Below are 72,089 nucleotides of genomic sequence, written 5' to 3'. Positions count from 1 at the left end.
TTACTGCACTTACTATCCTTTATTTTGTTTCATAATTCTTTGTGAGTTTAACTCACCATTCTATTTGTCTAAGGTTCCTTGGGGGAAGAAACATTTATTTAACTTTCTGTTTCCTTCAGTGCCTTTAGTAATGCTTTCCACATAAAAAGAAGCGACACATATTTGCAGAACATAATAGAATAGAACAAAAGCGTTCCAAGCTGGAAATTCAAAGATAAACTGCCTAAATCTGATTCATCTTAAGTCCACCAATAAAAACTTCAGAATTCCAGTACTTTTATTTTGATTGTACCAGACTGAGAATTCAAAGTAGACTACTTTTTAAAAAAAATGAACAAAAGTAGAAATGTGAGAGAGTATAAAGTAAATGGGTAACTATAGTTTCTCCATTCCTCACTGGGATATTTTAATTTCATATTGTGATATTCCTCACAAATCTGCTCGTGCTGATAAGACTCCTTCTGGTTCATACTCTAGGCATCAGAATTTTTCTTCTGTGGGCTACTCTGCATCTAGTGGATAGGGATGTCTCCCTTCCTCCTGTAGGTGTGGCTGCTCCTGTAGAGCTCAGCTGTTATTTTAGTGGTGCAACTTTGTACTTGACAACCTCCATCCCTGCTCCCTCTCCCCCCAGAATCACCTGCTAACCTATACCCACTGCACTCTGGGAAACACTGCTGACACCCTGGCACCTACTGCCGAAAGTAGACATTAACCTACATCAATGTCACAGGTTGGTGTGAGGCCAGCTTTCACCAAATTCTGTGTATGTATGAATGTATCTGTCTAGGCTCCTGGGAGCACTTCACTTCTAGCTTCCTCTGAGGTTAGTGGAAAAACTGCAATTGAATTATGAATGGAGTTGATAAGAGGCTCTTCTGGGCCAAGATGGTTAAGAGCTACTATGCCTTCTTTCAGGCTTCTCTTCTCCAACATTGTGACCCAGGAGATCCTATGACCCAAATATTTTAGCCGTAAATTGGACAAAGACTTCCCAACTCATGCAGACTGATTTCTGTGTTAATCTGTTACATAACATAGCCTACTTATCTTGAAAGTATATGGAGAAGCGTTCTTTATCTATTCTTAATTATATTATTAGAAAGATCTCAAAAAAGTCCTGAGTAGACACAAAGGTTATAAAGAGTTTAGTATTTGATCTTTTTCAGCTTTTCACTCTTGTTCTCTACCTGCTGTAGGACTGGGCAATAGCTCCATTGAGGGCTAAGCCAAATAAGAAATCTGTAGGACAGTTACTGTATCATTCACAGAATTTCTCTTTAACTCAGAAGACTAAGGCTTGATATTAGGTCAAGTGTGTTTGTCTATTCCTACCCTAAGACGTCTGTATAAGTAGAAGCTCCGGTAATGATAATCCAACATGTCTAAAAATGCCTGGATCTTAGCAGCAAACAGAGCCTGGGTACAATTCATTATCCTAGTGTAGCAAAGACAAGCTGATTTACAGATGTGAACATGGGTAAATGAAAAGTTGAAGTAAATGCATGATAGCTAGATTTTGAAGGCCTCCTTGGTACATGTGAAATGAGAAGTTACATGTTAAAGTATTCATGATTCCTTAGTTGGGATAACTTTTTATCATTCTTTGAATAACACATTAGATGAAAAATACTGCAAATAAAGAGTAACATACATGTTCTAGAATTATATGCATTATTTTACTAGTAGTTTTTATAGCATACGTTAGCATTCAAATTTAAGTTAAATTTATGTTCCAAGATTTAAATCCTATAAATCCCCATATTCATTTCTAAGAATATAAAAATGCATTGAATTTAATATTTCAAATTTTTATGTTAATGCAACACATTGCTCCTTGTTAATAATCATTTGAATATGGTATTAATCAGAGAAGTTCCAGTAATTTTCCTGATGAAGATAGTTTTAGATAGTCAAAGCATTTTCTTTTCCCTTTGATTAAGAGGATTATTGGGGGATCCCTGGGTGGCGCAGCGGTTTAGCTCCTGCCTTTGGCCCAGGGTGCGATCCTGGAGGCCCGGGATCGAATCCCACGTCGGGCTCCCGGTGCATGGAGCCTGCTTCTCCCTCTGCCTGTGTCTCTGCTTCTCTCTCTCTCACTGTGTGCCTATCATAAATAATAAATAAAAAAAAAAAGAGGATTATGGGTTTCATCTTAATTGGTGGTTTTAAAGCCCATCCTTAGAATATTCTTTTTGGAGTAAAACATCTATTTTTCTTCTCTTTTCCTCCAGTTACCTTAGAGATTAGAGCTCTCCTCTGACCCATCAAAGCTCTCACACATTCCAGTTACATCTGAATGGTCTTTATTCACATGTCACTTTAGCAAGCTCATTCCCCTGGTTACAACATAGAATTCATTTCCTGAAATCTCTCCAGCTCTGACATCAATATTGCTTTCTTCAAACAAAATTTTGCTGCTTTATCACGTTCTCGATATTAATGGCCATCTTTTCAGTTCCACCAAGATCTCCAATTCTTTTTCTGTGTGTTATTTCATTTCAAACTTCTTTTTCTTTTCTTTTTTTTTTTAATTTATTTTATTTTATTTATTTATGATAGGCACACAGTGAGAGAGAGAGAGAGGCAGAGACATAGGCAGAGGGAGAAGCAGGCTCCATGCACCGGGAGCCCGACGTGGGATTCGATCCCGGGTCTCCAGGATTGCGCCCCAGGCCAAAGGCAGGCGCTAAACCGCTGCGCCACCCAGGGATCCCACTTCTTTTTCTTTTCTATCCAGCCCAGATTCCATCATCTACGACATCAATTAATCTCTTTGCCATTATACTTAATTCTATTGCCTTTTCTGTTTGTTCAGCTGTTCAGGGTTTGTAGAACAGACTGCATGTTTGCTCCAAAGTAGTAACTCAAAGTTACTTTTAGATAAAATAATTTAACTAGTAAGTGCCCAGATACAACTAAAATTTTTGTTCTCTGATTTCAAGAGGACCATCAACTCCATCATCTAGTGACTTCGTTTCCTTCGGTACCTTTCATCCTTTATTCAAGATTTTTGCCTCATCATTTCCTCTTTACTTTTATTAAGGAAAAATTCTCTCTACTCCAACCACCAACTTTTTTCCGTATTTACCCATTGCTCTATTTATAGAAGAAATGTCTCTTCCCTTTAGTTGGAACCAATATAGCCACCTTCATTTGGGATGCCAGTTTTTCCTGCATTATATCACATAGTTCTACAACATTCTTTCCATGAGAGAAATTCAGCTGTTTTTATTGTTTAACAATTAAATAATAAAACTAGGGGTGCCTGGGTGGCTCAGAGGTTGAGAATCTGCCTTCAGCTCAGGGCGTGATCCTGGAGTCCTGGGATCGAGTCCCACATCAGGCTCCCTGCACGGAGCCTGCTTCTCCCTCTGCCTGTATCTCTGCCTCTCTCTCTCTCTGTCTCTCTTGAATAAATAAATAAAATTAAAAAAAAAAAAACTAAACTTGAAAATAAGAATGTGTGAATTTAAAAGCTAGACATGTCATTTATAGAGACAGCAATTATTTGGGGAAACAGCCATAAGGGATTCCCCTTACATACTTTGTATGACTTACTAGTAAAGCCCTACCTCCAAACCATATCTGTAGAACAAATGAACCAGGCTTTTGTCAGCACATTAATGGGCTTCAGTAGTGCCATTTGATCAAAAAGACATACTTTGATTTTTGCTAAATATTCTGGGAAAGAATTCTTGTGATTTTCCAACTGAGGAAGGTAATAGGATATCAATGCTATGATATCTATCCTGATATATTATATTTCTGGCTAAATATGGAGACTTATAGGACAAGACAGGTGACGAGAATGAGAGAAAATCTCTTATTGGTGACATAAGATATAATTTAAGTATCCTTTAAACCCTACTTTTAGTCACCTTAACCTTTTGTTTGAGTCATTTTGTATCAATCATTTGGAACTGAAAAAAAGAATTCAGTGACACACTATTTAGTGTGTAAGAAACACTTCTTTTACTTGAAATTAATTACTGATTAATTCTGTTAAGTCTAATTATGAACCATTACCACTCAATCTTAATTGCTATAATTTTATAGTACTTTTTAAATATCTCATGTAGTATAACCCTTTACACTATTTAAAAAATACATTTCCTGGCTACTTACAAATATTTATTTTACTAGAGAAAATTTCATACTCATTTATTAAGTTTCCAAAATCTAGAAAAATAATAAAAGTTAAACTAAGCAAAACAAGAAAATAAGCAAAATGAATTCTGATAAGCATCACAATAGATTTCCACACTAATTTGTTGGGAATTTATGTTTCTGCCTTTGAAATGTCATACAGAATGATCTTTCTAAAAAGATTTATTTATTTGACAGAGAGAGAGAGAGGGACGGGGAGAGAGAGAGAGAGAGAGAGCACAAGCAGGGGAGAGGCAGGCAAAGGGAGAGGGAGAAGCAGACCCCTTGCTGAGCAGGGAGCCTCACTGGGGCTTGATCCCAGGCCCCTGGGATTATTACCTGAGCCTAAGGCAGATGCTTAACTGACTGAGGCACCCAGATACCCCCAGGATTATTTATATACACTTATTTTACCCTTCTTTATGTCTTTCAGTTGATTTTTATTATATCTTTCGTATAAGTTTTCATATTTTTGGCTTATTTTGTTATTACAATTTTCATATTACTGACATTGTAAATTAAATAAATTTTATTTATTTCTTAATGAAACTACTGAATTTAAGAAAACTGGAATTGGTAGAGGATATAAGAAAATTCCTGAGTGTTAGTGGATGGGAGGCTGCAGTGTGTTCACATGTTGAGACCTCACAGTAAGAGGATTTAAGAATATATTTTCAGCTTGTACCATAGAGCAGAGCATTCAGCTAAAGTAGACTGTTATGAGTTCCTTCCTTATATCAATGATATCACATGGAGTGAAAGTGTTCATTACTCAAAGAAATTAAACAGTAATCAGTGGTGACTGTCTCTACATGGGGCACGGTTGGGATGGCTGAGGTGTTTTATTGCTTTTTCATTGAAGAACAGATGAGATCAAGAGAAAATAGATGTAAATTGTAGATAATTGGAATCATACCAATTTTGTGAGATTTAAAATTCAGGGGTAGAGCAGAACTCTTGTTTTTTTCATTGATATTTTTTATGTTTCTGTAAATAAATTATGTTCTCAAAATTTCATGTTAATGTTCTTTCCTTCTGTTACTGTCATATGATAGGAAAGAAATATTGAAGATGGCAGGGGTAGAACTGGAGATTAGAGCTTCTTATAAATTTTCAATTTTTTAAAGGTATTTCATGTATGTCATCTTTAAGGAGTCAGTGTTTCCATAGATATATAAGTAATAGAAATTGTAAAAATTCCAGAAACAAAAAAATTCCAGAAACATAAGTGTGAAATATGATATATTTCTAAAGAATGTGATCAATATAATTTTATACATGTCAGCCTAAATCTCATTCCCATTTATGTCGTTGGCTGTTTTTATCCTAATTTCCTAAATATTAAAGAGAATAAACTAAAAGTTAATGTAAGAAGCATGCTTATTTAAAGAAACTCAAATTTACATTGATTAAATATTAATTCATGAAGCAATGATATTTTGAATAAAATGAATGAGATTACACTGTTTGTGTTGACTTAAACTTCAACACATTTATACTGATTTTAAAAACACATTCAACTATTAATTCTTCCCTTCCCTTCTCTCTCTACTCTTTTTCTTTCCTTTTTTCATGTTCCACAGACATATTAAATCTAAGTAATTATAGACAAGTTATTTTAGTTTTCCTTATTGAAGTGGAAATGGGGAATAATTTCTTATGGTATAAAGACCTTTTAGAAAATGCTAATCATTAAACAAAATGATGTTAAAATATTTTTCCAGTAATTTATAAAAGGAAATGAAAAATAATGTTATAATATCTTGAGGAAACACAAGGACATAGTATACCAATTTGAATTATTTCTTGGCTTGCTGTTGAAATAACCTTTAGTGCAGTGATATTTGATGTGAGAAATATTGTAATTTGATATTTTTATATGTGAATAGGTTAAAAATGTTTTTAATTTTTTTTTTTTTTACTTTGATATCATTCTCCATGGCTTTTGTACTCAGATAATTTCTTTTTCCTGAGTTTAGGGATAAGAAATATCTTGTTGCAAAGGAGAAACTAAGTTTTTACTCTTTTGCATAAAATAACCAATTTTGCTTCAAATTCCCAATATTTCACCTTTTATTTTCTCTGAGTGAATGAGCCTCAGGCATTTTTCTTGGCAAATTTGCAAGAATATAAAAGAGAGAATACATGAGGAAATGAACATTTCATCATGAAATTTAACCTTTAGAATTTCAACATAATATGGAAACATGTCATGGAGATAATTTATTGATTTCAAGGTAGTATAATATATGACATTCTAGTGAATAGAGAGCATGAAGCCAAAGTCATAATGTCCTTATATTTTTTAGTTTTTGAGTTTTATTCATAAATATAACTGTCCAAAATAGACTGTCAGAAACCCCCTGTATTTCACCTATTCAACTCTCCCTTATTTCTACTCCCAAATCTCTGGTAACCACTGTCTTTTTTTTTTTTTTTTTTTTTTTAACTCTGTAGTTTTGCCTTTTCCAGAAACTAATATAATTGGAGTCATATAGTATGTTGTATTTTCTGGCTGGCTGTTTTCAGTTAGCAATATGCATTTAAGATGCATCATATTTTTCATGGCTTGATAGTTCATTTATTTTTATTGAATAAAATCCATTATATGGATATATAATAATTTATTTATCCATTCACTTATTGAAGAATAACTTGGTTGCTTCCAGCCTTTGGCATGAATAATGTTGCTACAAACATTCACATCTAGGTTTTTATGTGGGAGAAGCTTTAACGCAATTGGTTAAATACCTAGAAAAATTATTGCTGGGTTGTTTGGTGTAAAGGTGTAAAGTCTGTGTTTAGATTTCTTTTCTTTTTCTTTTCCTTCCTTCCTTCTTCCCTTCCCTTTCCTCTCTACTCTCTTTTCCTTTCCTTCTTTCATGTTCCAGCACTGTTTGTTGTAAAGACTATCCTATCTCCATTTCATTGCCTTATCAAAGATCAGTGGACTGTATTTGTGTAGGTCTACTTCTGCTCTTTCTATTCTGGTCCATTTATCTATGTGCTTAGTCTTTCACCAACACCATGCTGTGTTGATTACTATCACCTTATAATAGATGTTGAAGTCATACAGTGTCAGTCCTCCAACATTGTTATTTTTTAGTATTATTTTGGGCATGTTGAGTCTTTTCCCTTCCCATCTAAACTTTAAAATCAGTATTTCAGTATCTACAAAATGCTTTGCTTGGGTTTTGATTGGGGTTGTATTGAATCTATTGATCAAGTTGCCAAGAATGGTAATCTTAACAATATTGTTCCAATCCAGGATCATGGCATTTCTCTTCATTTATTTAAATCTTCGAATTCTTTCATCAGGTTTTTATAATTCTTTATGTTAGATTCTGTGCATATTTTGTTCAATTTCTGTCTCAGATTTTCATTGTTTTATCTCTTATAAGCTATTTTTAGATTCAAAATCCAGTTTTCATTGCTGAGATATAGGACTATAACTGATATTTGTATATGACTCTTGTATGCTGTAATCACTTATTATTTATAGTTTTATCATTAATTCTTTTAGGTTTTCTATAGCCAAGCATGTTGTCTAAGAATAAAAACAGTTGTATTATGTCCTTCCAAATTTGTATACTTTTATATTGATTTCTTGACTTATATTGGTAGCTAGGATTCCAGTATGATGGTGAAGGGAAATCCTTGATTCTAGATCTTAAATGTGTCCAGTTTCTCACTATTAAATATGATGTTAGCTGTAGGTTTATTGGAGATACTCTTTATCAAATTGCTGAAGTTCTCCTCTGTTCCTGGTATTCTGAGTTTTATCATGAATGGACATTATGTTCTTAAATGATTTTTTCCTGCATCAATCAATATGCCTATATGATTTTATTCTTTAGTCTATTGATATGGGAGATTATATTAATTGACTTTTGAATGTAGACCAACCACGTATATGTTGAAAAAACTTTACTTTTTGTGATATATATAAATATATATATATAAATATAAGTGTATATGTATAGATTTTACTTCTTGTGATATATAAATATGTGTTATATATAACATGTATATTATATTATATATATATATATATTTTTATTATTTATTTATGATAGTCATACAGAGAGAGAGAGAGAGAGGCAGAGACACAGGCAGAGGGAGAAGCAGGCTCCATGCACCGGGAGCCTGACGTGGGATTCGATCCCGGGTCTCCAGAATCGCGCCCTGGGCCAAAGGCAGGCGCCAAACCGCTGCGCCACCCAGGGATCCCTATATATATATTTATACAATGTAACTTGCTAATATTTTGTTGTGGAGTTTTCTGTCTATATTCATGGGAGATATTAGGTTTTAGTCTGGTTTTCTTACAATGTCTTTATCTGATTTGGTATTAGGGCAATGCTACTTTCATAAATGAGCTGAAAATTTTCTCTCTGCTTCCTTTTTCTGGAATAAGCTGTAGAAAATTGGTGTCATACTCCCTTAAATATTTGCAAGAATTCATCAATGAAAAATTCTGGGCCTGAGGCTCTTTTCTTGGAAGGTCATTAATATCAGTTCACCTTTAATAAATTTAGGCCTATACATTTCAAGTTTCATCTGAAAATTCATTCTAATTCATTTTTTCCCTTTGCTCTTTTCTGTTTCTCTCTTTTTCATGTCATACAACAAACAAATAAATGTATGCATGTATTGCATGAAGAAACAAAAAAGCTATTTTACATCCTATACATCCAAAGAAGCCCACATGTAGCAATGAATCTACCTCAGTACTTCAGATATGTCCATCCCATTTCAAATATGCATCAGATAATTGTACTCAAAACTATCAGGCCCAAGTTTTTTGAAACTAGGTTTCAATGTTATTTCTATTTTTGCTTTAGTTCTCTATAATTATTATTACTTTATAAATTTTGATTAATTTTTTTCCAGAATTTCCTTTTGGTTCTTTCTCTCTATATATATTTCTTATAACTTTATTGATATTCTCTATTTAATGAGACATTTTCATTACATTTTCCTTTAATTCTTTAAACATGGCTGCTTATACCTCTCTGAACATACTTATAATAGGTGCTTTCAGATCTTTCTCTGCTAGTCCAATATCTGGCTTCATCTCTTTTTTTAATATTTTATTTATTCATGAGAGACAGAGAGAGAGAGAGAGACAGAGGCAGAGATACAGGCAGAGGGAGAAGCAGGCTCCAAGCAGGGAGCCCCGTGTGGGACTCAATCCCGGGTCCCCAGGATCACGCCCTGGGCTGAAGGCAGTACTAAACCGCTGAGCCACTGGGGCTGCCCTCTGGCTTCATCTCAAAGGCAGTTTTGTCTGTTTGTTTTTCTATGAATGGGCCATACTTTTCTTTTTTCCTGTATGTCTTATGAGTTTTTTTTAAACTGGACATTTTAGATAATTGTAGCTATATATACATATAATGGGTTCTGATCACCCAGTTCCAATGTTTGTGTGTGTATGGATTTCCCATACATCCACCAAGCAATGCTTGGATACCAGCAGGGTGTCCTAGAATTCAACTCAGTTCTGACATCGTCTCCCAGGAAATAGCATCAGATCCCCCAGATTAAAGACTCAGTCATACTGTGAGGTAGGAAATAGACATTGAACAATGGAAGGAATACCCTAAGGCAGAATCCCAAGTCCTTGAATGGGAATGATAGAGACATGAACTGGAGGCCAGGATGGTGATAGATAAGCTATACATTGTAAAGCACAACATCCTGACCTTATGGCTTCCAAAACCTTGGGCCTTGGGCCTGACAAACCAAAGAGCCACAGGTGCAGATCCTGTGCTCTCCTCTTCCACCTCTGCTGCAGGGTAACCCCTAGACTCACTGTAATGCATTTTCATTGCAATACAGCCCCACCTGACGGAGAAGGGCTGACATGGATCCAGTACAAAGTAGAGTCAAAAATTCTTCTTCCCAGGCTGTGGGAGGAAGTTCCCAAATGATTGGAAGCAGTCTCCATTAAAGACCACACCACTGTATATCACAGCTCCTTACAGCCCAGGGAGACTCAGTAATATCCAATCCCAAAATAACCCCACAGGCTGGTTCTACCTCATAGAACTTGCTCAGTCTTACACCCTAAGAGTGTAGTTTTACTTTAATAAACTGCTTTGTGGGGATCCCTGGGTGGCACAGCGGTTTGGCGCCTGCCTTTGGCCCGGGGCGCGATCCTGGAGACCCGGGATCGAATCCCACGTCGGGCTCCCGGTGCATGGAGCCTGCTTCTCCCTCTGCCTATGTCTCTGCTTCTCTCTCTCTCACTGTGTGCCTATCATAAATAAATAAAATTTAAAAAAATAAAAAATAAACTGCTTTGTGCTTGCTACTCTCTTCTGACGGCCTTTATTTGAGGGCAGATCACTATATAAATCTCAGAAAATCCAAGGACTGAGACCTTCATTCACACAACACAGACTCTTTCAACTGTAACAAGATTGAGTGCCTGCCATCACCCCCCCCCCCCCCCCCCCCCCCCCCCCCGCCACACACACATACTTAGACTCCAGTCACAAGTTCAGGTTGTCACCTGCTGCTTCTGATTTACTTGCTATAGATCAGAGGTTTCAATTAATTTGTTAGAGTGGTTCACAGAACTCAAGAGAAACTTTTTACTTGCTAGATCATAGGTTTATTATAAAATGTATAATTCAGGAACAGCCAGATGGAAAAGATCCATAGGACAAGTTATGGGAAAAGAGCTGAGCTTCTGTGCTCTCTGTGAGCATCCCACTTTCCTTGCATCACCATGTATTCACCAACCTGGAAGCTCTTTGAACCTTGTCCTTTTGGTATTTATGGAGACTTTTTTTTTTATTTTTTAGATTTTTAATTTATTTATTCATGAGAGACACAGAGATGGAGAGACATAGAGACATAGATAAAAGGAGAAGCAGGCTCCTTGCAGGGATCCCGATGCGGGACTTGATCCCGGGACCTGGGATCAAGCCCTGAGCCTAAGGCACCCAGGGGTCCCTTAAGGAGACTTTATTACAAAGCCATGGTTGATTAAATCATTGGCCATTGGTGATTTAAACTCAATCTCCAACCTCTTTCCTCTCTGTTAAGTCCCAGGGTAGAAATGAAATTCCAATCTTCTAATTGATCCACCAGCAACCAGCCCCCATCCTTAGGAGGTCTCCAAAAGTAACTTCATTAACATAGCAATTCTAACAATTTAGGACATTTTAGGGGTTTTAAAAGCTCTGTGTCAGAAAAGAGGGCAAAGACCAAATAGGTATTTCTTATGATAAATCACAATATCACACTCTACAGTCTGATCTAATTAAAGTTAGATCCTTTTTCAGAAACAGTATTACCATTTTTAGGCTTTCTTTGAACCCCAGGAGGACTCTTAGCTTCTTTTCCCTGGTTGTTTCTATTAAACTTTTAGCTGTTTACCATTTTCTTACTGCTAAAATACTTTGGAACTACCAACCTCCCTTTAATTTCTCACATCTATGATTTCCAGAGTTTTCAACAACACCCTTAGGGCACGAATTCTACAAGCTCCGAATTAGTTTAGAACCCTTGGAGTTGTGGACCTGTCAGTTCTTAAATTCTGCCTTTCTCCATTGGCAGAATCTTTGTGTTTTAATTCTCCCAATTGATAACCATAATCTACATGTCAGATGTGGGGTCTTGCCACCTGGTCTTGACTTGCCCTTTTGGCAAGGAATTTCTGTCTCACAGGGAGTTGAAGTGGAGGTGATTGGGTCCTAGTGTTCTCATCCTACCCTGCACTGCGGTAGAGTTTCTGTCCTTTGAATGGAAGCTGGGTGGAGAAAGGAACCCCAGTCCTTTTGTCTGCAGATGGCTGTAATAGGAATTTTAAAATTTAGGGATGGGAGGGATGGGAGAGATGTAGGTGGCCTTATTTTTCAGGGTAAAACCATAGCCCTTTATTGAGAAATTGGGAAAGCTGTCTTTTTAACTTTACTCACCTGGAGTAATGCTTCTGTCACACTAAGTTTGCAAAGGCATGTGTGTTGGGGGCATTGGGGAGCATATAGGAGTGTGTCGTAGCTCAAGCACCATTGATTTTTCATTTTTCTGAGGTTTAGTTGATTTTCTTGAGTAAATATTTCTTCATTTGCTATATTCCATTAAAAAATTTGGTATTTATAATTTTTACCAATTGAATGAATCCTTCTCTGGAGACATGGTCTGTCACACTCCTCACTCCAGCATTCCAGAAATCCCAAGCACTTGAGATTTTTCCATGGACATGAGGATATCATCTGTGGATAGGTAGCATTATGTTTTGTTTTGTTTTCTTTTTTTTAATAATTTTTTTCAATTTTTTTTCTTGCTTAAATGCACTGGTTAGAACTACAATGTTTCATGGACTTCATGAGACTACAACTTTTCTTTGATTCCAATCTTAGGAGAAAGGCATTTATTCATTCTTTCACAATCAAGTATGTTGTTACCTGTAGGTTTTATCAGGTTGAGAATTTCCTTTTTTTCCTAATATGCTGGAAACTTTAAAATAGGTGTTTTCCTCAAATGCATTTTCTCTATCCATTAATATTATCATATGGGGTTTCTTCCTTATTCTAGCCATACGATGGATTATATTTTTTTGATATTTTAACATCAAATCAACTTTCCATTCTTAGAGAAATTGCCACTTGTTGAAACATATTATCCCTTTTAAATGTTGGATTTTATATGAAAGTCTCATTAATAGATTTTGCATCTAGGCTCATAAGGAATATTCAACAGCAGTTTTCTTTTTCTTTGTGAAATCTTGTTGATCATACTGCTACTTCAGAGTATATATTTTTCACTTTTTTAGCCTCTGAAATAAATTTACTCAATTTTGATATGTCAAAGTAGGTTAATATATCATTCATGACAGTAAACTCAAATCTTATGGTGGAGGCCGAGAAAAATTAAGACCATTGCCTTTGTCAACAGGGGCCCAGGACCCATGATTGGGTCCTGCAAAGGATCCTCTGAAAAAGGGGGGAATGTGGGACCCAGGAAATCTAACCAAAATCCCCTACTCCTGGACAAGCAGAGCAGGACTAACTCCATTTTGTGCCACGCCTCCCATCTCATGTAAAACCCCCCCACACGACCTGCTATCGTTTAAGATATTCCCTCACCCTAGTTTAGCTATTAAGCACACCCTTATCAGAAACCAGCACACTTAGGAATGTGAGACCTCTGACCTTTAACCAGCCAAGGAATGAAAACCCCTCGTTTGCCCACCAAACCTGCACGCCAATTCTAACCAGAATAATAGGCTAGTTCAAATGGTCACTATAGGGTGAATTGTGATTCAATTGGCCACCTGCATGTGGACCAACATGACTGTGCAACTTTCTGCGTATGTTACAATCTCATTGGCCACTGGCCCCTATAACACTACTATGCTTCTTAGTCTCAGGGTCCAAGTCCCTGCTCTGCTATATGGAGTATACTTGGACCCAAGCTCCAGCTTGTAAATAAACCCTCATATACTTGGATCAGTGTCCGCTCCTTGGTGGTTTCTCGGATTCGCAATCTTGGGCACAACATTAGTGGGGTAAAACAATAAAAGGTCATTTCCTATTCTTGCATAGTCGATTTCATAAGTTTTCCTGAGTTGTCTTCACATGAGGTAGCTAGGTGATGCTGGATCTTTTCATCTAATGATTCCTCAAAGCTGTCTGTCTCTGAGAAATTTGATGAATGTCTACTTCAAAATATACAAGTAAAACTTTTGGAACTTAAAGGTAAAGATTTAAAAAATAATAATAAAGGTAAAGATTTAATTCTATGGGTTGGACAAGATGATAAGCTGTATTAACAAAGGAGAAAAAATCAAATTGACATCGGAATTTTGACAGCAATGTATAAAGTTGAACAAAAATGAAGATGCATTTTCAAGGAACTCAAGGGCATTAAAACATAAGCCAAGAATTGAATAACCATCCAAGATGTCTTCATTTAACAAGTCTCCAGAAAACCAATTTTTTTATAGATAAGAACACAAGAATTACTGTTATCTCTTATCTTTTAACAGGAATTTTGTAGAAGATGAGCATTCTTCATTTCAAAAATAATTGGAGAAGATTAGCTGTGGTAAGATTCAAGATTTTTATTTTGGTACTTAGCTCTGTATAGGCTGCATCTCTTAGCTTTATGACTAGTCGTGACTGTTCAAGTGAGTGGAATTTAAACAGAGGTAGTATGTGCCAATTCTGTAATGTGTCCATAAGGTGATAGGTTGTGCCCTTGTTTTCCTTATTTCTTCTTCCTTTTGTCTGGAATGTTGATGTAATACCTAGAACTGGAAGAGCTTTTTTGAACTAGGGGGGCAAAGAGGCCATGCGTTATAGAGAAACAAGTCAGAAGGAGGCTAGATACCTGACAGGACAGACTTCTATATATAGACTCTAGAGTATGTACATATATATATGAGTTAAATACATTTTTGAATTTTTAAAAGTCACTGTTATTTTGGCCTCTGAACTAGTTCATACATTTCTTGTAAGCCATTTATGTCATGTTCAAGATTATCCTAAATGTAAGCAGAAACTTGCTTGTGTTGGAAGAAGGAGCCATTTCCTAGGTCAGGGAACAGTGGAATTGGATTAGAATCATTGTAGTTGAATTCATATTGTTTTTTTGGGTATGCCTAAAGGCTCTATCCATTGAGCTTCTTGGTCAAACTGAGAAAGCCATAGGTCTGCTTGGTTTCTGCAACTGACAGTGGGCATTGATCATGGTCTCAGAAGGGAAATATTTGTCAGGTAATTATAGTAGCAATGTCTTTTTTTTTTTTGGAATTTTTAGCATTCTATTAAAAAATTAATCACAGGGGGTTCTATACCTGTATATATGGTTGCAATGCAAAAAATAAAGAAGAGAGGAGAATTCTTTTAGTTCTAGTTTTTTCAAGCCTTTTAAATATAAATGTAAGGATCATGCAAATGAAATGCCAATATAATGTTCCAGGAAATAAGTTTTAGAAAGTCAACTTAAAAATAGTTATTCTTTAAATAGCAAATTCATATTAATGGTAACAAATTTTTGTTTGTTCGTTTTTTTAAAATTTAATTCATTTTCTGTAATTTCCTGAGTTGTCCCTCTTGCAATATTTGTTTTAATGTTGTCCTTTGTGCTGTTTCTCCAACTTTGCTATTAAAATACAGTAATCTACCAATAAAAATTGTAGTGAACACTGGGTTTGGGTGAATTGACATTTTTTCTAATCCCAAGGTTACAACTGTCTATTTTAGACCAAATTGAGGTTCTTAATAAAGCTGACCAGAGAAGGCAGTTCCTTCTTTCAGAGATCTTGGTTTGAAAAAGCATACATGGCAAAGCTCTAAAACAGAAGGCTTAAACTTAACCCTATGTGATAGGTACATGGATTTTGAAGAGCTCCTACACAGACAGTAACATTTTATTCAGATTTCCTTTTCTATTTTATGTTATTCTGGAAACAAATATTTATATCAAATATGAAAATATTATTTTAAACCAGCAAGGTAGCATGATTTGTTCGCATAGGATCTTTATGCCTGTAATGTTTGGAGTATTTCTCAATTGGTACCCTCTTGAAAATCATGCTCTGTAATTATAATTGTAGGCTCTTGTTTGTTCATAAATTGAATTATATCAAATAAAATTTTACAAGGATTATATGCTCTGTTAAGTTTTCATAACAGAATGTGATGGAACAAAAAAATTGAGTTCTTTTGTGGCAAGGTTCTGATTTATGGACACTTGAAGTGAAGAGTTGACTATAATAGATAGAATGTTTTTATTTTGTTTTGTTTCTTGGCATGAAAAAACAGATTGATTTTGAACTGTTAGAATTTTTAACAAAATTTAGAAACTTCAAGTCTTTGCCATTAAAACCAGAAATAAAGTTTTTACCTGTTAGTCAAACAAATTGTAAACCAAAGAAAAAAAAAACAAACACAAAAATATCCTTGGTGTTTTCTGAAGGGATGGAGAACTTTAATGTTGAACAATAATTGTGGTTTTATTTCTTTGTTATTGAAAGAAGCCTCACATACCACCATGTGACAGTATTTTCTATAGTGTTGTTAGCAAAAAAAAAAAAAATCACACAAAAATTCTCAACAAAATCTTGTATTTTTTCCTACCCTTTTCCTCTCTCCAAATGTTCAGATGTCATACTGGCTTTTCAAGAGCCTTGGTTATGAAATGGAAGCTAAATATTATTATTCCATGAAACCTAAACTTTAGACACTTTGGTGAGAAATTTGCCTTATTATTGTTTCCTGCTATTGTGCATAGTTGAGCTCTATGAAAAAGAGTGCCAGATCCTTAAGTGCCATTTTAAAAATAAAATAGAACATATTTTCTTTGAAACACAATTTGACCCTGAAAAATGACACTAGGCAGTGTCATTGATGCATGTTCAAAATAATTAAATTACACATTGATAGGAAAATCAGAAAACTTTTCATTTTTCTCCTGTTTTTATAATAGCTGGACTACGTATTTAACTGATTATACAGTGCATCTCCTTTGGTTTTTAAATATGTAACCAAGTACACTATAAAGTACCAATATTTAGGAACTCTACATAGTACATTAGTGTGTTTTCCAAAGTCCATATGTTATCTCTAAAATAGAAGGCCTTGCTTAAAAATGGAAATCTCTTTCATACAGTAAGATGACTCTTTCTCAATGACCCAACTCATAAAAGAGCTAATTTTGTGGTATATATAAAGTGTATTTATAGTAAGACCATACCTTTTAAAATACAAAAAATGTACTCAAATATTTATAGAAATAAAACTATTCTAATTTCCTGCCATATTAGCATTTATAGTTGACTTCCCTAAAATCTTCTAGAGGTTGGAATGTGAAATAGAACAGATAATGCTATTTTATACAGATTATATTGTTAAGAGAAGGAACAACTTTCATAAGAGTTATTTATAAAAGGTTATTTTAATCTACTTTGAATGCATTTGATTTCCTAAAGCCATAAAAGATAAAGAGAAAATAAAAGCCAGGAACCATAATCATTTATTCCTTTTGCTTTTAAGTAAATTGTGTATGACAATGTACCATTTGAAACGATTATTCACTGATGACATATTTGGAAGAAAATCATTTTGTTCTAGAAATCACACAAGATTAACAATGGAACACATAAAATTTTGAATAATTATTACTAAAATTATTCCTAAAATTTATAGGGGCTTGAATGTTTTATCCCCTTTACATGTATTGGAATTTGGTTATCTTAAAACATAGGAGATTCTTATGTTACTCTGCTATGTGAGAAAAAAAGGACTTATCTTGTTTATAGGCATACTATCATTGTTAATGTGTCAACATATGAGTTACTGCATTACTATTGTGAGGAAAAAGCTACCATAAAAATAAGACAATTAGGAAATAAAATTGAAAATGTGAATTGAAAGTGAATGTTAAATGAAAAGATATACAAAAAGTGAAAAAAGTGGGATACATAAATAAGGACTGCTATTTACTTCATTTTTATTCTAAAAGTGTTCTTTAATTAGAGAATATTAATTTTATTATAGGAAGCCTATTCTTTGATGAATCTAAGGCTATTAATGTCTTGAACAAAGTACATAGACTGTTAAAGTTGAAGATATTATAAACGTATCTGTCCTGATCACTATTGTAAAGATAATTGAGAGCTTTCCTGGCTGCTACTGATGAAAATGATGATGGAGAATCTAATGATGATAATGTAGAAGTATTGTTGGTGAAGCAAAAATTTGAAGAAGCTTTAAGAATACAAATTTTTGAACTTTTTGGAGCAGAAAAAAAATCAAGCTTCCATGAAGCATACAGGGAATATATGAGCAGAAATAGTCTTGGTATATAATCACTGGTTCCTGAAATTTAGTTTCAGAAATCTGTCGGTAAAGCCAAAGCCAATGGAGGGAAACATATGAAATCAAATGACCATTGGATAAATTCACTGCAGAAATTAAGCAGACCTCAGAACTTTACCTGACCAGCCCTTCTCTGAGTAGGAATGTACTTCGGGAAAATAACTGAATCAGTGAGGACAAAAGGTTAAAACTTTTAAAAGTCTAAGAAAATTTTATTATGCAATAGTCTTGTTTATATTGAGCTATAATGAGGTTTCTTTAGGACATTGATAGCAGTGATGGCAACTTATTCATTGCTCATGACCATCATAGTGTTGGACAGACAATCTTATCCAAATATCCTATTTTCGGCAATTACTGCCTTTGGTAACAGCTCCAGCAGCATCAGAGAGTTTATTGGTAGTTGAGATGTCTACCAACCTCAAGAAGCAGAGCTAGTTCCCACTTCTATGTTAGAACAGAAGAAATCAGTGCTGGCCCTTGGATGGGAACATCCAGAGTGATCTTTACAGGAGCAGAGAATGACAATAGCAGCACTTGCGGGAAATTTCTCTAGATAGTCAACATTCTGGATGCTCCCAGCTCTGTGACTATATTAGCAATGCAGAAGGTTACTCTGAACCACTTGTTTATGGTAGTAGGTATGAATTTACAAATTTTCAGGAAATTACTGTTCTAAATCTTGGTTCAAACAATGAAACAGATTAAATTGAATCTGTCATTTGTATGGACACCTGAATGACTTTTGCAAAATAAGAAGAGAGGGGCACGGATTTTCTTCAGTTTGAGCACAGTTTGACCTAATTATATTCTTTGGATCATTGGGTGAAGGTGGAGATTGAGATTCCTTTACACCTATAACTATATATCAGGACATCATAGTATGAGAGCAAGAAATTAAATACCAGTAAGTGTTAAGGATTCAAAGCCATTTCTCTTTTATTCTAAAGTCTTTATATTCTTACCATTTCATGCTATCTTTGAAATTAAAGAATAGAAAGAAAAATGACTTTTTCAATTCATCTAGCTTGAATTTTAGAAAACTTTAATACTTTAAATAGAGTACTAGCAAGGGGTGTGGAAGAAACACTGAAAGTCACTGGTGTTGGAAGATAATAGTGATGATGAAATAGTAACAATAAGTTTTTCGGGGCACCTGGGTGGCTCAGTGGTTGAGTGTCTGCCTTCAGCTCAGGTCATGGTCCTGGGGTCCTGTGATCCAGTTCCACATTGGGCTCCCTGCAGGGAGCCTGCTTCTCCCTCTGCCTGTGTCTCTGCCTCTCTCTCTCTGTGTCTATCATGAATAAATAAATAAAATCTTTAAAAAAAAAAGTGTTTCAACACACCTTTCAAAATGTGTTTATGATGAAATAAAATCCTAGCACTAGGGTCACCTGGGAAAATAACGTCTATTCAAGGTCTGTGCTGAAAGGTCTATTTGAAATGGACAGACTTTAATTGTTTTTTGGAAGTATTTTTTATATTGGCTATAATGCAACCTACATAAGAAATTTAGGTTTATAGGTTATGTTATATTATAGATTGGGTGTTTAATAATGATCATTTATTTAATTTTTTATAGCACTTCTTACAGGACATCTGTTCCTTGTTTCTGTTTGCTTGCTTTTCCGTGCTTCTGTAGGTGCCATACCATCATATGTTTTTCATGTTTTTAAATGTTACCATAGAAGCTTACATTTCTATGACAAAACTATCTTAAACTGTGCTTCCTCACCTTTTTCTTCCCTAATTTTCCTTTCTCTTGCTCTCAAAATTTGTGGTTCTTGTTATATTGCAGCTACTGCTATATTTGGACCTTTCTTGCCTGCCGATCACTTACTCACCACTAATTAAGTCTCTGTTGCTCTAGTGATATGGATTCCTTCACTGCACTTGTTCTACTTTGTTGTGAAACAGGCTGAATAGATTAGTTGTATTGAGTGAGTATATGACTATTGATAAGGCTATGCTTCTCCTATATTCTTTCTATTTGCATCTTGAGAATTCCACTTGACCAATGGGGGAAAGACTTGAGTTTTTACCAACTCAAATTCCAATATATCTCAGTAACTATTTATCAATGACACTTCAGTTATGGCATTGGGCATAAACATTGCATTGAAAATGACGTATGAGTTCTCAGGTGTTTACTTTCTTAGGACCAGCCATTCTACTGGTGATAGCTGGTCTTTGCCAGACCAGATGTGGGTTCAGTCAAACTGTACTCAGTCCATTTCCAAAGGACTGTGTGTAACTGAATTCTGTAGTATTTGATCAATCAAATGAATTCAAAATTAATTAGCTAAATATATCCTATATAAAATTCCTGTCTACTAGTAAATATTTATGTGGTCTATGAAGGATTGTGCTGGGTACCTTTGGGTAATTTTTTTAAAAGATTTTATTTATTTATTCATGAGGGACACACAGAGAGAGGCAGAAACACAGGCAGAGGGAGAAGCAGGCTCCATGCAAAGAGCCTGAATGTAGGACTTGATCCCGGGACTCCAGGATCACGCCCTGGGCCGAAGGCAGGCACTAAACTGCTGAGCCACCCAGGGATCCTCACTTCTGGGTAATTTGGAGTTATTCATGTGGTCTAGGAGGAGAGCTACAGTTGGACATTCAGGATGAGACTTTCTATGCAGCTACATTACAATTAGGAAGGACATGGCCAAACATCAAAGACCTGAGAGTGTATCTCAACTATTACCTGTAATTTTTTTTTAAGATTTTATTTATTCATGAGAAACAGAGAGAGAGAGAGAAGTAGAGATATAGGCAGAGGGAGAAGCAGTCTACCAGTGGGAAGCCTGATGTGGGACTCGATCCAGGGACTTCAGGATCACACCCTGAGCCGAAGGGAGATGCTCAACCACTGAGCCACCCAGGTGTCCCACTATTACATGTAATTTTTTCCGGTGTTCTAAATATTTTATATAAAATGGTTGACCATGTTATACTTATTCGGCAGTGACATTCAAGAAAGAATTTTGAGAACTATTTAAAGTTAAAAAAAAAAACTTGAAAGAAATTCACAAAGCTTGTCACTGTCTTCACCTCTCCTAAAATAAATATCTATCACAACAGGGATAATTTTCTGCTGCCAAAGAGATGATAATGATAGATCATTTGCAACAATGGTCACCAACAATACTTCCTATCTTCGTACTAGTATGCCATTCCTCCCATGAATAGGTGGAGGATATTTCTCTTCCTGTGAAACTGGGCTGGTCCTTGGACTTTGTTTTGGCCAGTAAAATGCAGTGGAAGTTATCTGGTGTGACTTCTCTACCTAGATCTTAAGAGGTCTTACAGTTTTCATCCTCTTGGGATCTGGGCACCATGTAAAGAAGCTTGGGTTAGATTAATGAATAATGGGAGGCCAAAGAGAGACAAGACCGACAGAGAGAAGAAAGAGAGAGAATGAACCAGCCAGATTCTAGATATCTCAGCCATTCCAACCTGGGCTAGACCTAAGAACAAAACTGTTTTGAATATTCCAGCCCCAGGCATTTTTCAGGTGGCTTCATAGGAGTGACTTCAGCAAATATAACATGGAATAGTACTATGCAGCTGAGGGCAGTCATCCTACAGAATTATTAGTAAAAATACATTTTGATTGTTTCAAACGGATAAATTTTGATGTCTGTCATCACACACTGGTAGATTAATAGGTTACCAATACAATAATTCTCTCTCTCTCTCTCTCTTTTTTTTTTTTTTTTTTGAGGGGAACAATTTCTGGTGTAATGACCACTGTCAAATTTATAATGCTTTTTCCTTTCTCTTTTTCTCCTCAAGTAGTGCTTCTTTTAGCAATTTCTCCAAATCCTGAGTATGGCACAGAGTCAGTCACCTTTATGTCCCCTCACCCAGGGTGAAATCCTATGTTTCATCACTTTCTCCCTGCATAACTTCTTACTTGATATTTACTTATTAATTTTTTCCTTTATTCATTTTCATATATCTCTGGACACCTGAATGCAGGTTTTATAGATCAAAAGTGTGACTTATTCCTGAATTTAGGAATATCACAGCTTAGTGGGAAACACATAACAACAAAACTATGCCAGAACAAATCTAATAATGATAATAATAATAATAATAGTTCCAGATACTTTTATAAGATATTTACATCTTCCTTTTACAATGATACATTTTACAATTATAGAGATTAAAATAATGTGACCAAGTTTAGTATGTTATATGACAAGAGAAAAAAAATCTTCCTGAGAATCAGAGAAGATTCATATTTGAAAGTGGACCTTAAACTATTTACTATTAAAGTGAGAAAACATTAGGAAGAAAAATGTTTTGTGATTCTGAAAATGCATGCCTCATTCTGGGAACTGAAAAGCAGCCAGAAGTTAATTTGAAATAAGGGATGGAGGTTTGGGATTTCATAATGATGACTCTAATATTATGTGAAAGAATTACTAGAAAAATATGAGAGGAATACGTTAATTAGGATGACATTAAAATTGTTCTTAGGAAGAATCAATGTAAGGTTGAATTAAGGCAGAAACAGTGGAGCTGGAGAGAGGAGGTTAGTTTTAGGGATAATTATGAGGTTGCCAATGGGATGGAATCAGAAAATGAGAAGAATGATAGATAAATACAGGGCAAAGGAAAAAAAAACAACACATTTGAAATATATACAGAAAAACATGCCTAATATATAATCTTACATTAATGTATAATGAATTTGAGTTCTAAAAAAAAAACCTTTTTTACAAAAAAGATCCAATGTTCATTACCTAAGTTATTATTACCAGCATGGTTCACAGCAGTAAATTTCTTAAATTATTACTTTAGTGTGCATAATCAAATGAATTTATAGTGTGCTTATGGTTTATTTGGGGCTTTGGAGATTAGATTTCTTGGGATTGTAAAACTATTTTAAATAATATATAATAAATTTCTCATTTGGACATTTACCTGACTTTATAGTGATGATTTGAAATGTAACTTTGATATTTCCTCAGTACTATAATAAATTTAAAAATGAGACCTTTTTGACTTTACAGAATACTATTTGAAAAATGAAATAAGTTTTAAAGGGTCACTATTTACCTAGAGTAAAAAAAAAAAAAAAAAAAAAAAAAAGAAGCACAAGAGGTTTACCCAAGTTCTATCCAAGGCGCCAAAACACCTAGAAAGTTAGTTTCAAATTCATACTTAAAATGGAAACAGAAAGACATAATCTGTCAATTTTTATTGAGTGTTAGCTCAATAATTGATTTTGCCTCCCATCAGTGTATACTTTTCAATAGTTCTGGCATAATATTTAGGTTTCTTATAGTAAATTAGAATTTTGTTTAATCATTAAGCTTTTGTATGATTCTGTTGTTTTATCTCTTGAGCTAATACCTAATAATACAAATTAATTATTTAATAACATTGAATTAATGGACTGTATACCAGATGAGAATAAATTTACAGAATTTCAGCCAACCTTCTTTGAAGCCAAGATAGAGTAGGCAGATTTCCTCCTACTAGAGAGTTGAAAACCATCTCTCCCAAACACAAATAGCTCATATGTAAATAAACGTCATGTGTTTCCATCAAAGAGGAAGAAAGGATGTATGCTATATTTTATTGAGCATCTCCTATGCACCAGATACTCCACTCACAAACAAAACATAAAGCAAGGAATGCTGTTCCTTTTAACAGGTCAAGCAAACGACATTTACAGGTTTAATAACAATTTGTTTAAGGCTACTCAGTTAGCCAAATGCAGAGCCAAGTTTTTAAAACAGGTTTAAAAGCACAACACCAATACTCTTCCCAATGCATTTAAGAGTTTTCTATACAATATTATGGCTAAGCAATCACTTCCCTCAATAACACACTAGACAAGTTAAAGGTTGGGCAAGAGAAAGGAAGGTCTAGAAAGACAACTATAAACCCATAAAAACTTAGTTTCTAAGAGGTATAAAATTTACTCCATTTTAATACTGAGAGTGTGGTCTAAAAGAAGAACATTATATTACTTTATACAAATAGTTCAAAATAAGATACAAATAGTTCAAAATGGGCAGTCTATGACCAATTGGCTTTACTCTATCATTAAAAATTAAATCCAGCTTTAAAAAGACAATTTTTTAAAAAGACAATTTTTATTTGTCTTTATTTTCTTTAAATTGTCTTTAAAAAAATAAAATAAATTGTCTTTAAAAAGACTATTTTTATTTTATTAAAATAAAAAAATATTCTTCCCAGTAATTCATATATTTCCTATAGACTTTGTTCAGTTTTCATTTATTAATGCATTCTACAAATATAGTCAACAAATAGCTATTGAGGTTTTTTTTCTTTAAGATTTTATTTATTTACTTGAGAGAAAGAGCACAGAAGCAGGGGAGGGGTAGATGAAGAGGCAGAAACAGACTCTCCATTGAGTAGGGAATCAGAGATCATGACCCAAGCCAAAGGTAGCCACTTAACTGATTGAACTGCCCAGGCACCCCAGCTATTGAGTTTCTTTAGCATGTTCCAAGGCATAAACTGCTCACTGAGTAAAGAAGAAAGATAGCACTACTGTTCTCTAACATGTAGAGTTCAGAAGAAAAAGGAGGCAGTAATAAGTGGTAAGGATACTTATGGTTGCTGCTTCACCATGTAAAGAACTTGGAAGTTGTCACACCCATCCTTACAACAGTAGAAAGCTGGACAAGTAGAAAATAAATGATACAAAGGAGATGGTAGAAATTAAAAACACTGTGACAGAAATGAAGAACGCCTTTGAAGGGCTTATCAGTAAACCATACAAAGAAAAGGAAAGAAGCTTGAAGATCAATTAGTAGAAACTTCCAAGACAGGGGTATATACAGAAAAAAGTGAAGAATAAAACAGAACATCCAAGAACTGTGGCACTATTTCAAAGGGTATAATACATATGTAGTTGAAATAACATAAGAAAAGAAAGAAGGGATGGAGCAGAGAAGATATTTGAAGTAATAATGGCCAAGAACTTTCCAAAATAAGTGACAGACACGAACTACAGATCCAAGAAGCTCATAAAACACCAAACATGATGAATACCAAACCACCACCAACAACAAACTAAAAACAAAAAACTTGAAACAAAAAGCTGCACTTAAATATGTCATCGTCAAACTTCAGAAAACCAAAGACCCAGAGAAAATGAGAAAGAAATTGGGAGAAATGACTTACAGATAGATATAAATTACAGTAGACTTCTTGTAAGAAATCATGCAAACAAGAAGACTAGAATGAAATATGTGGTGCTGAAAGGGAAAAAAATCGCCAATCTAGAATTCTGTTCACTAAAATGACCCTTCAAAAATGAGGAAGAAATAGACTCTCTTAGACAGAACCTGAGGGAGGTCATCACCAGCAGACCAGCCCTGCAAGAAAGGTTAAAAGAAATTCTTTGAAGAAAAGGAAACTAGATCTGAATGTGTTTGAGAAGAAAAAATTAAGTTAAAGTAAAATATTTCATTTTTTCTATTCCTAATGGATCTGAGATAATTGTTTAAAGTAATAATTGTAACTGTATTCAGTTATGTTGGCATATGCATAAGTGAATTGAATGATTAAAGTGTTATAAGGGCTAATACTCCGTTATAAAGTATCTGCGCTACATTTGAAGTGGCCTAGTGTTATTAAGGTAAACTTACAGTATTTAAGTATATGTATTGGAAACTTTTGGCCTACCATTAAACATATTAAAAATAATAATTAGGGGATCCCTGGGTGGCGCAGCGGTTTGGCGCCTGCCTTTGGCCCAGGGCGTGATCCTGGAGACCGGGGATCGAATCCCACATCAGGCTCCCGGTGCATGGAGCCTGCTTCTCCCTCCGCCTGTGTCTCTGCCTCTCTCTCTCTCTCTCTGTGACTATCATAAATAAATAAAAAATTAAAAAAAATAAATAAAAATAATAATTAATATGTTGAGAGATAAAATGTAATCATATAAAATGTTTTGGCAAGTCAGAAAAGGAAGAAAAATGAAAGAAAAAAGAAAGAATAAATGCAGAGAGTAGGAAATACATAGTAGAAATTACTCCAACTCTACCACTCATCCCTTTAACAGCAAACAGCCTCAATACACCAATTAAAATACAGATTTTCAGACTGGCTTAACAAGAGTACTTAACTATATGTTGCCTATAATGAATCTCATTTAAAATATCCATACACCAATAAAAATTAATTAAAAAAAATAAAATATCCATATAGATAGAAGGAATAGAGAAAGATATACTCTGCTAACACTAATTTAAAAAAATGTGACTCATTGATTTCAGACAAAGCAAACTTAAGAACAAGAAAAATTATTAGGGATAAGGCAGGGCATTATTATATAACAAAAAAAGAGGTTAATTCTCTAAGGAGACAGAACAATCCTCAATTAGTGCCCATCTAAGAACAGAATATTAAAGTATGTGAAGAAAAAACTGATAGAACTACAAAGAGGTATAGATAAACTTATTATCATAGTTGGAGACTTCAATATCTCCATAATTGATATTTATGAATATTTCATCAAATAGGTTCTTCTTAACTCATAAAAAACATTCACCAGGATAGACCACATTCTGGGCCATAAAATATATCTGACAACATTTAAAAGTATAGAAATCATGCAAAATATATTGTCAGACAATACTGGGATTAAATGAGAAATCAATAATATAAAAATAACACAAAATTCTCAAATATTTGGAAATTAGCACATTTTAAAATAAATGTGATCAAAGAAGATCATTTTATGATTAATGATATATACACACAGCAGAAGCTCCTAACCTAGTCAGAGATAAGGCAAGATCTTAAAAAGTTCATATAAATTGAGAAAGCTGGACAAAGAGACGGGGTCATTCCAGGCAGAGAACATTGTATATGTGAAGGTACACATGTCTGCAATACCCAGTTTAAAGACTGGTGAGGAATTAGTCACATTTGGAACACAATGCAAGAACTTGGGGGATAGAAAACGAGGGTTTTAATGACAGACATTTGGAAGATAGTGTATAATTTTGTATTTTACCAATAAGTTTTGATTTTATAATACAGACATGGAAAATGTTAAATAGGATAGAGATTATATTAACCCTTTTAAGATTCTTCTTACACTGTGTACAATGGATCCAAAGGGACCAAGGGAAAACTGTTATGGAATTGTTGCAGTGGTCCATAATTATCTGAAACAGGGCTGTTTCAGCTGAGATGAATCAGGTTTCTGGGTTGGGCAATTGGATATATAAAAATGTAGGAAACAGGGCACCTGGGCGGCTTAGTTGGTTGTATCTACCTTGGGCTCAGGTAATGATCCCAGGATCCTCGGATCAAGCCCTGCATCGGGTTCTCTGCTCAGTGGGGAGTCTACTTCTCCCTCTCCCTCTGCCCCTTCCTGCACCACTCATGTGTTCTCTCTCTCTCTAAATAAATAAATAAAATCTTAAAAATAAAACAAAAAATAAAAATGTTGGAAACACTGGAAGGGATTCAGGTGTTGGAGATAGAGTGAGGGATTGAATTAATTTAATTTTAGTCCAGTTGAAAAATAATACTTTTTTTTGAAAAATGATACTTTTGAACCATTCCATTTCAGTGGTAAAAATAAGACTGAATATACAGCTAGACCTCATATTGGGTCTAAAAGAGAAATAGTCTTGTTTGACATTAGTGTATGTAGAGTAACCAAGAGAGTAAAATGGTCCATAAGAAAAGCGAATTTCCAAAGACTAATCCTCAAGGGAAAAATGGCATTTGGGGAAAGCATAAAGGGAGCAGAATGGTAAAGGGAATGGAGAAGCCAGACTGTCAAGGGAGAAAAGGATAAAATGATGGAGCCTATTAAAACCAGAAAAAAGAATGCATTTGTAGTGAATGGTCAACAGTGTTGATTGCCACTGAATGGTTGCACAACATAACCAAAAAATATTTTGTGCAGATTTAGTAGAGCTAATTGGTGACACTAATTATTAGATTAACATATCAATCAATCAATCTATCTATCTATGATGGAAACATAGTGATGGAAACATAGTGATGGAAGGCAGATTGTGGTAGGTTGAACAATTATTTTGAGCTATGAAGAAAAAGGATAAAGAATGTAAACAATTTAGCAAGTAGTTTGGGGAGTATAAAGTACTGAGAGGAAATTTGGTTAAATAAAACTTTTTTCCTTTTTTTTTTTTTACAAAATTAAATGTAACAGGAACTGTAGATATTTGAGCTGGTGGAGAGTAATCAATAGATACATGAGAAGTAAAGATTAACTTATAGCACATAGAACCTCAGATGGCAAGAGAGAGGGGCTCCTAGATAATTACTGTTGGACTGTTTGCAGATAGACACAGGAACTTTCTTGGTTCAATTTGCAAATATTATAAAATTACATGTAAAATTATATTTAAGGTAAAGTCTGACCTAAGTCAACGAATACCCACAGATTCTAATTGTTAAAACAACTCACAGGGACTGTGAAATCTGTTTTTGTCAGTCTTTATCTTGGAGAAGCTGACTTTCTCTTATAATGGCAAAATTGATAAATATTGGTCTTAAAATAAATATACCTGAGCTACTGAAATGTACTTCAAATTCATGATTTGTGATCAGGGCTCTAATAAAATGGAAGTCATCTTATGGAGAGATTTTATCATCGAGATATTTATTTACCAGACTTTCTGAAGATAAATGTATTTATACAGCAGCATTATTACTTAGATACCATATTTCTTCCTACTAAATATGTTTTCAAGGTAAAATGATAAAATACATACATTTTTCATTTACTCATATATATTTACAATGGATACATTATTAACAAATAGTGAATATTATTAATTCACCCAACAAATAATTTGAGCATTATTATTTTTCAGATTTAAATAATATAGAAGTGGAACAAAAGTTAAAAAAATATATCCCATATGAAAGAAAAAGGCAATAATTTAAAAAGTTCTACTTATTATGATATAGTAATAATTTATAAATTATAATGAAAAATTTTAATATTGAGTAAAAGAGAGTAGGCCTGAGTGGGATATTTTAAAATAGATGATCAGCTCTGTCTTGTTGAAAAGGTGACATTTGGGACTTGAAGTAGGTTGAGAGAGCAAGTCAGGATTATAGATAAAGAAAGAGAATTCTAGGCATATGGCCAGGAAATGCAAAGGCCTATCTATAAGTGGAAGGTTACTGACCTGTTCCAATAGCATACAGGAGACCAGTATGACAAAAGGGTAGTGAGCAAGATGATGAATTATAAGAAACAAAATCAGAAAAACAAGAAGGGCCAGATCTTGAAGTGCTCTGGAAATCATAAAGAACATTGGCTTTTATTATGAATAAAATTGTCTCTCTTTGGGAGTTTTAAGCACATGAGTACTTTTGCAAATTTCATTTTGAGAGGGACTTTGGAAGCTTGTTGAGAATAAATTATAAGGTGGGGGGAGGTTGGAAAGAGGAAGAACAAATATGTTATTGCTATAATACAATCAAGGCATGATGGTGGTTTAATTAAGATGATAACAGTGGAAGTGATTTGAGCAATTGAATTTTGGATATATTTTCAGAGTTGAGAATATAATAGTCCTATGGATGGTGTGCAGACTATAGGAGCAAGAAACAAGTCAAGGTTGATTCAAGGATGTTTGTCTTGAATAATTAGAAGATGAAGTTGTCATTAAGTGAAAATGGGAAGATTGTGGAGAGGGCAGTTTTATGGAGGAATATAATAACTATAATTTAAACATTAATTTAGAGACATCTATTAGATGTTAGACATCTATGACATCTGTTATCTATTAGACATCTAAATGAAATGGTGGAGTAGGCAGTTGTATATGTGGGTCCAGACCATGAGGGAAGGTATGCTATCAAATTATAGGTATATTTAAATTGATGAGATCTGTAATACAGGGAGTATGAGAAGAGAAAAATTCTAGGGTCTGAGTGCTTTAAGAGGTTAGAGAGAAGAGGAAGACTTAACAAAGGAGAATACCAATAAGAAAGCTTTGTCAGAGAAGCCAAGTGAAGAAAGTATTTCCAGGTGGAGTGACATGTTTTCTCAAATACTTTTGGTGTTTCAAATAAGATAATGGTTGAAAATGGCCATTGGATTTAGCAATAAGGAGGTCATCAGTGACATTGATAAGAGCAATTTCAGTGGAACTCTAAGGGTGAAATCTTGATTGGGAAGGACTTGAGAATGGAAAAAGTAAAATAGGAAAGGAGTATAAACCAGTGCTTCTTAAACTTCAAAGTACCTATAAACCACCTGGGAATCTTGTTAAAATATAGATCCTGATTTAGCTGGCCTGAGGTGGAGTCCAAAATTCTGCACTTCGAACAATTTTACAGATGTTAATGGTGTTGGTCCAAGGACCAGTCTTTGTATAGCAAATATATAGAGCACTCATTTAAGTAGTGTTCACATAAACGGCTAGAGAGAGATGGTGAGTCACTGAGAGATGAGTTCCAGAGATAGATTTTTTTTTTAACATGAGAAAAGTAACACCGTGTTGATACACCTATGAGAAATGTGATTATGTAGTAGAAATGATAGTATTCCCAGGATGTTGTGTTTCATTGTGAAAGAGGGAGGGAAAAGGTAAAGGGAGTATGTTAGCTTTAGGTACCAGTGAACTTTCCATTTGAGCGACAGAATTCGGAAACATGGATGCAAGTGTTAGAAGATACTAGGGATATGGAAGTGGAACCTTATATTTTCTTATTGTTTTGATTTTCTCAGGCATTAAGAAGTTTAGATTGAGGATAAGAGGGGATGACTGATGTTTGAAAATAATGCGTAAAGTAATGAGTAACGGTCTAAGATACGAAGAGGGAGGTTGGATTAGACAAATGTCATTCAATTGACAAGCAGCATTGAGGATTCATTTGAGGTTAATGTCATGGATTTAACCATGCATCAAGGTGATTGTTTTTTTCCAGTTATTTTTAGCTGTGTGGGTACAGGTTAAGAACCAGAGGAGAATGAGTTAAATCAGGATGGAATTTTGTTCTATGATTATGACAAACTTGTCCAAGAAATGACAAACTTAAATGGGCACACAAGACAATGCTTATAAATGTTCTCATGAAATGTAAGCTAGAAAAGGAGAAGGGAAGATATAAAGGAAAGTAAAAGAGAAAAGTTGAGAGGATTAATAGGCTTTAGCAGAGGGGTGAAAGTTGTGTTGGAGTTAGGTACCAGAAAGAGTGAGTTGGGCAGATAGGTGATAATGGTTAGAATATGAGATAGTTGTAATTGAGCTTATGGTGATGTTGCATTTAGTGGTAATCATGAAATACAGTGTATAACCATAGAAGAGAATGGCTAATCAAAATGGAATGAAAAATACACTAGGATGAGAGAGCTTAAGTACTAATGTTGGAAGAATCATTTATGTGGATAACTGTGTCACTAGTGATAAGACAACTGAGTAGAAATTAGTGAGGGAAAGGAATGTGACTAGACTCCTACAGGTAAATATGGGAGATATGGGTAGGCAAGATCTTATCTGAATATGTGGACTCAATCTTGATTCTTGCCAGGAAAAGAAAAGTTTTATCTCAAGCATGGAGACCTTTCTATTAATCTTTTAAGCTAGAGGCTAGGAGATCTAGAGCAGTGAGAATTTAGGGTATGAAATGATCCTTCCTGGTCAGTTTTATTTTTTATTTTTTTTAAGATTTTATTTATTTATTCTTGAGAGACACGAGAGAGACAGAGAGAGAAGCAGTCTTCATGCAGGAGCCTGACGTGGGACTCCATCCCGGGACCCCAGATCACGCCCCAGGGCCAAAGGCAAGCACCAAACCGCTGAGCCACCCGGCTGCTGGATCAGTTTTGCTTAGATCAGGAATACTGGAGGATATGTTTGGGTTGACCTGTTGCCACCTTTTTCGGGACAGGGTGAGAATTAATAGATTGATCAAATTTATTTACATGTAATGAAAATAAGTTAGCTAACACTTATAGAGCACTTATACTCTAGGTAATGTTTCAAGGGCTTTATATGTAGTAACTGGAGGCACAAGAAATTAAAGAAATTGGCCAAAGTCACATCTATTAACTCATGGAGCCAACATTCAAACCCATAGAGTTTTGTCAATTAATATGCACTTATAATACTTAGGGAATGCTGTCTTGGATGGTGGAAATTGCTTTACAGGGGAAAAGATATACATTTATATATAATTACATGTTACTATGTATGTGTGTATATATCCATAACATAAAGGCATATATATATGTCACTAAATTATTTTTAGAAATAGGTTAATTTGTAATAAGATTAATTTAGTAATGGGATTAATTTCCCCATATAGCCATACTTTAAGTTCAAACCTCTTACTTGGAACACATAAATGATTCTAATTTGGGAGGTGGAAGAGTGATCCTTGGCGGTTCTTTAAATTAAACATTTTTCTAAAGATTTTATTTATTTATTCATGTGAGACAGAGGCAGAGACATAGGCAGAGGGAGAAGCAAGCTCCATGCAAGGAGCAGTCGTGGGACTCGATCCCGAGACTCCAGGATCACGCCCTGGGCTGAAGGCAGATGCTCAACTGCTGAGCCACCTGGGCTGCCCTAAACTCTTATTTTATAAATGGGACTGAACCTTCTTTATTAGTTCTTCTCAGAGCATAGAATAGAGCCTGGAACCTATTAAGGACTGAATTAGTGATGGTTGAGTAAAATATGTACTGTCCCTCTACCCCCCAAAAAGATAAAAACTTTAGATGCCCAGATTTATAGCCATTCCCTCAACATGACATTCTCAAGAGCTAGATTTTTTTCCTTTTTTATTTTAAATATGTCTTATGCACAAATAGAACTTGACTGTAGCAGTGTGCGAAACTGAATTGGATAAGAAAATAACAAACCTTGGTTTGGTAATAGGACATGACCGCTTCTTGATTGGATAGATGTAAATCATTGCACCTGTGTCTACATGTGTTTGTAAGTGCAATTCTTATTAATGATGCAAAATTGTTGAGTCATGTAAAAACAATAATGATAACTCACATACAGACAATTTCTTATAAGCAATTACCTGTGTTAACTCATTTAATCCTCAGTATAAGAAAATTGAAGGCCCAAAATAGAACTAATTTGTCCAAGGCCCAATCATTGTAACTAGAGAAGCATTTATGAGAACCCAGTCTAGCTCCAGAGATAAATCTTTTACAAATGGACTGTTTTTGATTTTTGTAGATAAAATGACTTTAAATTTTGTATCTCTCAAATTCCCATATTTATATAAACTTAACTATAGTGAAATGAAACATTCACTAATCCAGAAATCTACTCTGTTCATATGAAGGAACTACATGCAATTTAATTTAAATTTAATTAAGTATTTTCTGGACACAAAAAATAGTTCACACAGTGTGGGTGATAAGATGAAGAAAAACACGGATATGACTGGAATGGAGACTCTTCACAAGACTTGTCAGTTTTTAAGATTTTCACTGTTGTCTGAGGAGGAAATGAAAATTTGTATTAAAACCTTGCAGATAACATTAGGTAATAGGCATAGAATATCAAGAGTATATTTGGCTATGAAGTTAGATTTTCAAAGGGTCAAAAAAATCTTAATGGATAATGATTGAATTCTTTAAGACAGACATACAGAGAGTTGAAGGAAATATAGTTTTCATTCAATCAATCTGAGTTTGCACCAGTGATCTAACAAATATTTAAGTAAAATATTAATGTTATAGCCAAAAATTCTGAATGAGATCTCTTTAACCAGTTATTAGCCTGCCTATTAAAATAACTTTAGTTTAACCCCCATAATATGTTTAAGACAAGAACCCCTTTCTCATGGAAATTCTAAGTTGAGTTACCAGTGAAATGCTTATCTAATAACTTGCAAACATTTAGAGTACTCTCTTTACATGCTCACCTGTCTATACATGAGCATAAGAGATGATTTTAATTTTAGACCAGTAGTTTTTTGGGGAACAGTTTCTTACATCTTCAGAAAATTCCTAACATTTAACATTTGAAACCTAGTGATTCCCATTGATCATAGTTGAGCTGACCCATGACTGTGGAGGTTTTCAGAAGCTGTCCCAATGTGAAGATGTGCAATAGAATTTGAAGTACATATTCTAAGAATTTCACTTATAGTAATAGTGGACATTTAGATTCTATCTAGAAATTCCAAATAAATAATGTGTATAAATATCCTTAGAAAAACTTAATGTGAATATTTCTTAAATTATTATTTTATCAATTTAATTCTGTTTCATACATAATGATAATAATGTCTTTTACATTTGGACAAATATTGAATTGGATAAATGTTGCATATTTATATGGAAGGAGAAATATATGATCATATATAATAATTTGATGGAAAAGTTGAATAATGGGAGCTTACCAGGTATTATTTTTTGCAATATATCTACTCACATTAAAACATAAAGATAGAGCAGCCCAGGTGGCTCAGTGGTTTAGCACCTCCTTCAGCCTAGGGTGTGATCCTGGAGACCCGAGATGGAGTCCTGCGTCAGGCTCCCTGTGTGGAGCCTGCTTCTCCCTCTGCCTGTGTCTCTGCCTCTCTCTCTCTGTGTCCCTCATGAATAAATAGATAAGTAATTTAAAAAAATAAAACATAAAGATATTGCATTATGAAGAGAAAATAAATTAAAAGTATAGAAAAGTGTTGACTTTGATTATATATGAGGATTTCATATATGACCATGTATTTCAACTGAGCAGAGAAAACGTGAGTTTGCCTAATAGGTGGGGCTATAATAATAGGTTATTAATGAGGAAGGAAAACATTCATGTCTATTAAAAAAACACAAATAAAATGAAATTTCAGTTAAATAGTTTCAGTTGTCAAATTTAATTAAATGAGTAAGTATAAAATAAACATCTTAAAATTTTAGCAGTGATAGGTAATTTAGGCTAATACATGTAACTCTGCAAGATAAATGTGATGACAATTAAAAATTATTTGTATGAAAAATAATAAAAAAATAATAAAAAAATTATTTGGAAATGTACAATATAAAATAATTCAGAAATATGATAAATTCGAGCATTTTAAAATAAATACAGGGATAACATCGGTACCTTATAACAAAAACTTACAGATTACTTAGGAAAAGGCAGTAAATGTAAGTGTGGGTAATTATTATGCCTTCATAATGCCAAGGTGCAAAAAAACATTCCCATTTTTGTAGAGTTAAAAATGACAAAAATAAATATAAGTGTACATACACATCATTGTAAGATTAGAAATAGAGTAGCTTCAGATTGGAATATTTACACACAAATATATATATATGCACATACAAAAAATATATGAAAGGTTTATCCTGGAACGTTAGTTGTGAATATCTTAATAAGGTAGTTTTGCAGGAAATGTTAAATTATTAAATTTTTTGTAATTGTTTAACTCATTTAATATAAAGAAGTAGCATATGAAAAAATTAGAAAAATGTTATTTGTGCAAAAAACAATAAAAGAAATATAATAAGGAAATCTTGTGTCTGTGAGTTGAGGAAGACTGTGGGAACTTTCTCTCCGTTATCCAGAAAGAAAGCCATGGAAGGCAAAAAGAGAAAGACCTGCTTAAAAATGAATACACCCACAGACAAAATTGAAGGGGTCGCATAACAATTGATTCTAAATGCTGAAGGGTTCATTTTATATTTTTACTTAAATAAACTGACTCTAATTTAAAAAACTAACTTTTAATTTCCATAGTTAAAAGGCAGGAGGAGAATAGATTTAAAAAAAAAAAAAACAGAGCTAAAATAAGCCATTTAAGAAAGCAGGCTGGTTTTATACTTTCTCCCTCTACTGTGACCTAATAGTCAGAGGATGATATATCAGTCAGACTAGGCAGTGAGTCTGCTGGCAAGTCAACAGCCACAACCATGATCACAGAAAGCACAGCTTACCAGTGGATCTCTTTTATAACCTAGAGAAGCATTTTTCTTTCCAGTTTAAACAGAGAATGAAGTTCTCATCATACATTGAGAGTCTATTAAAGACAACACATCAAATAAAATAGAGAAAGTTGAGATTAAAAAGTTCAAATAGATGTGGAAAAGAATCAAGAATTACTCTGAAGGATTTACGTCTCAAAGTTCAGCTTTTAAAGTTTTTATTAGAGAATAATAAAAAGTCTCCTGTATAACAAGTGACTTGTGTTATTCTATGATATTTGTAACAATATCTGTAAGAAATGAAGTTTAGTATTATTTTTGGAATATAATAAGCCAAGGGAAACTTTATTTGAAGCAACATTTGAGTATTATTCATCATTTATTAATAATAGGATTATAAATATGCATAACATTGTCATGCGTTGGAGGCTAATAAAAATAATACTCTCTACGAAAAACATATTTACCGACATTTTTATTTGAAGACATATCAAAATAAGGTATGTAGATGAATACTTGTTTTCTTTTCAATAAATTATCAAAGAGAAAAATCTCACAGAGCAGAAAAGAATGTAGTTTAAATGGTTAAAAAAAGTCCTGGAAAGAGACAGGTTTCCAATTATGGAATGAATAAGTCATGGGAATAAAAGTTACAGCACAGGGAATATAGTCAGTGGTACTGTGATAGAGTTGTATGGCGACAGATGGTAGCTACACTTGTGGTGCGCACAGCATAACGTATATAGTTGTTGAATCACTATGTTGTAAACCTGACTCTAATATAACACTGTTTCAACTATACATCAACACAAACATTTAAAAAATAAGAAAATGCAAACAAATCACCATAATAGGATTAGGAGTAAACTAGGAGCGGAAAAAATGGGGAGAATGCAGTGAGATATCAATAACAATTTCATTTAGATGGACTAGTAATGCCATTAATAATTTTTTCTATATGTTTTATATTTGCCAATTTTGTTCATGTTATTTTCTAAGATAGACATTTATTTTTTAAATTTTTTTGAAGGAAGAAAGTATCTAAAATAGTCATTTAAATTGTATATAATTTTCTGTCACAGTGTGCACGCCTAGTAAGAAGTCACAGAGCAAAAATCCTACCGTGGTATGCAACCTAAAATAATTAAAACCTTTTTAGAAGTGAAAAAAACAGAAATCCTGGACTATTGACCTAGATGAACTCAGAAAAAAGTCTTTTGGTACCCCTGGGGGTGTTTCATCTTTCTAAAATTAGGTGTAATAGTAATGTTCTATTTCTAGTCTAGAGGATTATTTTTGGCACAATGAAATTCTGTGGAGCGTTGTACAAACACCTAAGTATGTTTAAGACATCAGAGAATTGTGCTTGTGATCCTGAACTCTAGAATTAGAAAGATCTTGGCCATTTTCTCCGTATAGAGCATTATTGTAGAAGAATAAAAGGGATAATATATACATTGCACAAAATCAGATCCAATAAATGAGACCTTCTTCTTCCCCTTTATTTTTAATTACTTGAAATATTCAGTTTTAAAATAATCTTATAATGGAGAAGTATATTATGTCCCTGAAATTAAAATATATCACTAACAATACCTTTTATTGTTTGATTTGGAGGAATGTTCTTGTTACCTATATTTTATTATCTGTGCCCTTTTAATTTTTATATATCTCACAATTCTTCTTCCATTACTATTTTGAATACATTTTTACACATGCAGTTGGAAATGTAATCCCTTTTTCTTTTCTTTTCTTTTTTTTTTTTAATTCTAACAAGGAAGTTCAGAAAGTCATATGGTGCAAGATTGATCTTTTATTCTCAAAGACCTCAAAATTTTGGAAGAAAGAAGTTTGATGTTGTTGGGTAAACGGGCCGAACCTTATTTTTACTCTGATATGAGACTGTGTGGAATCTGACCAAAAATCGAAATAGCCCCTTTCATTGCTTTTTCAACCCTCTTAAAATAGGAAGATTAGGGTAGAAGGGAACAAAATGAGAGAAGTGATAGATTTTTAATTTGGTTGAATTTTAATATAACAACTTCTTATACAATGGAAAAAATATATCTGGATATATTTTGCTAATTTATTATGATCACATATAATCAACATGCATTTTAATGTCATTTTAAAAGTTTCTGCATTTCTTAGTCTCTGAGAATGCTGAATGGAAATGATAAAATGCTATTTTCTAAGACCTTAAAAAATATTAGTATTTAAATATGACCTGAGAGTACCTTGAAAGATTCAAAAACATTTTCAAGAATTTTGTTGAATTGGGGATCCCCGGGTGGCTCAGTGGTTTGGCGCCTGCCTTCGGCCCAGGGCAAGATCCTGGAATCCCGGGATCAAGTCCCACATCAGGCTCCAGGCATGGAGACTGCTTCTCCCTCTGCCTGAGTCTCTGCCTCTCTCTCTCTTTCTCTCTCTCTATCTCATAAATAAATAAATAAATAAATAAATAAATAAATAAGTAAATCTTAAAAAAAAAAAAAAAAGAATTTTGTTGAATAGGGAATTAACAAATATCTAATTCAATTTGCTCATAAAAATCACCAAACTTATTGGAATAAACTCATTTATTCTAAGGTATTTTATTAGTTGTATATGTCTCATAGACATTTTTTTATTGCTTTTTCTTAGAAGAAAAAGAAACACACCACAAAAACTCAAATAGTTTTAATATATTTTAGGTCAAAATACATATATTTTTAAATTTTTTTATCATTTTACATCTTTATTGTTACAAAATTTATATCACCTAATGAACTTTAATAGGAGTGTGTGCTTGGAAGATAATTTGTGATATTTTAGCTTGAATATAAAAGCTAAAGAGTAGTCTAAAATATCAATTAACACAAACTATAATATGTTTAGTTAAAAGTTGATAAAGAGGAATAATGTCCTACCTAATCTGACTATTTTGTTTGCCTTGGACCATTACCTTAAAAAATTTGGGGATCCCTGGGTGGCTCAGCGGTTTGGCTCCCACCTTCCACCCAGGCCGTGATCCTGGAGACCCAGGATCAAGTCCCACGTTGGGCTCCCTGTATGGAGCCTGCTTCTCCCTCCGCCTGTGTCTCTGCCTCTCTCTCTCTCTCTCTCTGTGTCCCTCATGAATAAATAAATATAATCTTTAAAAAAAATTAAAGCTAAAAAATTTATTGACAAATCATTTCCAATGGAATAATTACATTCATTTCTAATGGAATAAATATATTCATTGACTTAAATATCATAACACTGGAATTTTAAGAGGAAGTTTGGCTGGTTGGGTTTTATTTTTAAAGAACCTGATGGTTTTATAATAAAATAAATATTGAGCACTTACTATCAATAGAGCATAACACTAAATATAAACAAAAGCAGTGTCCAAACCACATTCCCTGACTTCTGTTGGCAATAACGACTCAAAACATACAAGACCATGAAAAACCTGTTATATGGGAAAAATTCAGCAAGTGTTTAAAATTTACAATCTTGAACTTTGTGGGTTAATATACTGTTAAAAACAGATCAATGACTTACATATGAAGAATAATTTCATCTTTTGAAATCAGTCTGTCAGAAGAAAAACACTTTTTTTAATGTTTTACTTATTTATTCATAGGAGACATACAGGGAGAGGCAGAGACATAGGCAGAGGGAGAAGCAGGTTCCCTGTGTGGAGCCCGACGCAGGACTAGATCCCAGGAGGGATCATAACCTGAGCCGAAGGCAGATTTTCAATCACTGAGCCACGCAGGTGCCCCCAGAAGAAAAAAACTTGCTTTAAGTTTTATTTGAAGGAGAATTTTTAATGCTTGAATTTGAAGTTAAAAGTCAACAGCTAATTAACAGTTTACTATTGGTATAAAACAGGGTCAGAAGAAAATATTTTCAAATATCAACCTATAATCAATCAAAGATGTATATACATCAGATGAAGTCTTTCATTGTACAAAGTGATTGCAAGGGCTTGGTCTACAAAGTTTTTTTTTTTTTTTTTTTTTGGTCTACAAAGTTTGTTCTAGATTCTGAAAATTACATATGAATTATCCGTGAAACAATGATTGCCTGGGATTCCTTTCAATGCATACAAAACCTAGTTTATAACTGAGTTGTGGGAAGTTGCAGAAGTTTTTGTTTTCTTTCAATATTTACTCCCAACCAAACTTTTTTTTTTTTTTTTTTTTTTTTTGGTAAGAGTAAAAGCTTGGTTTCCTGTCATGTGTTGCAAGGCTTAGAAAGAGACTTGTCAATAAATGTGTCTCTAATTGATTTCTTTTGCTTGAACTCACATAATTTTAAATAACTATTAAAAGAGGTAACATTTAACTAAACATTTACCAAATAAAAGGCAGCATGCTAAACAAACAACAGATATTATTTAATTCCCATAATAGTTCTTTGAGGTATTATATATCAAGTTAAGGTTCTGTGCAGCTGAAATTTACAGAAAACTAAAAGTAATAGTAGCTTAAAGCAGAAAGATGCTTATTTCTTTCATAACTGAAGAATTTATATGATGGTTCTATTCCATAAAGTCCCCATAGACTGAGGTTCCTTCCAACTGACTGTTCTATGGTAGGGGATGGTGGAGTGGTGTGGTTGAGGTTAGGAAGGAAGGGTAGGAAGAAAGGGATGAGGAAGAAATCAAAAGGAGGTAAACCAGAGATACCCAGAAACACATGATAGCTTTCATTTGTTAGAACCCAGCCTCATACATAAATACCAAGGAAAGAAAAAAAAGAAATATAGTCTTTGTTTTGGAAGATCATACGTCCTGAAGAAATTCTATGAAAAAAAATAGATATTGTTGAACAACTAGCATATTTATCAATATGTTTTAAGGGGACAGAATCAAGAGGTGTAAAATTATAATTTTTCAAAGTTGATATAATAAATGGTTGAATGCGTTTAGACACAGAGTTGATTTCCAGATACAGGTTTTTCTTTAAGTTTTTTTTTTCAAACTTAGAAATTCTGATGACTTTACATTTGGGTTATTTTTATACTATGTGTTATGGTTACCAAGATTATAATGGGAAAGAATGATAAAAAGTGAAACACAGAAAAACCTCTCCGAGAATAATAAATACCTTAATCCCACCAGTCAGAAATGACAGTAGCTACTGATTGGGATGCATTACCTTTTAATCCATTTGTCATTCTGTGTGTTCTTCATAGCCTATCAGGAATAAAGACAATGAATTCTTTAGAAAACAAGTCATAGTTGTAAGTTGCACTGCGTAATTAATTTATGGCATATATCCATATATGTAGGTCTTGCAACATGCTCCATTTGTATTGCTTAAACAGATAATAAAGAAATGTCAACTATAAAAAATAGCAGATATTAAATGATAGATGAAGTGGAGAGGGCTAGTAGTTGAACTAAGGGGTGCTGAGTTATAAAGATTACATATATTTTGAGAGCTCACACATTTCATTATTTTCTCTATATTTAGTAAAAATGATTTGACATATATTTCAATTATATTTCAAAATATTTTTGCTAATACCAAGGAAAATGTAAGTACATGCATTACTCACCAAATCTGAATAAATGTGATTTGCAGCCTCTTGACAATAAGTGGTCACATAAATTCAAGGTTAGTTGTCTTAATATCTACTTGTTCCAAGAGAAGCTCTTTGAGAGAAGTCTGTTCACAGTAAATAAGAAAATCAGTTTATTATATGACCACACTTCAAGGCATATAATTTAAACAAATTGTTTTAGTTCATTATAGTAATGATGATGTGGTATTTATGGTTTCCACTTTAAAATTTGATAATTGGATTATAGTCCTTAGTAATTTACCATGCGTATTCAATGAAACTAATGCTTATGACTATCCAGATATTCAGTAATTTTTTATGTACAGTAATCTTTCATGACATATTTAACATATTTTTGTTAAGATATCTCAGAGAATCTAGTTTTACCCCATTTTTGCACATGAGGGAATGAAAAGTATATTGTCCTATTCAATTTAACATTAATTTCGAGGAATCCGAGTTTGCTTCTCCCAAGCACATGGAATACGAAAATTGTAAGCTTTCTTGCAACGTGGTGGGAACGTGTGACCATTTCTGGCCAATGGGCTATAAAAAAAAATTAGTAGGTGTCATTTCTAGGATAGATTATAGAACAATAGTTGGGAGTTTCCCAGATTCTCTCTTCCCGAGTTGTAGAAAATGTCAATCATATTGTTGAACCCCAGTCAACCTGGACTTACGGGTAGCTACTTAGAGCATTGTCCCTATCATCCAACTCTCTTGCATTGGACACTTAGTATAGATTAAAGAAAAAAATAATAAGCTTTGTTGATTTAAGACATTGAGATTTTGATTGTTAATTTTTCTGGCACCGAAACTAACATGTTCTGTTTAATAGAGCTTGAAATAATTGAAGCTTTTAAGTTTTACTTATTTTTTTTAATTTAGTCTGCAATCATAGGAAAATAAATTTTGAATATAATACTGTCTTATGTACAGTTTGTTTCTGGTGTGGATCCAATAATTTCCTTATTAGTTTATAAAAATGTAATTAAAAGTGTGTTATAAATAAGATAAATAAGCAAAATAAATTTTATTGTTCTATAAATAACTACTTATTTATTTAACATAGTATTTTAGCATAATGTTTAAATAACTAGTATGGAATCAGAGAGATCATACGTTCACCTGTTGATTCACTAGAATGCAAATTTAGTCACAGTTATATTCAATATTCATATCTAAAATGAAAATTCTTTTAACAGTGTCATCGTGTTATTCCTTATTCAAAGCTTCTGGTTAACCAATTTGTAAAGCCACTTAGAAAATCAGAATTAAACAGAAAATCACATTTCTCATATGTTGCATAAATTTAAAGGACAAAATTCCAACTTTCAATTCACAGCCAAAAATATGATTTTAAAGCATTAAATTTGAATATAACTTACGAAACTATGTTTTGGGTATGAGTTGCTTTGAAGACTAGAAGCAGGATTATTTTAAAGGAAGAGCAGAGATGAACTCCTTTCTCATTATTTCAGACAGCACAGTAATCTTTCATGACATATTTAATATATTTTTGTTAGGATTTCTATGTTGTCTCAGGGAGTCTAGTTTGATCCTGTTTTTGAACATAAGGGAATGAGAAGTGCATTGTCCCATTCAATTTGATACTAATTTCAAAGAATCCAAGTTTAAGTAAAGAGTGGTATATTTAAAACTAAAGCAGTAGTAAGCTCCATTATGAAGCCCTTCAGGTTTTCTCAGGTTTCTGTAAGAAGTAAGCCTTAATGTCCTCAAACATCCATTAAGCATAATAAATTAACTGCTTTTCTGTGCATCTATAATGGTACTTGTTATAGTCTATTCTTTTTTTTCCATTCTTGAAATAATTAATAAAATAGTCAAATCATTTTCTGTATTGGTAGAGTTGTGAAGGCCTTCAAGACTCACTCCATATTACAAATGGAATAAAATCCAAGCTTCTTAAAATGGCACATTAAATCCTCCTTGACTTGGTCTTGGACACCTTGCCCAGATTTGTCATCAGCCCCTTCACTCTAGCCTGCAAGAATTGCTTATAACCCTCCCCCAACACAGTGATGCTTCTTGCTTGTATTATTGAAATGTTTGTTTCTGTCAGTTCCATTTAACAGCTTAACATGTATTCATTTCTTCCAAATAACCATCAGTGATCATCTTCTCCAAGAGGAGGCTAGCTTATTGCCTGTTTTTCTTGTTAAGACTTGTCCAGAAATACCAGTAAGTTTCACTATCTTTTTTATTGTCTCGTGTTTCTCAAGGGCTAGGGAATCTGTATATGCCGGTGTGCTCCCACCTGACTGCATCCCCATCTACCATGGTGAGGATCTTAGTCATTTGAGAAGCTACACCATGACAAAGGTTAGCACCATGCCAGCGGTTGTCACCATCCCATTGACCACAACAGTGTAGTCCTTGTTGATATCTGACCAAGTGACACAGTTCCTAAAGCTCATTTCTAAGGCCACCTCTCATTCTAGGTCTTTTTGTAATCCTTTCACCCCTCAACCAAAGCAAAAAGGATGGTGAAACAGAGGCAAATACAGCTTATTAATTTGGGAAGTCGTCTTAGGAAGCACAAGTGAATGAGTTGGGAAAGTGAGACAATGAAGGAAGGAAAAGAATGTGTCAATCATTTTACCAGTGTGGGAAACAGGGCTGCAATTACAATGGAGACACTCGGAGACTCTCTATGGGATGCATTTCACAGTGATCTCAATGGAAAACAGGACTACCAATGCCAGCCCTTATTGGTTGAGGATTCTTCTGCTGTTGGTGTGTTAATTCACCATTTTCACCTTGAGCCTACAGTGATAGGTGGAGTAAGCTCCCAAAGTGCTGGAAAGTCTTGAGGCAAAGGATTTCAGATGAGGTTATCAGCCTGCTGGATACTTTGGACCATAGCTGTAGCTGAATTTAGATGAATCGAGCTGATAAAGGCATGGAATTTACAGTGTCTGCTATATTATCTCATGACTTCTTTGCATAATGTCACATATTTATAACTATCTGTATTTATATTTGCCACGCTAGACTGAGAAATTTGAGAGAAAATTATGCATGACAGCCCCTGGCACATGTTGTTCAGTGTGATAACTGTCAACAAGTTCTATGGATTCAGTTTCCCAACTGGTTCTTGAATTTGCCTTCCAAAATCTCCTAGGAACTCTACACATTTCCCTATTTTTTTTTTTAACCTGAGTAGAATACCTTCATGGCTGACTTTCCTATTGCTTGTCTTGCTTTTCCTTTATCCAGCTTCCTCATTCCTGCAATAGTGATTTTTCTGAAGATTCCACTGTTTAAACTTCTTAATATATCATGCAAATTCCTCATGTTGTATATTAATAGCCACCATTTATTAAGTCGGTATGTATAAAACCAATTCGGAGCACTTTGCAGAAGTCATTTTATAATTTTACCAACCGAAAAAAATATTCACAGGAAAAGACTTGACTTTGGGGAAGTCAAAGACGTGACTTTTGGGGGAAGAAAAAGTTACAAGGGCTATTGCTCTTTGTCATGCTTATATGTAACATAGGCCACACTGGGCTTTAGTAAAGATTGAGTTTTTGTAGCATAACTAGTTCACATTTCTTGCTTCTAATCTCCACCTATTACTTTAGGATCTTACCGATGTGACACTCTACAGAATTTCCTCCAGTTTTTCTGATTATTGTTTAGAAGTGACCCATGTGAGTTTATGAAACTAATCTGTTAGCTCACATGGGATACAACAGACTCCTATAGATGCTGCTGCTAAATGAAAGTCCACAAAGTGTCCACCTAATAGGACAATGTGGAAAAACAGCATATTTTTTATTTTTTCATTTTATTGAAAAAATACTATTATTTTACATTTGGGTTTTTTTTTTAGCATTTTTATCTGAAAGTGTTTTAAGTTTCTATTCACAGGTCTTTCTCTCTTTCTCTAGAAAACACAGTAGATCTTGAAAGTTTGCATTTGAACCACTGTGAAAGGCAGACTTCTGCTCTACTCAGAGACAACATTCCTTTTCATGCTGAGGATATTGTAACTTAGCCATTGCCTTCCATGTGCCAATCAAGAGGCTCTGCATTGGTTGGTTCACCAGCGTATATGACACAGTCACATCAGCATCCTAGGAAACGATGTGGTTAAATTTCAATTGCAATTGCTCCTGAAAGTATATGCACTTTATAATTTTCATTACACAATAAAATAAGAAAAATATGAAAAGTACAATTCTTATATAATTTTTATTTTACCTTCCAATCCATATTTGAATGTATACAAAATATAAATTTTGAAAGCTAAAATGAATAGAAATTTTATGAGAATAAGTTGAATTATTCAGTTCCCATACATTTAAAAGTCTGTTCCAAATATATACTTTTCATACAATGTATAATATCACATATGAAGGAAAGATTACTGTATGCTGATATGCACCCTGGGAAGGTCATGGAGTTTTTTTTTTAAGTAGAAGAGGCTAAGGTACGTGACTGACTAAAGATCAATTCAGAAGCATGTGTTCATTTTGAGGGGATTTAGAGTCATGGTTGTACAATGGCTTAACCTCTTCAATAAAAGTTGTTCACAGAAACCCACAAAGCCATATTTGCCACATTTCTGCTAGAAGTGGCATAGAATTTAGAGCTGGGATCGTATCTTTTAGAAGTCAAGCTTTCTAGCACACATAATAGATTCTTTTTGAAATTTCTTTATCCTACTGTGGAATAAAAAAGATATCCTTCAAAGAGAAAACCTATAATGGTCCCTTGTCAGGAAGGTCATGAAGAGGACTTTTGCTTTAGAATACATAAACCTCAGACTCCTTGCTATCATAAATTTCTATGAATTAATGCTATTTTAGTTCTTGTCCCTAGTTCATGTCTCTTACATGATTCATTGTCAGTTTACCTCTGTGTTTGTTATAGTACTTGCTCCAGGTTACCTTCAATATAAGAAAGATCAATTGGTAAAAATAAAATGAGGTTAACCTTATGATGAGTTTCTTTAACACTAAACATTAAACCCACCCAGAGAAGAGAATATTATTGAAACTAGCCAGACATATAACCCTGTAACAGATAATCTGCAAGATAGGTAATCCACAGCCAGGTGATTACTAGACTGGACCCTGGAATTTTAGTACAAAGATAATAGAATTTAGTTTATGTGCATGCTTTTATGTGATTTTGTGATTTTTGCCAGCAACATGTATGTGAGGTACTAGAAAACTGATGTTATCAGGGTGATCCTGCTGATGAGATACAGTAAAAGAACTACAGAACTCATCTGAGTTTGTTAGGTCTGTCAAATCCAAATTTCTATCAACATTAGTAGGGACATGTCAATAATAACAGGAAATGTCTTCATAGTTGAAGGTACTTAAAGCAATAGCAGATTTTGAGTAACTAGTCTTGGTTTAGTCACTTAAAAATTATTTACTTGAGTGGGGGTAGGTGGGCAGGCAGAGGGTGAGGAAGAGAATCTCAAGTAGATTCCATGCTGATTGTGGAGCATGATGTGGGGCTTGATCCCATGACCCTGAGATCATGACCTGAGCCAAAACCAACAGTTTGATGCTTAACTGACTGAGCCACCCAGGTGCCTTGGTTCAGTCAATTTTTAAAATGCCTCACTTTAAGCAACTGATGTTACTTCCTCATCTGCATAGTGAGGTTATTTATTTATTTATTTTCTGCATAGTGAGGTTATTAATAGAAGTTTTCTAGGGCCATTATGAGGATTTCAGTAATTAAATGTGAAAATGTCTGGTACATGGTAGGAAACTCAGTAAGTCTTAGGTAAGCCTGAAACTATTCACTAAAAATTAAGAAAAATATTGCTTTATCAAAAAGGACTGTGGAATCCTTCTTGACATGCTTGCTATCATGCAAGCATCAGGACATTTTGACTCCTTATAAAGAAATGGCTTTTATTTATATGAATTTTGCTCAGCAACACCTTTTATTTCATCTGTGAATCTTGTGGTATTAGTATTTCCACATGTCCTCCCCAACTTTTACCATAACCTTCTCCTATGGTTTGTGCCCCATCGCATCCTGTTTCATTATTTTCCTCAGGTACATCCTGCATTTAATCATCTAAGAATTCATCCATAAACCTGGTCACAATCAATCTACCCTGATGATACATACATGGCAACTAAAAAATGGAGATGGCAAAATGGAGTTTGATACAAGGATAAAATGAGATTCTGAATTTATGTGAAGCATAGATTTAGATTTTGGTAAAGGATAGGATTTAAACATGTGTTTTGTACACACTGTTTGATTTAACAAAAAACTAAAAAGCAAAGCAAAACTTTGAGCATTTTTATATTAGATAGGGCTCATTAGACTTATCAAAATATTCTATATTATTATAAATGTATCTTTTAGAAGTTGGGTTGAAAACTATTGACATTGTGGCTAGTAGATATTGATAGGTTATTTTCTTCCTTTACTAATTTGTTTTTTTTTTTTTTTTTCTGTTTTGAAGCCAAAGATTGTGCCTGTCAGTGCCACTTAGTGGAACAAGTAAGTGCTAATTAACTTGAGGCTTTTGGGATTTCTTGACCTGAAGTAGCCTTTCCCCAAGCTAATTTAAGCATTTTGATTGTATGTTCAGGGAAACTGTACCATCCCTTTAAAATGGTGATTCCTTGTTTAAATGGGCATATTTTGCAGAGTTGATGATTCTTCATATACACAGACTATACACATTTGGACTTTCACGAAATATGGATGATGTCTGAGTTATAATTGAATTTCAAGGTCTTAACATTTACTTTTAGTTGTTTGCATATGACATGTTTATTCCATTCTGATTAGTAAATTAGTGAGACAGGAGTGGGTGTCTCAAGGCTTTCAAACTCAGAATTCAAATTCAAAACCAGTAATAATTTTTTAATAGATTTTATGTATTCGTTACTGGGAGACACAGAGAGAGAGAGAGAGGCAGAGACACAGGCAGAGGAAGAAGCAGGCTCCATGCAGGGAGCCTGACGCTGGACTCGATCCCAGGTGTCCAGGATCACTCCCAGGGCTGAAGGCGGCACTAAACCACTGAGCTACCTGGGCTTCTCTCAAAAACAGTAATTAAATGTAGGTTCTGAATGTTATTACATGTGCTCCTTGGACAAACTACCTATTCTTCTATGGCTCAATTTCTTTCTTCTTAAGGTGTCTATAATATCATTTACCAAATTTAAATATTTAGATAATATTAGCAACTAATTGTTATTACTGATGAGGTTTTTCACAAATATACTGAATTAGGGCTCATTAACATGTCTTAAAAAGTGGTATATTATCATTTTTATAACATTAACAGTAGTTATAGCTAAATTTATTAGAATTTTATTATATACAAAGCAATTTTATGTACATTATTTCATTTGATTCCCAAAGCTTATGAGGTTAATTAGTAAAGTAGAAAAATAATTATGTAATTTTACAAATGTGAAAGAAGTGAAGTTCATAAAATGATTTGCTTGAAATCACAGATATGGAATTAGGACAAGAACCCAGGCAATTTTGCCCTCAAATTTCAATATTTCCATCAAAATATGCTAGAAGTTATAATAATTTTTTAATTTGAGGGAACTAGTTCTTAGAAATTATGTTTCTCTTACTACATAAAGACAGCAAACAGTTAAATGTTTAAGCATTGTGAAGTTTCTATCAGTTATCAGTTATAAAGAAATAATGACAGTCTAACTAGATGATCCTTCTCTTCTTACTGTTATTGTATATTAACCCAGAAATACATTAATATCTTTCTAGTTCTATATTCTGAAATGAATTTGTTACATAGACAACCTAAGAGTTCTGGATTATTTTTGAATAAGTTATGTAATATTCATACATGAATTGGTATTTATAAGTCAACTTTTTATATTCGTACAGGAGGTCAGAGTGGTAATTGTGAGTCAGAACTCAGGACCTGAAATGGGTAAGGTGACTTGAAATGAGATGTTTAATTTGCAAGACAAAAAAATTAAAATGTGGGTGTATGCTGAATGCCTCTGTCATATAAGATTCAACTCATGCATATAGCCAACAAGATCCTGGTTCTCTTGTACTAATTCTTTTACTGTATTCTATATGCTATATAATAAAATGGAAAGGATAACAGCTGCTTTCCACATTTGAAGTAAAAGCAGATCTTAAAGACAACTGAATATTAAAATTTCTCTGAACTTCCTTATCTTCAGGAAAGGTTATTGTAAAATCGGAATGGCATACTTATTTTGCATGTTATAAATCGTCAAATTTTGATATTTTACATCTATGTCTATTATTAGAACCCCAAATTAAATATCTATTTAAAGGTCAATCATTATACCACTTCACAGTGGCCAAGGGAATTCTTAATAGCTTGAAAAGCAAGAGCTATATCAGCATGATACGATGTGTGTACCATTTTATTAGGTAGACAAAAACACAAAGACAAAAGCAAGAGAAAGTTAAATTTATACATATATAGTTATATAAACATCTATATCATGTAGTATTTTTGAATTGATGGACCATCATTTGTACCAGATAATCACTGTGATTCTATTTCATTTAAAATTATCTTAATAATAAAAATGAATTAGAAGTTAGGAAAATGGATTTATTTAATGAATCCCTAATTCTATTTATTACTTTATATCAATTTTAAGAGTTTCTAAAATACACCTAGTCATGGAACCATCTCAACCAAACAGAAAATAAATGAGAATTATTCTCTAAAACAATACATCAATCCACAGAAAGTTAAAATGAATGTTTATTGGGGAGGATCTGTCTGTGGCCACCAGAAATGAAAAGAGAAAATTTCTGAAATAATAGCCTTGAGGAACCAAAGATCAGGTCTGGGAAACTGCAATGAGTATGCCAATCCGACGGGAAAAGGAAGACAAAATCAGGGAACAATAAACAAAGGTTGGTTGATGTTAGGTAAACATGGCTTGAACTAGAAGGGGGCCAAAGCCAAAAGCAAAAATGAGCATTTGGAAAGATGGCTGTAAATGGCACTGGGGTTTATTTGTTGCTGATCAGGAATTAATGAATAGATTGAATTGGCTTATACGTACAAGGCTAGGGACAATAATCACTGCCTTGGAGTTTTAGTGAGGAAAGTTTTTAGGAAGGATTTTCGTCCACTTTGTGAGAAAGAGAAATAACTTGATTCTTATACAGATGATTCATGGCTGCTACAACGGATGGTGACAAGGAATAATATTTAATGATGTTGCACAAGTTCTGAGTGATATTGCTTGACCACTTTATGGTCACAGTTCTATGAATTACAAAAATCAGCAGTAAAAAACCACTATGACTAGTTGTAGGCAACCAATAAATATTTCCATTACTTCATTTCTTCCTATAATTTCTACTTTTCCTTCAAGAGCACTCTAATGCAATTTTCTGTCAAGTCATCATACCTCCATGTCTCCTCTACCCTTCCTTTCTCCCTAGTATACTTTTTTCTACGCTGACTATGCTCAAATGTAAGACAGGGAAAATAAGATAATGATTGGTGTTATCCACATTTTGAATATACAGAACCTAAATCATAGTTTAAAATTTTATCTAGTTCTGAAAGTGTTATTTAGGGACATGGAAGAAGCTTCATTCCTCTTGTTATTCAAAATAGTTTCTTACATTTGTTACTATATATGATTTCTTACAGAAGTGTGTTAATTTACCCTATATTTACTCTAACTTAGTAGCAGTAGTTCTCATTAAAAGGGAATTTTACCATTAGAATACCCTTCTCTCTTCTAGAAAAAAAATATGGGTGTTAAGTCTCTAGTATTGAACATAAGAGTAGCTTATTAAAACTTCGGGATAGAATGTAATGATGTTGCCAGGGTTGTCAGGAATATTGCTCACTGTGACAGCTAGAGTTGCAAGATGTCCTTCAAGATTCCCATTTTGGTATAGACACATTATATGCTCCCTTCCTCTTGAATATGGTGAGAACCTGTGATGTGGAGGGACATGTCTAAAGAGTCGCAGAAGGAGAAGAGAATGTGGTGACAAAATTTTAAAGAGGTAATGGCTGAAAATTTCCAAGACTGATGAAGACAATAAGCCATATGTTACAGAAAACCTATGACTCCAAAGTAGAATTTTTTTTGAAGATTTTATTTATTCATTCATGAGAGACACACGGAGAGAGGCAGAGACACAGGCAGAGGTAGAAGCAGGCTCCATGCAGGGAGCCCGATGGGGGACTCGATCCCAGGACTCCAGGATCACACCCTGAGCCAAAGGCAGATGCTCAACTGCTGAGCCCCCCATCCATGCGTCCCCCAAAGTAGAATGTTAAACAATGTATCTATATAGTAACACAACAGAGAAAAATTGCAGAAAAGCAGACAAAAGAAATTTTAACATGCCCCTAGAGAAAAACAACTTATACCTTCAAAGGAACAACAATAGAACTTAAGTCTATTTTTCAACAACAGTGATAAAAGCTAGAAGACAAATTATATTTTTTATCTTTTTTTTAAAGATTTTATTTATTTATTCATGACAGACAGAGAAAGAGGCAGAGACAATGACAGAGGGAGAAGCAGGCTCCCTGCAGGGCGCCTCATGCTGGACTCCACCCTGAGATGGGATCAGGCCCTGAGCCAAGGCAGATGCTCAACCACTGAGCCACACAGGCGTCCCTATATTTTTTAAAGGGCTGAAATAAAATAACTGTCAATCTAGAAGTTTAAAGCTAGAAAAAAAATTATCATGAAAATGAAAGAAAGCATTTGCAGATAACACAAAACTTGAAATAACTTACCATATGTAGAACTGAGCTAAAGAAAACACCAAATATTGCTCTTTCAGCAGTGAGGGTATAGAAGCAAGGAGATACAGGCAGAAATTAAGGCTAAATATATTGGTGAATCCAAATAAATATTGCTTCTATCAAAACAGTGATAATAATAAAGCGTCGATGAGTTTACATACACAGTTAAAATGCCTAAGAACAGTGCACAGAAATCGGGAAGGGCAAAGAGAGCTTAAGTGCCTGAAGTTCCTTGCTTTGTCTGGAATACGGCCCAAAGTCCTGGTTAGTTTAGACCAGAACAAGTCAAGATGCCCACTCTCACCTCTGCGACCAGCCGCTAACACAACGGTAAACAGTTCCTAAGCTCTGTGCTGCTTACCGGGTCGCGGTGTAGGTAAGGACCTTTCTGGGTCCTGTTCTTTACTCCCGGAGGCTGATATTCCCTGGGCACTCTTGCCCGAGGGGAATAGACTGGTCTGTCCCCCCACCCCCCAGTCTCTGCAGCAGCTAGTGTGGCCACTCAGGTGCGCTCGGGAGCGCTGGGCCCGGGGACGCCAGGCCCGTTAGCTCCTTGTCTTCTTCACCCTTGGGGCTCCTGGGAGCCAGGGGGCCCCACCGACATAGGTGCGCCCTGGGGCCCCAGCCAGTCCTGCACGGCCTGCAGGCTGCAGGTGCCACAGCGAGCCCAGCCGAGGGCGGCCGAGCGCCGGCAAGGTGCCGCCCACAACGATTAGCGAAGGGTCTTTATTTTTTTTTAATTTTTTTTTTAATTTTATTTATTTATGATAGTCACACAGAGAGAGAGAGAGAGAGGCAGAGACACAGGCAGAGGGAGAAGCAGGCTCCACGCACCGGGTCTCCCGACGTGGGATTCGATCTCGGATCTCCAGGATCGTGCCCTGGGCCAAAGGCAGGCGCCAAACCGCTGCGCCACCCAGGGATCCCAGCGAAGGGTCTTTAAAGCCCCTCACTTTTAGGTGCATTGGTGCATAATGGGCCCGAGGGAGGGAGAGGAGTGGGTGCGGGGTCTTCACGCGGGTGGTAGGTGGGATCAGGCCGTTCGAACCGGATAGAGGCCCAGCCGGACCCGGCGTGGGCAGGTGGGCGCGGTGCGGACCCCCGTGGGCAGCTGGGTGCGGCCCCCTGAGAGCCCCAGACAGCAGCGAAGGGCCGTGTAATCCTCGCAGCCCCCCATCACCCGAGTTGCCCCGACTGGCGGACCGGGGTCCCGGCCGGTGCTGCAGACGCCGCGGCAGGCTGCGCGCTCCCCGGGGCCGCGGTGTCCGAGCACGGCCAGGAGGCTCCCTGGCTCCGTTGCCCCGAAGAACATGAAATTCCAGCCTAAGCTAGAACACGAGTACACCCGGGCTTCAAAATATTGCAAGCAGATTTTAAGAGAATGGGAGTTGACAAAATAATTCCTGCGGATAGATTAGTAAAAAGGAAAATTTGGGGACAATTTTGAATTTGTTCAGTGGTTCACGACGTTTTCTGATGCAACCTGTGATGGAAAAGACTAGGACCCTGCAGCTGCTGGGAAGGTCCAGAAACTTCCATGGCTCCTTCTCTTGCTGCTCTAGCTCTGAACAAACCAAGGAACCTCTGGCCCCAGGTGCCAGGGGGGCCCTGGTGTGCAAAGAACCCTGGTGAGGGCAGGTCAGTGTGTGGGAGCTTGCCTTTGAGGATGCGGAGGGAGGCGGGCGTGGGAAAGCCAAGGCGCACTGAATTGGTTTGCCAGTGCTAGGGAGGGCTGGGTTCCTGTGTCTCGGGGAAGGAGAAGGACTCTCCTGGCCACAGAGAGCGAGCAAAGCCATAGAAGTGTAGTCAGCAGAGATACAGAGACCCCCCAGGAGTGAGGGGGCTCCCCACAGGGCTGCCCCCAGGGCCTTCATGGTCTGTCCTCTATAGGGACCTGACCAGGGACCTTGGTAAACCTCATGTCAAGATCAGGGTGGATTTGTAAATTCCATGTCTATATTTCGAACAAACATGGTCGACTTATAACCATCAAGGTGTTTCTTTGTGAACTTCCTGAGCACAAACAAGGTGCCCCCTTCTGTCTCCCTAATATCTCCTCCATAGTGTTTCTCTATATCTGGGGTTTCTGTGAGCCTACCAGCCATTAAGAGGGGCGACCCCCTAACATTTGGAGCTTAGGGAGCCAGGTTTATTTTTGTTATCTCTGTTTCCTTGGGATGGGTGGGAGCCCGACTTGGGGTGGGTGCTTAAGTGTAACATGCTCCCTTATATTATCGTGTGTGCTTAAGCGTAACATGCTCCCTTATATTATTCTTAGAGCACCCACTGGTTTCTTTAAGGAAGCAAAAAAGTACTTCTTAAATTGCACTTTGCAGAAGTTTTACTCATCTTCCAATGAGTTTGAATTAGGAGTTTTGTAGAACAGTATTGACATCTCATTAGATCACCTAGGGATCAAAAAAGCTGGCCATGGGGCTTACTGGGTGGTCACTGATAATACTGGGTGCTGGGGAAGGGGTTTCTATGTAATACACTCAGGGGGCCACCTCACTACAGAAATATGAAGACTGAGGAATTTGAAGCTAGTGTGAAATCTTGGCAGATCACGTTTGGATAAATAAATACCTTAAGAGTATTTAAGTGTTTCCTTATTTCAAAATATAAACTGTAACATGGCAGGAGATTGCTGGTGTTTGACACTGTGTCTGGGAAGGAAGGGCCAGATCACCGGACCTTTGGCATCTGCTGTACACAGGCCTTGAAGGGCTGCTGGAGTCCTCAAAGGCCCTAGACCTTGGCCCCAAAGGAGGGATTAGAGCGTTGCTCTGTAACGGACTCCAGGCTGGCTTATTTGGTGGAGCATGTGACTCTTGACCTTGGGGTTGTGAGTTTGAGCCCCATGTGGAATATAGAGATTACTAAAAATGAATTAAAAATCTTTAAAAAAAAAAAGTCAGTTGCTCTGTAAAGCTAGTTGGTGTCCTCGATCAGTCTTATCCCTGCTTTAGGAAGCAAGAAGCATTGTTGCTTGGATGACTAGAGGGTGTGTTTCAAGCCCTGAGATACGTTTGAGTTGAAAGGCTTGAATTTCATTGAATATTTCTCTATTTTTACATTTCTTTGCATTGTGTTTTTTGGGGAAATGAGGTGTTTCCAGTTACGAAATCTAACAACTACTTTTGGAGACCTGCCCACATCTCTGGGATTTGAATGGAGGTTGTGTTCCATTTTACTCTCTTTTAAGTTTACATTTCACATGTTTCTCTTCTCTGCTCCCCTTGCCAACTGGGGACTCCCTGTCGGCTTCTTAAAGTTTGCTGCTTAGAGTTAAGTGCAACAGGCGGGTAGTCACACTGCAAGTTCTTTCGGGATCTCTGGCAAACCGTGTGCCCGGTGATGGCCGTTGCTACCTTGGGATCTGCAAGGCTGGGCCTTCTCGGTCCATGCGGTCCACCGCCCTCTGCTGTAATTGGAATACTTTGCCAGTATCTAATCTCTTTGGAGATAAAATTCAAGAGTGTTACTGAATGTTAATTTTCTTTTGCAGAATATACGGTACCATGTCTAAATTAATTATTATTTAAAATCTTCTCATTCCTCAACTCATCCTAATTTGCTTTGCCTCTAACCTATTCAGTTCCTTTGGCAGAATTATGCAAAATACGTGTCACCCACTGTTGAGATTGTTTGGCCCCTGATATATTTATATTGATTTGTTCCTGGTGGTAGTTTGCCCTAAGATGTGTCTAGAAGGCAGATATTTTATGAAAAAACTGTTTGTAGTGAATGTTGTATGTGGAATTCAGAGGAAAACCCAGATTTAGTGATTGACAGTGCCGAAAAATGCAAGTAACTAGCCATTGTTCAAATAACAATGGTCTTGTTTCTCTTTCGTGGCCTTTTAGACTTTTATTGCCCTAAAATTCCATTTTATTGGGAACTGATTTTCCACCTGGTCTTTCTTGACAGGGTTTTCTTTTACTTTAAACAGTTTCTAAACAAAATTCTTTATTTTAAGGAGGAAAAAAGCCACTCACTATTAGAGTAATTTATTATGAAACTGAAGCTGATTGATTAGTAATTAGTAATACTTCTTAAAAAGCACTTAGAATCCTTATGACAATAGCAAAAGTGAAGACAATCTAATAGATTTTAGGAAGCCAAAAGTTGTTTCCACATTGAAAATATTTTTCTAAGTAAATTGTAGATTAAGTTTATTATATAAGAGGAAGGCTTGGCCTCTCTGAAAAATTAAAAAATCTCTGTAATCTATTTTTTTCATCTTTAAAATGAAGATGCCAAAGAAGGATGACCATCATCTGTAATATTCCATGACAGTTTTATTGCAGCAGACTCACTATAGATGTTGATTTTTATGATGGACTTCTAAGTCACAGTCCATATGCAAGAAACCCACTTGGGAAAGGCACAGTGTTTGTGTGCCCCAACTCTCTCTCTCTGTAAGAATATAACTGAAGTGTTGTTCCAAAATTTATTGTAAGAATAATTCTGCATGACTTCTATCTTTTTGCTCATAAAATAAGACTCTAACTCATAAGAATTTGTACCAGTTTTTCAATTCTAGATAATTAGAATTCTGTGGCCTTAAGATATGCTAACAGCAATGGCAAAGAATATAGGAAAAGAAAAACTAGGAAGATACCAAATACTTTTTGGAGTTTACAGACATCTTTGTTGTGCTAAGTTAGCCTCCTGGACAAAGTATATTCCATCAGTTACTTGTATTAGAATCAGCAGGATGTTGTTAAGAAATGGTGATACCGCCTTTTTCCTCTGGGCCGCCAACGTGCCATCTAGACTGAGGAAGACCCAAAAACTTCGGGGCTAGGTGAGCCATGGCCACAATCGCATCGGCAAGCACCGGAAGCACCCAGGAGGCCTGGGTAATGCTGGTGGCATGCATCATCACAGGATCAACTTCGACAAATATCACCCAGGTTACTTTGGAAAAGTCAGTATGAGACATTACCACTTAAAGAGGAACCAGAGCTTCTGCCCAACTGTCAGCCTTGATAAACTGTGGATCTTAGTCAGTGAGCAGACACGGGTAAATGCTGCCAGAAACAAGACTGGAGCTGCTCCTATTATCGATGTGGTGCGATTGGGCTACTACAAAGTTTTGGGAAAGGGAAAGCTCCCAAAACAGCCTGTCATCGTGAAGGCCAAATTCTTCAGTAGAAGAGCTGAGAAGATAAAGGGTGTGGGGGGCGCCTGCGTTCTGGTAGCTTGAAACCACATAGGGGGAGGTTCATTAAATGCTAACAAGTGCTTTTCTCTTGTGGTCTGGGTATAAATTCTTTAGCACCCCTACCTCCCTACCTGTACAGAAACACGCCTAAACAGATTTTTAGGAGTAAGGATATGAGGGCCTGAGCTCCTCTACCAGCTCCCCTCAGAAAGTGTGCGAGAGATGGCACCAGCACATAAAGGATTTGGCCCAGTATCTAACTTGAACATTTTCATTTAGAATGTGTGAATGTGATACCTGTGATAGCACATGGATGTATCTTAGAGTTGAAAGGCCAGTTTGCATTGTATATTCGGAATATACAATGAGTGGGAGAATATACCCTTAACTGTAATGTGTGGCTCTATAGCTCTACACCGTACATGGGGCTTGAACTCAACCAGGAGATCAAGTTAGAGCTCTACCAACTAAGCCAGTCAGGTGCCCCAAAATGGAAGACTTGGTTATAAGGGGGCACATTCTATAAAGTGGACAGAGTGTGAAGGATTGAAGCAATTGTGAAAGATGTAATTCCGGAACCGAAGGTTTTTCCTTCTTGACTCCTTCATCTTTTACCATACTATTCTAGTCATAATCAAAATTTTGAGATGGGGCCCAGCAGTTTGAATGATAAACACCAGGGATTTTACACATGAAAAAAAAAAGGTGATATCCAGAGTTATTCTTTTATTTTCTGAATCAGCTTCTCAGGGTTATCAAAATTACCATAGTGTTTCTGAACCTTTATTGCATCTTTGAATCACCTGTATTTTTGAGATTCTAAAACCAAAATACAGACATAGTAGGTATAACATGTGACTTTTAGTTTATATTTTTATGAAGATTTACAGGTGGTCAAAAAAGTTAAAGAAAACAAACAAAAACATGTGGGCAGCCCGGGTGGCTCAGTGGTTTAGCGCTGCCTTCAGCCCAGGGTGTGATCCTGGAGACCCAGGATCGAGTCCCATGTTGGGCTCCCTGCATGGAGCCTGCTTCTCCCTCTGCCTGTGTCTCTGCCTCTCCCTCTCTCTCTCTCTGTCTCTAATGAATAAGTCAATAAAATCTTAAAAAAAAATGCTGTGAGGGATGTTGCTTCAAAGAGGTCTTTATTAGTTTCATTAATTGGTAAATCTTTGTTAATATACTCAGTATAGTGCCTCATTGTAAAAGGTGTTTAATTAATATTTGGCATTGAATTAATGACTCATTTAGATCTATTATTATTTTTCAGAATGGGCAAGATAATATTTTTAATTCTTAACATGGAATAACTTTATAATAGGTATTATATCAATTATATGTCAGTATATATATATTTCATAAACTTGTTGAAGAAAAACATTTTCAGTGACACTTGTTAAGGACAGTACAGCAGATTTTATTCAGGATTATTGCTATAAGTATAGGAACCTCTGCAATGAGATTTTAGAGTCAGGGAGAGAAATTGGCCTCAAAGCCAAATACAGCATAAGCCAATGGGTATTTATAGCTGAGGAACAGGGTAAAAGGTGTCAGTGGATGGAAAATTATTAAGAGGGAGCCTCAGGAGTAAGGGGGGTTCTGGCTAAGCTGATATAACAGAATTCTTGTTGAGGACAGGCCAGGGTGATGGGATGTCACTTGGGAAATGTGGAAGATGAGGAGCCTGGTCAGGTAGCCGGGGCGATCAGATGTGGAAAGTGAGATGTTCTGAGTAAACTGATCTCGCAGGGTTCTTGCTAAAACTAGATTTTACAAGGAAATGAACATACAGAGGTGCCTAGGAGAAGGTTCAAGGGCCTGACTAGAGTTTGGTCAAGCAGAGGATCTTTGTCATCCTTCATATATATATGGGGACATTAAATTTTATTTCTTATTGTCATGTAAAGTGTGCTAAATAATGCAGGTAAAGTGAACTAAAAGATTATATATCAGTCTTCCTGAATGATTACTATGGCTAAAACTTTACAAATTTCTAGCAGATTCAAAATAAGAATTGATTTTAGTTAAATTGTATCTATAGTAATGGAATATAGTATCTCTTATTCTTTCTATATCAAAATGTGATACACCGATACACCTACCCTTAATATATCTTAGTGGGTCATGTATTCCTTGCTGACAAGAAAAATTAGAGATAGCTACATTACATATAATCTCTTACTGGGGAAATTTTTAAATGTCACATAAATTTGTAAATTGATATAATTGTTTTGTTTACAAATTGTTAGACTTTCAACCTCATGATTAAAAAAAAATGTGGCACAGCCTTGCTTTTGTTAAGTGTGATATCTTTATTTTGCTAGGAAAAGATTCTTTTAATAATGCTTTCTTCTTGGCCTTAGATTTTTTAAGCTGCTTAATATAAAACCAAATATCATGGGGATCAACTGGTTATTTACAAAAATGTGTAATAGGTCATCTCTTGAATAAATACCACCAAAGATATTGGTGTAATCTCAGCTAACACTGCAAATCATATTTAACATGTAATTAAAACTAAATCTTGAAGAAAGGAAGCTTCTATGGAAGTTAATAATAAATTATATTTATTTGCTCACCACCGTACCTTTAAAAATTTCTGCCATTAATAAAGTTTTGACCTTTAGATATATAGGGTTCTCACTGATTACCATATTACTATTTTTTAAAATCATTGTCATGAATTCGTTAAATCTTATAATTTTCTTGACCATAGTGTTTACTAGCCAAGTACTACAAAAGTGTATATGAAAAAGCTAAATATAATGAAAAACACATGATTAAATTTCTAGGGCATTCTTTTGTAGGAAACTCCAGTCAGAATATGAGGGCAAAATGATTCAAATATGTCATTAACAATGGCCAAGATTGCCTCTCATTTACAATTCTAGAAGAGACAGATTCCATAGAATAAAGGAATACAATACATAACTGAGGATTGGGTTTTAATTCGTAATCTGACATTTCATTGACCCTTTAAACAAAAATTTAAGTCAAATTAAGATAACTTTATTGGGTTCTCAATACCATTAAATAATAAGTGAGTTTTATAGTTTTCTATAATTTATGTGTTTTATTTTTAAGCATAATTAAAACATTTGCTTCATTTGAATGAACTACTTTAAGAATTTTACATATTTCAAAGCTGAATCATTACACCAAAAACTAAATCAAAAGATTCACTAGACTTAAAAATCTCACTTGATGCTTTTCATGACAATTCCTAAGTATCTACATTAAGATGTACTTGCTTTACCTTATATACAGATGAAGAAAATGCAGTTTAAAAAGTTACATATTTTCTTCCTCAAGGACTCTTTAAATTTTTTGATTTAAATTTTAGCTAGTTAACATACAGTGCAATATTGGTTTCTCGAGTAGAATTCAGTGATTCATCACTTACATACAACACCCAGTGCGCATCACAAGTACTCTCCTTCATGCCCATCAGGCATCCAGCCCATCCCCCACCCACCTCTCTCCATCACCCCTCAGTTTGTTACCTATGATTAAGAGTCTCTTATGGCTGGTTTTCCCTCTTTCCTTTTCTTCTTTTCCCCCTTTGCATATGTTCATCGTTTTTGTTTCTTAAATTCCACATATGAGTGAGATCATATGATATTTGTCATTCTCTGACTTATTTCACTTGGCATAATACACTCTAGTTCCGTCCTTGTCATTGCAAATGGCAAGACTTTATTCTTCCTGATGGCTAATATTCCATTATATATATAATGGAATTTATAATCCTATTATATATATAATAGAATATATATATTCTGTTCTATCTATATTCTATTATATATGTATGTGTATATATATGTGTGTGTATCACATATATATGTGATATATAATATATATAGATAATATATGTAATATATAATATATTAGATAATATATAATGGAATATTATACATGTGTATATCATATATATGTGATATATATCATATATAATATATATATCACATCATATATATATGATATATATATATATGATATATATCACATCTTTATCCATTTATCCAGTCAGTGGACCTCTGGGCTCTCTCCATAGTTTGGCTCTTGTTGATAATGCTGCTTATAAACATCAGGTGCATGTATCCCCTCAAATCAGTATTTTTGTATCCCTTGGGTAAATATCTAATAGTGCAATTGCTGGATCATAGGTTCTATTTTTAACATTTTGAGGAACCTCCATACTATTTTCCAGCAAACTGCTCCAGTTTGCATTCCCACCAAAAGTGCAAGACAAGTACCCTTTCTCTGCATCCTTGCCAACACTGTTATTTCTTGTGTTGGTAATTTTCACCATCCTGACAGGTGTAAGGTGGTATCTCATCATAGTGTTGATCTGTATTTCCCTGATGATGAGTGATGTTGAGCATCTTTTCATGTGTCTGTTAACCATCTGGATGTCTTTTTTGGAAAAATACTTATTAATGTTTTCTAAATGCTGGAGTTGAATTTTATTAGATATTGCTAGGTCATGATATATATATATATATATATATATATATATATATATAATACACACAAACCCTAAAATTCCTGGTGACTCACAAAATTAAATAGCTATTTTTCATGGTCAGTTTTGTCTGCTAAGACTTTGCTTTGGGATGCAGTACAGGTTGGGGTCTGCATGACATATCTTCACTTTTACTACCCCAATGGACAGGGCTTTTTGGGATATGTTCTTCCCATAGACAGGACATAGGAACAAAAGAGCAGGTGGAAACTTGCAATGGCTTCTAAAATGTCTGCTTGGATATGGTGTACACATCCCATTAGCTACCACAAGATAATTATGCAAAAGAGAAGGAATTGATTACTGAAGTCAATGGGAGCATGATTGTATAATCTGCCTATAGAGAAGGAAGACTGAATAGTTGAGAGTAATGATGCAACCTGCTATTCAAAGTTTCATGACCATGTTTTCATAAACATAGTCTCCTCTTTTTCATACACTCATCATCAGCTCTGTTTGATGTGTGGTATGCAAAAAAAGAAAATGAGTTGGAAATCCTTGGTGTCTTTATATAGTTTTACAAATAAGTATGAAAGAATTATCTAAGAAAAATTAAAAGGTGGGCCAAGCAACTACAGTAAAGTACAGTAAAGTGTAAATTCTCTAGGAACTCAGAAAAAGAAAAACTAGTTTGTAGATGGAAGATGATGAGAAATTGGGAAAAATTTTTAAGAAATGAAATGTCTTTAAGAAATTATGTATTTTTATTGGCAGAGAAGAAATATGAGGACATTTGGATTGAAAAAGAGTATGGACATAGCTGATATGACCTTGATAGATATGAATAGCAGTTTGGAGATTTACTCTCCTCATAGGGAAGGCTTCTGTTGTATAATTAGGAGATGTGATTAGATAGGCAAGGTAAAATCAGTTATTTCAGAATCTTGCAATACAGAAAGAAATGATATGACTTAATTCATTGGTAATAGTAGCTTTCCTTCCCAAAGGTATAATTGACATTATGAAATAATTTTAGGAAACATGGCATGTCCTGATGTTTATATATTCTTTAAGTTTTAATTTAATTTCCAGTTAGTTAACAAACAGTATAGTATTAGTTTCAGCTATAAAATATAGTGATTCAACACTTCTGTACAGCACTCAGTGCTCATCATGACAAGTGTACTCCTTAAGCCCCATCACCTATTTCATCCACCCCCCCACCCTTCTCCCTCCTGGTAATCATCAGTTTGTTCTCTATAGTTAACACTCTGTCTCTTAGTTTCCCTCTTTCTCTTTTCTTTCTCTTTGCTCATTTGTTTTGTTTTTTAATTCCATATATGAGTGAAATCTTATGGTGTTGTCTTTCTCTGATTGGCTTATTTTGCTTAGCATAATGCTCTCTAGCTCCATCCATAGGCACAATATGAATTAGTATGATTTTAATCATGTTAAAATTGGTGTGATATTCTATTTGGCCACTCATAGCATATTAGATATTTCTATAGAAATACGACAATCAAATTAATTGTTGTGTTAATCCTTCACAATATAATCATAGTATTGTAAATTATAAGATTTCATTCTTTTTAATAGCTGAGTAACATTTCATTATATATATATAAAATGGGCTTTCTCCCATGCTCCTCCTTTCTGCCTCTCCCTTCTCAAAATACTTCATGAAAGGCTGTATTTTTGACAAAGAGTACTGCAAAAACAATGGGAAAAAAAGGAGTAGGAACTGGGAGTGTCCTCCAGCATCCCATCTTTATCTGTTATCTTATTTTTTGTCTCTAAGGAATGCAACCAAGGGCCTTTCAAAATTCAGCATTTCTGTTTCAAATATATATACAGATATATATATGTATATATATATATCTGTATATATCACATCTCTTTATCCATTCATTAGCCAGTGGACACTTGGGCTGTTTCCATAATTTGGCTATTGTAGATAATACTGATATAAACATTAGGGTGCATGTATTCTTTTGAAATAGTATTTTTGTATTCTTTGGGTAAATACCTAGTAGTGCACCTGAAAAGCTATAGTGATCAAAACAGTATAGTACTGGCACAAAAATAGACACATGGGTGGACAGAGCAATATATAAAACAAACAAACAAACAAACAAACAAACAAACAAACAGAAATAGACCCACAACCGTATGGTCAGTTATTCTTCAACAAAGCAAGAAAGAATATCCAGTGGAAAAGGACAGCTTCTTCAACAAGTAGTGTTGAAAAATCTGGACAGCAACCTGTAAAAGAATGAAACTAGCCACTTTCTTACACCATACACACACAAAAATAAATTAAAAATGTTTGAAAGACTTAAATGGGAGACAAGAAACCATAAACATCCTGGAGGAGAACTCAGGCAGTAACCTCTTTGACATTGGCAGTAACACCTTCTTTCTGGATGTCTCTCAAGGCAAGAGAAATAAAAGCAAAAATAGACTATTAGGACTACATCAAAATAAAAAGCTTCTGCCCAGTGAAGGAACTAATCAATAAAACCAAAAGGCAACCTACAGAATGGGAGAAGACATTTGCAAATGACTTATCTGATAAAGGGTTAGTATTCAAAATATTTAAAGAACTTATAAATCTCACCACTCAAAAAACAAATATTCCAGTTAAAAAATGGGCAGAAGACATGAATAGACACTTTTCCAAAGAAGATATACAGATGGCCAACAGACACATGAAAAGATGCTCAACATCACTAATCATAAGGGAAATAAAAATTAAAACTATAATGAGATATCACCTCACCTGTCAGTGTGGGTAAAATCAACAACACAGGAAATAAGTGTTGGTGAGGATGTGGAGAAAAAGGAACACTGTTGCATTGTTGGTGGGAATGCCAACTTGGTGGAGTCACTCTGGAAAACAGTATGAAGGTTCCTCAAAAAGTCAATAATAGAACTACCCTATGATCCAGCAATCACACTACTGATGTTTATATTTTAATGACTATTTTCCTTCATATTAATTGTGGGAAAATCTCTGTATATATATATTTTACATAAAATATTTTTTAAAACAGCAAAATAAAAACAAAAAAATGTTAATCGGTTGTTTTGAACTACAAAATTAGTCTGTTTGATATAAAGCAACATTACCTATTTATAGTTCTTGGAGATTGGCTCTTGTCCATGTTTATTACCAAAAGTCATCTGACATTATGAAAGTTTTCCAACCTTGAAGCTAGTAACAAGAAAATATGTAACCTATAGATAATTCTAAATGTAATTTCAAAATCCTTTTAAGGATTAATAGAAACATGGAAATAATTCTCTAAGGGTGCTATATCCACGGAGGGCACAATATGAATTAGTATGATTTTAATCATGTTAAAATTGGTGTGATATTCTATTTGGCCACTCATAGCATATTAGATATTTCTATAGAAATACGACAATCAAATTAATTGTTGTGTTAATCCTTCACAATATAATCAAAAGAAAAGATAATTTTAATTTGACATCTGGATGCTTATGCTTGGCCTAATCTTTATTTTGCACTTGCAAGCAATCCTAATAGAAATATGATTTACAACATCACTTAAGCTCATCAAGCTGTAGAATACATGGTCCTTATATCTTCACTTCATTTAGAATGATATGTTAAGATACATAATTGATAATGGATTACACATGGAGATAACAGCATGGACTCATGTTGGGCTTAATGTAGATATGTATGGTTACACACAGAATTATTTACAGATATGTATATAAACAAGTTAACGTACCCCCATATATTTCCTTGCTGTTAGCAAAGGGCCTAGAAACAATGACATCCCAATATATGTTGTTTTCTAAAACCATTTGCCAATAAAAGAAAAGAAAAGAAACCAAGAATCCTTATGAAAATGACTTATTTTAGCACTGGGGTAGGGAATGTACCAGATTAACTTGGAGTATCTTGTAGTGCCAGAAAATAAGGAAGAACTGAAAGAAAGAAAAGGGAAGAAGGCAGGAAGGCAGGAAGGGGGTGGGGAGAGAGAGAAAAAGAGGAAGGAAGGAAGGAAGGAAGGAAGGAAGGAAGGAAGGAAGGAAGAAAAAAAGAACGAAGAAAGAAAGATGAAAGAAAGAAAGAAAGAAAGAAAGAAAGAGAGAGAGAGAGAAAGAAAGACACATAATAATGGGAATATGTCAAAGGGCAAGAGAAGCCTCTTTTGAAAGAGGTTTCAAAGGGCAAAACTGGGACAATTTGAGAAACAAAAACATCATGGTATTGGATTGTAACCCAAAGTACAAAGTAAATATGAGGCCACACTGTCATTAAAACAACTTCAGATAAATCCTAGTTGAGGGACATTCTAAAAAAAAAAAAAAAAAAAAAAAAAATGCTCTTTGGCTGTAGCCTACTATTTTCATTCCTGGGGCTCTGTTAGTGTGGTGGTAAAATTAGAGAGGGCTACAATGATTAAACTGTCTCAGTCAGAGACGTACCCGTGTTTCTTGGCCGTGAACTCCATAGTGGTATAGCTTTTTTTTTTTTTCCTCTCTCTCTCTCTTCTCCTTTGGGTGGGACTATGAGACTGGAGAGGAGAGGGTGTATGGAATTCTCTTCCCTCTCTGTGGGTAAGGCTCTGCTAAAGTCTCTTTCTTTGGAGTATAGGACTTTTTATGAAGAGTGGTCTGGGGGAATTTTTTTTTTTTTAATTTTATTCTACAGTGATTAACATTTATCTCTTCCTTCTATAGCCAGAGGAGCTCTTTCTCAGATCTTGACTGTGACAGCGTGGTGGGGAACTTGGAGGTGGAACCCATGAAAGTTGAGAGACTCCCTAAACCTGTGGTCCCCAGGATTTTCTGTTTTCTGTTACTCCACATTCAGCTTCCACTAATTCACTGAAATTACCATTTACCTGTTCCTCTCATTTGATGCCTCAAGAGGCTTCAGTTTTGCGTAAACTGATCTCAGTGGTGATTTGCTGTATTTGCTTGTCTCTTCAGAATTTCAGATGGCAATTTGCTCTTGCTAGCCTAGTTTTTTACTAGTCCAAGTAATATCGATTTTCAGTTTGCTCCTCTTTTTCTTCTTATAAGGGTGTGTGATGACTTCAGGTGGCTTACATGTCAGTGGGGAAACCAAAATTTTATAATTTTCTTTAAATCTGAAAAATATCCTTAATGTTCTTATAGCTCAAAATCTAATTTTGATTACTTTTCTAAGCATTAGGCTTTTCTGAAACCATCTTTATTTCACTTTCAATTTTGAAAAGTATTTTTGCTAGATATAGCATTTTTGTTTCATTTTATTTTTTATTAGTTTCATGTTAATACTTGTCCTTCAGTATGTACTTTTTTTAAAAAAGATTTTATTTATTCATGACAGATACACAGAGAGGGAGAGAGAGAGGCAGAGACACAGACATAGAGAGAAGCAGGCTCCATGCAAGGAGCCCAATACCGGACTCGATCCCGGGTCGCCAGGATCACGCCCTGGGGTGTGGGAGGTGCTAAGTTGCTGAGCCACCTGGGCTGTCCATCAGTATGTACTTTAATGATGCTATTCCATTTTCATGTCTCTTTAATTTCTGATAAAGATTCTGTTTTTTTCTAATGCTTTTGTTCTCCATATATAATACATCTCTTATTCTCAGGCAGCCCAGGTGGCCCAGCGGTTTAGCACGACCTTCAGCCTAGGGCATGATCCTGCAGACCAGGGATCGAGTCCCATGTCGGGCTCTCTGCGCAGAGCCTGCTTCTCCCTCTGCCTCTGTCTCTGCCTCTCTCTCTGTGTCTCTCATGAATAAATAAATAAATCTTAAGAAAAAAATACATCTCTTATTCTGGCTGCTTTTTCGATTTTTTTTTTTTTTTAATCATAGGTGCTTCAGCGTTTGGATTTTGATGTGTTCCAGTGCAGTTCTTTTATTTGGCCTGCTTGGGCTTCATTGACATTCTTGGATGTGTAGGTCTAAAACTTGCTTCAATATGGAAAATTTGTGAGACTGTTTCAAAAAAATGTTTTCTGTCCACATTTCTGTCTTTTTGCTAGTCCAAATACATGTATATTAGGGGGGTTAATGCTGTCCTGCAGGCCACTGAGACTGTTATGTCTTCAAGGTCACTGATCTTTTCTTTTGTAATAAGTAACTTAATTGGTGGGAGAGTTTATGTTGTGCAGTGGAGATCTCTGGTCCTTGGATTCACCACAAGATTTGCATGGGGATTCACCCTGGGATAAAGACAGCCTGAAGGAAAGTAGCAAGACAAAGCAGTTAGTTAAAAGGAAAGTTCACTGTCAAGGTGGGAAAGCAGGGAGGTTCCCCTAGGTGGACTGGCCTCTAAGTTGCTTTGGGTTTGGATATTTGTTGTCCCTCTGGGCTGGGAGGAACTGCAATATATAGTGCTGTGCATTCTGATGGAGGCTGTTTCCTATCTTTGGAGGACTCCTCCTACAGGTTAGGAGGGGGAGTTTTTGAACCTACAGGGCTGGTGTCAGAACTGTCATGGCAGCCTCTCTCCATGGGGACTGGGGGCTGTACCCACAATGAAAGTGCATATATTGAGTCTAGAGGTTATTGTGGGGCAGAGATGGGAGAAGAGAATGCAGCTTTGGACCTGTGGCTCTTGATCTGTCATCCCGTAGGTCTTGGAGGCTACAAAGTCAGAATGTTGTCCCCCCAGCCTTTTAATGTGTAGCTAATTTATCACCATCCTGGCCTTCAGTTCATGTCGCTACAGCTCATGTCACTATCATTCCTCTTCAAGGACTAAATACTTTGCCTCAGGGTGTTCCTTCCACTGCTCAAGTCTGGCTTCTACCTAACATAACCTGTCCTTAAGTCACTCAGTAAGTTTTTTAAATGTATTTTTTGAGGTATCAAACTTCCATATGGTTTCTTTTTTATCTTATTTCTTCCCACATTAAGTTCTTTTTCTTTTAAAATTTTGAGGTATAAACTTGCTTTAAAGTCCTTGTCTACTAATTCTATCATCTCTTCCATTGTTGGATTGTCTTAATGGTTCATTTTTCTCCTGTTTATAGGCCATGTTTTCTCATTTCTTTACACATCTAATAACTTTTTTTTTTTTTTATTGCATCCTGGTATTGTAACGGTTTAGAATTTTGGATTCTTCTTTTTTTAAATCCCACTTTAAAGAGTGTTGAAGTTCAGTTTGTGAGGCATGCAGATTACTTGCATATCTACTTGATTCTTTTGGGACTTGTAATCCAGATTTTGTAGAGGTTTATTTCAGGGTTTCCATTATGTTTGACCCTTTAGGTATCTCTGTTGAGAGTTTTGAGCTGTCCGTGGAGTTTCTTTGGTGGCAACATGAATATTTCATAGGTATGAGCTCTAAAATAACCCAGTTTTCAGCTCCTAATAGTTCTTTGACTGATCTTGTGAACTTTTTACCCTATGAATTTGCACTTTATTTCAACAATGAAATTGAAGGGACCCTAAGCAATTTTCTGAAACTCTTTTTTCCAGATTATTCCTTTCTGTCTTTTATTCTGTCCCATGAATTCCAACTGCCTCAGTTATTCCAAGCTCGATTTCCATCTCTCCAACTCAGAGGGTCTGTTGTATACTGCTTAGTATCCCCCTCCCTGGTCTTCATTCTGGAAAATGACTCCAGCCAGAAAGCATGGCCAAAATGTATGTTTCTATCATTTGTTTCCCTATTCTCCAGGATCACAGCTCTCTTCATCCATTCTTGGAAAAATTCTTATATATTTCACTGTTTTCTGGTTGTTTCATCAAGAGAGAACATCTGGTAATAGTTATTTCAACATGGCCGGTAGAAAAAGTCCTGCTTAGTTTTTTCTTAAGAATTTATTACTAAAATTTTCAAACATACAGACTTAAAGAATTTTATAGTTAATGTTTACATACTCACCGTCTAGATTCTACCATTAATATTTTTTATCACACATTTATTTATATATTCACCCTGGTATTCATCCATTGACATATTTTATCTTGATAAACTTCAAAATAAATTTCAGACATCTGGGGCAGCCTGAGTGGCTTAGTGGTTTAGTGCAGCATTCAGTCCAGGGTGTGATCCTGGAGACCTGGGGTTGAGTCCCACGTCTGACTCCCTGCATGGAACCTGCTTGTCCCTCTGCCTGTGTCTCCACCTCTCTTTCTCTCTCTCTCTCTCTCTCTCTCTCTCTCCTCTCATGAATAAATAAAATCTAAAAATAATTTCAGACATCTATATACCTCTTGCTACATACTTTAGCATGTTATCATTAATTGAATTCTATATTATAGTTTAAAGATTTATTATATGCAGATTTCTATATACAATGAAATGCACTAATTTTAAGTTGGTATATTCATTGAACTTCAATAAATGCATACATGTGTGTATTTAATCCTAATTTCAATATAGAATATTAACATCAACTTATTTACACTCTTTCCCAGTTAATTCTCAGCGCTGTCCTCCCAGAGGTCATCACTGTTTTGATTTTTTCATCATCATAGATTAGTTTAGCATGCTCTACAATTCAAGTGAATAGAATTATATTTTATGAATCCTTTGAGGGTTTTTTCACTCTGCATAATGATTTTTTTTGAGATTTATCTTTGCTATGGCATGTATTAGTAGTTTTTTTGTATAGCATTATTCTATTGCATGAATACAAAATAGTTGTTTTTTCATTCTCTACTGATAGACATTTGGCTTGTTTCCAGTCTTTGGCTGTTGTAAGTAATGATAATATGAACAATTTTGTGCAATTAATCTTATGGGCATATATTTGTGTTCCTCTTTCATAAACCTAGAATTCAAACTGCTAGATAATGAGTGTGCGTTTAGCATTATATTAGTTTTATAAGAAACTGCCTGAAGTTTATCCAAGTATTTGCATCATTTGACATTATCACCAAAAATAGGGGATCCCTGGGTGGCGCAGCAGTTTGGCGCCTGCCTTTGGCCCAGGGCGCGATCCTGGAGACCCGGGATCGAATCCCACATCAGGCTCCCGGCGCATGGAGCCTGCTTCTCCCTCTGCCTGTGTCTCTGCCTCTCTCTTTCTCTCTGTATGACTATCATAAATAAATAAAATTAAAAAAAAAATTTTATCACCAAAAATAGGTGATACTTTTTATTGCTCCGTTTCTTGCCTATGTTTGGTAAAAACAAACTTCAAATTGTATTTTGTGTGGCAGAGACAGAAATCCACTTTTTAATAACTGAGGCAGCTTGAATTTATGGGACAGAATAACAGAGAGAAGGGAATAATGTAGAAAAAGAGTTTCAGAAATTGCCTAGGATCCTCTTAATTTCAACATTGAATCTAAGGGGAAAATTCATAGGGAAAAAGTTCACAAACATTTATGAAAGGGTAAATTTTATAGTTATCCCTATAGAACTATCTTATGGTTCTAATTTGAATTTCCCTGATGATATTAAGCATTTTTAAAATCTGTTTTTGACCATTCTGGTATGTTGTATGTTTTTTTGTAAAGTATCTATTCAAAATTTTGCCCATTTTTATTGAGTTGTCTTTTTATTATTGAGTTTCAAGAGTTGATAATATATTCTAGATGAGAAGATGTTTTAAACTTGATGATATCCAATTTATTAATTTTTTATGGTTATTTCTCTCTATGATCTGACTAAAATTTTTCATTTTCATAAGTCTAAAGATATTATTATTTCTTAAAGATTTTGTTTATTTATATGACAGAAAGAGAGAGAGCACAAGCTGGGGGAGTAGTAGGCAGAGAGAGAGGGAGAAGTAGGCTCCCTGCAGAGCAGGGGTTCCATCCCAGGACTCTGGGAACATGACCTGAACTGAAGGCAGACACTTAACCACTTAACCAATTGAAATACCCGGGTGCCCCAAAAGATATTATTTTGAGATATGTTTTCTTTTATAACCTTACAGTTTTATTTTTTATGCATATATAAGACTCAAATTAATTTTGATATAAGGCATGAGGAAGATTTAAAAAGTTATTGTTTTTCAAATGAACATTCAGCTATTCTGGCATCTTTTTCAGAAAAACCTTTCTAGGTGGATGGAGGAGGTAAGATGGTGGCATAGTAGGAGGATCCTAGGCTTATCTCATCTCTGGAAAACAACTACACAGCTATCAAGTCATTCTGAATATCCAAGAAATTGGCCTGAGGAGTGACAGAAAAACTCCACAGCTAGAGGGGGAGACGAGGTTATATAAAGGAAAGTAGGAAGTGCAGAGACATGGCTTGGGGGAGAAAGGGATCATGGGTGCCGCAGAGGTGAGGGAACCCTGGCCATAGAGAAAGGT

At 35.1% G+C, this 72,089-nt stretch overlaps 1 long non-coding RNA gene and 1 pseudogene across 1 annotated transcript; both read left to right on the top strand.

Moving 5' to 3' along the window:
• The first annotated feature begins 14,152 nt into the window (after positions 1 to 14,152).
• Positions 14,153 to 49,351, top strand: LOC140593952 (uncharacterized). Its single transcript, XR_011994443.1, has 3 exons — positions 14,153 to 14,211; positions 47,897 to 47,934; positions 49,306 to 49,351. It is a non-coding gene; the product is annotated as an uncharacterized lncRNA (long non-coding RNA).
• A 7,432-nt stretch (positions 49,352 to 56,783) lies between these two features.
• LOC112913663 (large ribosomal subunit protein uL15-like) lies at positions 56,784 to 57,425 on the top strand (annotated as a pseudogene).
• The last annotated feature ends 14,664 nt before the right edge of the window (positions 57,426 to 72,089 follow it).

Source organism: Vulpes vulpes, chromosome 1 (assembly GCF_048418805.1).
Source record: "Vulpes vulpes isolate BD-2025 chromosome 1, VulVul3, whole genome shotgun sequence".
Lineage (NCBI taxonomy): Eukaryota > Metazoa > Chordata > Mammalia > Carnivora > Canidae > Vulpes > Vulpes vulpes.
The sequence above is the reverse complement of the archived record's forward strand: the minus strand, read 5'-3'. Positions and strand labels throughout refer to the sequence as shown.